Source organism: Styela clava, chromosome 15 (genome assembly GCF_964204865.1).
Source record: "Styela clava chromosome 15, kaStyClav1.hap1.2, whole genome shotgun sequence".
Taxonomy (NCBI): Eukaryota; Metazoa; Chordata; class Ascidiacea; order Stolidobranchia; family Styelidae; genus Styela; species Styela clava.
The window spans coordinates 5716715-5788803 of record NC_135264.1 but is presented as its reverse complement, the minus strand read 5'-3'; the positions used below and the strand labels follow the sequence as shown (position 1 = coordinate 5788803).

Here is a 72089-nt window from a genome sequence, read left to right as displayed (position 1 = left end):
GGAAATATACTTCAATTTCCAGATTATTAAAATTAAAAGTAACATGAGCTTATACGACATATACATCGCTCTTGTATTTTTATTGTACAGTCGGTCAGTCGTAGGTCAAGAAGACATCAGACTCTGTACAAAGATGTACGAATATTGCAAACTACAGCAAACGAGTGGTGGACAGAGTGAGCCATGTGCCGATCAGATCTCAGAACCGGGTCGTGTTGGAAAAACTGGTCCACGTGGTATGCCGGGACAAAAAGGAGAACCTGGTGTCGTTGATTACAATCGTGTCAATGCCAAAATATCAGAAGACATTTCAGGTACTATATATGTGTATTGTTAATTCCATACATTTGCCCTGGTCATTTTTATTTTCATGGATGCAGACGAGCAATTGGTGATAAGTAATACAGCATATCAAGTTTGACACACATTGTCTTGTATAAGTAAACACATCTTGCCTTATAAAATTGCTTTCAAGAACATGCATAAGCAATACAATATTTGATTCAACAATCTGACTACAAAAGTCGAGGGATGTGAGTGAACTTTTTTTTTTTTTTTAAAGTATAAAATTTATCACAATTAAAAACTGTAACCTAAAATAATCACAAATAATTCAATCAATCAAATCGTTTTTTATTAGCCATCCATGCAGGCAAACGGGCACAACAAAGTTAAAGAAAAATGAAAATATATATATATATACATATTCATGACTTTGCCCAGAATGGACAGGATAACCGCGAAATGACCATTCGGTATACCTGTCAGCGGCTACCTTGGTTAGGTAATTGTGCTTACGGTAATTCTGTATTCCCTACTATAACTTATTGTCTCCAAGACTGTGCCGATGATGCATCAGCAACTGTGTTGTCGGTTTATGTATTAGCAACGACCAGAAAGTAAATTTGAATATCAGCCTGTAACAATTTGATGACCACACAAAGGAACCCACGTCTTAATCAACTTCCATATAGGTTATATCTTTATACTATATACCAAGCGTGGAGTATACAAGTTTTGATGCATAAATAACGTAAACCATGCTAAATCTATTTTACCTCTGCTCGTGATCACCTTACCTTTCATGTCATAGACAAATTATTATGACTACCCAAATAAGAAACCTGCAATTGCTTGGAGTTTTGAAAAAAGGATTTTCATCGGCCTTACATATCAAAACACTGTCTATAGCAGTGGTTCTCAACCGGGGGCCGATGGCCCCCTAAGGGGGCCACAAAGCAGTTCAAGAGAGGGCCACGACACAAGACCAATAATTGATCATAAAGCAACTTAGTTTGCATACTTTTATTTTAAAACAAAATCTCCCGTTCAGGCGTTCACCGCAGTTTCATTACATGAACAGGTTATTTGCGATTTCAGGGTGAATTCACTTTCCCATACGTGAATTGTTTCATCATATTGCTCACAATACGAAAATGGAACAACAGTCGCATTGGCGTTGGCTTCACCAAAGTAAATCTGGTGCTCCCGAAGTATGCGAACCAAGATGGCGGACATCGGAACGTAACATGGGTAACAGGTTAGGGTTAGGCGATAATTTTTTTTTCCAATTTTCCTTATTTTAGTCCTATTATCAGTTCGAAGACTAGCCAAGAGCCTCCCGTAGTATTTATAGCTAAAACTATGGCTTAACCCTAACCTAGTACACATATTACATTCCGATGTCCGCCATCTTGGTTCGCATACTTCGGGAGCCCCGTAAATCTAGATGACAGAGTGAATGTAGCTATGAAGTGGCATTTCGTATTCTTAGCCACTACTTAGCATGAAAGCTTCTTCACTGATAGTAGGCCTATGACTTGCCACAGCCCATCTGGCTTTTCTGATCTTGTCACCATCAAAACAAAATCTAAAAACCGTTTTGATGTTGACAGTGGCATTCGTCTCTGGCTGTATCAAAGACTGTGCTCCATATAAGAAACCTTGCAAGGCAGTCCCAAGTGCAAGATTCCCATTGATTGTATACTAAACAGCTTGGACTTTTTTTGTCTCTATATAGTTTGAGTTTTTTTGGATGGTGAACACGGGGGCCACGAGTGCAATAAGGCGCCAGAAGGGGGCCACGAGCCATAAAAGATTGGGAACCACTGGTCTATAGGTTTGAGTTATAGAATGTAAAGCCATTTGGTTGCGAGGTCGAAACCATATAAAAAGGTAGAAACTGAGCGATTAAAAAATTGTTGCGAGTCTTAAGTAAATATAAAATAAGCCGTGCCGGAATGTCGAGATGAAACGTTTGTTGTTGCGGAAACTCAGTAAAATTATAAGATAATCCAAAGAAATTATTTTAAAGTGCATAAGGAAGTGAGAACAGATACGAAATTATAAGTCGCAAAAGACATTCCAGGTCAGTGCGTAGATTGAGGTTATCTTGAAAGAATATGATGAATAAACAAACAAACATATTGGTTTATAAATGATTTTAAGGTAAGCTTATTACGGATAGGTCTATATCAGGGTTGTCCAAAACGAATCGAATATTCGAATGTATTCGAATATCAAGGTATTCGAATACCTTTTCGGCTGATTTTCGAATAATTCCGAATAGTAGCCACTTTTCGCCGTAAACGTGGTGCTTCGTTTTACGGGAATCTTTAAACGACTTTTTAAATCGGCACTTTGATTGTTTATATTCTGTGCGACCGTACGTCGCATAGTGTTGCGACACATTAGCACGTTTGCGTGGGTGGACATTGCCGACATTCGTGTACGAGGCTTTTAATTTACAAATTCATTTCCATTACGTCGAAAAATTGAGAAAGTATGTTTCTTTTATTTCTATGTGACCTGCTTATTATTCGCATGAGTCTTCTCAAGCATGATTTGTGTAACCTTATATTTGGGTCTTAGGGTCTGCCAATCATGATATTTAATCGCAGGCTGGTTATCGTTACTTTGAAGAGAAACACGGCCACCAAGATAAGGTGATTTGTGACCCTTTCGTTTTGCCGATTCAGCAAAACACGACAGGGACAGGAAAACACAGCTGTGAAATAACCCGTGGACGTACAGTGTAGTACTTATCACATTCCAAAATTATTTCAACATTCGGGTTAATAGGTTGTCCAAAATGATTGCCGCTTTACAACTTAAATCCACCGCTCAATTGTTAAAAATAGTTAATTCTGTGAGTATGATTCTACCAAACTAACATGATCTGGTTCTAAACATATAAAATTATTAGCGAATTTTTCTACCCGTCTTATTGGAGGCCTATATGGAAAAACCCTTTTTTTGAGTGCTAAAAATAGACATCGTCCTATTTGCCATGTGGACTTATTAGCCGGGAAATACGGTAATTATAGCCGTAATTGTTACGATATCGAATAAATTGTCACAAGTTGGAAAAACAAGTCGATTTATTAGAAAATAATTTTAGACAAATAATTCTGATAACGATAGTTAAAAGTATTCATCCTTTCCAGGATGATTTTTTGTTGCGCAAAATAATCCAATCCATGACTGGTACCAGCATTTAAAATGTCATGCCGTATTAATTTAATTCTGTTCAACGTAACTCATGGTTGTATCGACTATCTGTGGACATAAAATGTGTAGTAAACTGACGGATATTATTAAATATTGATTCCTATTTTCATATTGATAAAATAATGAAAGTATTAATGCCAAATACAACTGGCATTTGTGGACATGAAATACGTGGTAAACTGCCCAATTGTAATTAATTTCGGATTCGTGTTTACAAAATAATAAAACTAATAATTCTAAAATGCAACGGCGATCTGTGGCCTTCAAATGTGTGGTAAACTGCCCGATTTACCAACATTTGAGTTATGATAATAGAATTAAATTAACACGGTAAGGCATTTTAAGTAGTGGTATCGGTCATGGATTCGAATATTTTGCGCAGCACAAAATCATCCTTGTAAAAAGTCCATACTTTTAAATACAAACCAATGGCAACCATTATACAAATTAGTTCCCAAGAGCGGGATAAAATATAAATTTTTTTTCCGACTTGTGACAATTTTTTCGTGAGTACGAAAATAAGAATCAAAACTAATTATATTCGGCACAATATCACGGCAATCTGTGGACATAAATTGTGTGGCAAACTCGCGATTAATATTAATTTTTGATTCCTATTTTCGTATTTACAAAATACAACGGCGATCTGTGGACTTACAATGTGTGGTAAACTACCCGATTATAAATAGTTTTTGATTCCTATTTTCATATTTATAAAATAATAAAAGTATTATTACTGAAACATACAACGGCGATCTGCGGACTTAAAATGTGTGGTAAAGTTCCCAAATATAATTAAGTTTTGATACATTTAGATAAGCTTCAATTAGTGGATTTTATTTTCGAAGTATTCAAAATTTCATATTCGAAAAAAATAATTTCGAATGTATTCGAAATAGTGAACTATTCGGTATTGACCAATTTGGAATCGGAGTTTAATTTTTAGTTTCAAACCATTTTCAAGTTACCCGAATTCAGATTTTTGAATATCAGTCTATTGAAAGTCCATACCAGTCCATACCTTTTCAAAGATTTGTGTCTTTATATGTTTTAATGGAAAATTAGGATTATGATATAGTGGTACACAGCAGGTGAAGTTTAAATATGTTTTGACATATACATATATACTAATTAACTTATGCAGAGTTTATATCTATAGAGTACTAACATATAAAAAATACCTAGTCGGTACCTTCAACACTTTACTACCGTTTACGTCTTCCGCATGTTGAATGTAGCTGAGTAGTGACTAATAATCATCTTATGTTATGTTATGACTACCTAACATATATAGAGTATAATAGCAAATACCTTTGAAAAGTTTGCGAATAAAAAAAAAGAATATTGTTTTATTGGATAAAATGTGTAGTAACTTTATATATTTTGCTTATCGAAATTCACCTATAATTTAAAAACTACGTAAATGCAAATTATAGGGAAATTCGTGGTTGTATAAAAAAGTGTGTCATCAGTGACCTCTTAGCTCATATTGTTTCAAAATATATCGGTCGAAAGTTAAATTTGGTCAAGCCTTCATCTGATGCATGCAGCATTGAGTGATGGAAGATGTTCATTTATATACCCGTTCTTAGTTGTACTTTAGGACACAGAGAGCAGTTTAGAATTAGGCTGTACATCAATACGTCTAATTACTATAATATGTTAAAATGGAATCTATAACATTCATACAACAACAAACCCGTGTGGTCTCCAATCGTGATGGTAGTATACATTCAAAAATCGGAAGCTTCAGAACAGTGTTTCCCAACCCGAGTCCGCGGTCCTAAAATGAGTCCGCGGAGCGTTCGAATGAGTCCGCAACAAGCCAGAAATTCACTGCGCGCCGCAAACGTTTTTGCGAAACCTAACTATCAGCCAAGTTACAAATTACGTTAGAATTTACATAAAACATAGCAACTTTATTCGGTTCCATTACATTTGAACCCACGTACATTTGAACCCATGACAATTGCACCTGTATGCTATTGCACCTATGGGATTTTTTTTTGTTTCACGGATAGTTAAACCCATACTAACCCTAACCCATGGGTTTTAGCACCCGCATATAGATTGAACCCGTGGATATACGCATGGGTTCAAATGTACATGGGTTCAAATGTACGGTCACCACTTTATTCACATAACAATAATCAAGTCAATAATAATTGGTTACTGAGTAGGACTGGGCATATATTCGAATATTCAACTATTAGAATAGCAATTTACTATTCAAAAATTTGATGTCAGGTGACGCAACAGGTCACTCGCGCGTCGCTTCATTGAACGATGAGATTTCACAACTCGCTTGCGGATTTCCGACGAAAACAAGAGTCTGCTGTGCACAAGCGTCGATAGATACCTAAGTGGTGTTTCTCGCGAGTTCGAACAACGAGGAATAAATAATTTTTTTTTTTGGTAGGTGGTAATGGTGGCGACCCAAATTTCCTAAATTGAAAAGCGGCAATACAAAATACTGAAAATGAAACGAAGAGCCCATAATTTTTTGTTTTATGGTGGTCCGCGACCAATTGAAAACGCTTTTTTAGGCAATTTTCCCTTTGTATTCTTCGCTTTACTGCCACCACATTGGTACGTGCAGTACTGCCGTAGGTGTTGTACGAACAGCTCAAATTTGTAGAATTCACAAAAATACGAATCAAAATATAATCGGGCACTTTACCACGCATTTTAGTGTCCACGGATTGTCATGATATTTTCTGAGTACTATTGCTTTTATTTCGTCAACACAAAGTTAAAATGACCACAATTAAATCAATAATAAAGCGAGTCGACGAATATGTATTTTTGATTTACAAATATACTTTGAATATATTTTTATTAAGTACTATAAAACAAGTTCTTTCTGGAAATTTATAGCAGATAGTAAGATTTTTCTAACAGCGATAACAAATTCGCAAGATCGCAAAAAATATGTATCAAAACTAAATATAATCGGGCAATATATGCTCACATTATTATGTTCGAAGATTGCCGTGGCATTTTAAAAAACTAATGCTTTCAACCGCAAGTTACAATGAACACAAATAAATTAAAATAGAAAGACATTTTAAATTCTCGTCGTTGTCATGGATTGAATGTTGTGCGACAGAAAAGGCCATTGTTAAAATTTGTGAAAATTATGTTGTGCTTGGTTTTATTGCCCCCTGCAATAAACGCACCTTGAGTCCGCAAAGGTTTTCGCCGGTGAACAAATAGTCCGTGACCAGAAAAGGTTGGGAAAAGCTGCTTTAGAAGACATGGATACCAAACGGAATTATATGACCATGGAAGGTTAGATGTTTCGCAAACAATTTTCTCTTATTTGATATATCTGGCCTTACTTTGTTTTAACGTCACATCTCAATATCTAAAAACGCCTAAAATTTCTCCTGGTTTAAAAGTCTAGTATAAATAAGTATGTGTGTTCAAAATTTGAAAGATTTTACAGATTATCATCCCTTAGTGTCGTCATCATCTACGTAACAATTGTTCATACACTGGTACAAATATCTAAAAAAAATATTGATGTTCTAAACCTCACCTATATATAAATGAATATGCAACGGGTAATAACGGATGGTTACCATAAAACGGATCCAAACTAGTAGGGGGAATCGATTAGGTAATAGATTAGATTTTAAAGCACAATACGTACAAGCGGGCAATGTGCTATTTTTGAAAATAAATAAAAGGCACTCTATAATCAGCCCATCGGTATTTGAGAAAAACCAAGATGGATAGATTTCAATCATCGAACAGTTATCATTTCTCTTCAAAAAACATGAATCATAGACAAAGCGCCCACTGATTTGGCGACTGTATACGAACTCGACTCGAATTTGCGAAATACAATGCAATACTAGTTGTCGAAAGGTTTGGATCGATAGATGCATTATCACTGAATAACGACAAGTTCAGGGGAAAGGCAATTTACTCTCCATTTCAGGCTCTTCTTGGTCTTGGTCCATTTTGAGTTTATTTTAACTCGATATTTTGTATTACAAATTAAGCAAGTGACTGACTGGAACTTGTTGATGAGAGACTTGATATTAAAGTTAATCATGAGCTACAACGTTTTGTTTGGGTACACCTGGTGATAAAAAGTTAAGTTGGCTGGACTAATGCATAGTGGGGTAAATGTAGTTTTTATTCAACGAATAGGAAATTTCCTCGCGACACACATCTTACTACCAAAATGCTTTGAAAAAGGTCTGTCAAGTGTCCCTCTGTACCCCACTTGTGGGGCACATCCGGACAGACCCTGGGGCACAATGGGTCAGTCTGTCAAAGTTCAACGAAGTATGCCCTAAAAAATAAGCAATTAATCAGCATAATCGTCTGAAGAACAGGGAGACTTCAAATTTGAAGATTTAATATTTTTAAAATCAATGTTCAACTGAAATAGTTCCAATATTTTAACAAAAAATTGCGCAAACAAATTTGATTATTTCCTAAAATCTAAATCTGGAAATATTATTGATTCTGGAATATATTCCATATTGGGCCATGGGTCGAAAGAAACCATAATCTTACACAAAATATACCGCATCTCTAGGTCTCTGAGCACTTTTTGTATCAAACACTCTCGAATTTTGCCCTGTAGGGCATGTCCCACTGAACCCCGGTCCATTGTTCCCCATAGGAAACAAATATTTTCAGACCATCCTACGGCGAAATTCGGGAGGCACATCCACTCGCCAACGTTATGAATATTTTACAGTGGACTAAAGCTGAAAAATATCAGACTGTGGTTTCTCATGTTGAAAAGGTTAAAAAAGAAGAAAGAAAAAACTGGAACCGTTGTCCGTTCGCGGGGACGCTGTAACTCACCGAAGGGCGGATTGAAACATCGAACCGCGGACAGGATTGCGGATATAGTATCAGTGCGAGATCTGATTTTCCACTGTGCCCCATGTCCCAACGTGCCCCATCTTCCCCTACAATATTGGTTATAACCACATTTATTTATTAGCACATTTGATCTGTTTCTGGCACTGAGCAAAAGCATGTTCCGGCCACGGAAATGGGATGATTAAATGTCCTTCAAACTAAACAATATTATTTTCACGATGACTAACCCCAAATAATAGTAATGTTTTCAAATGAAACTTCACAGCACCTATGGAATCGTTTGTAATATTTTTATTACTTGACAATTAACAACCTCCGAAAATATTTCATCTAAAGATTTAGTTGGAAAATACCACTGAGAAATAAATCCTTTAAAAGAAGTTGAAATATTATTAAATCTTAATCAGTGCTGGGTTCAAAAATTTAAAATTGGGTTTTCTCTCGTATCGCCCCACCAACAACAGGTTCTACGGAACGCCAAATATAATCGTAATCGTTAACTACGGTGTTGCATTTCTTTAACGTCTATAACAAGAACGCGTTCATTCCAATAACGAGTTCGCACGAACCCGCTGAATCGTACCACGAATCTTAATCGCAATTATATTTTCGGGTTTTTCCAAGATATATTGCTTCGAAGTCCTACTTTACAATACTAGGTTTCAAAATCACAACTGAAAGAACAATATTTTAGATATTTCAATATGCTTTGTATGAATGAAAAAAAAACGTAAGGCTCATAAAATCAAATAAAAACAACGATACCACAGCAAGCAAGTTTTTATTATTATGACGGTATACAATTAGCACGGATAGAATTTAAAGGAAAACTCAGTCACGAAGGGGAAAAATTTTGTTTTTTTTCCCGAAGCTAATTTTATTTTAACCATATTATATATATTTACTCATTTCTTCGGACTAAATCTCATAACGATCTCATGACTCATAACGATGTCAATAACGTTCGGGATAAAAGCTGTCAATGTTCATATATCTCAAGTTTAGTAACGTTTCATGTCAGACATCTTTGTATGTAAAATATATTGTTGACATATTATTAAAAGTTGTATATTTATATATGGGTCGTAAATACAATTCCTCGCATAATTTGATGAAAGATATTACAAGGTCTGATTCATATTATATTCAAAGAGGTGAAGAGCTCTTTTTAAGCCAAATATAACAATGATTGGAAAATAGAGCATTACTCGAACTATTCACTTGATTGCCGCTGTATGGAGTATCGTTACAACATTTGCGCTGGCGCTCCTAGTACTGTTATTAAGCTTCATGACCGATATCAAGAGTTGCAAATATGACCGGTCTCAAACTGTTTCGGGATGCGTCATTTTTCCCACCATTGAAGTAGCGAGGCACATTAGCTTAAAACTTCGATGGTTAACAGCAGCAGCAGTAAAGGCAACATTTTAAAATAAATCCATTTCTTCAATTTGTTTATGATTCTTACAGCAGGGGTTCGCAAACTTTTGATGTTACGGAGCCCTTGAAGAGGTTGGTTATTCTTCACGGATCCCCACAAATAAATTTGGAAAATAATGCAGACAAAAACCACATTGTTATTTACTGATTAATATTCCTGAGTAAGTTAAAATTACTTTGGGCTAATGACAATACATACTTCAAGTAATCTAAATGCTCAAACTTTTTTATCTAAATATCACAGATAAAGTATATATATTGGGGCTGTAAATTTGAAAACTTGACAAATACATTAATGAACTCGGGGTCGAACCCTCTCCCTTTTGATATTTTTGGAAGACTGAAGAAGTTGCTCATAACATGCGCGATTGCATTTTGTCAAAATCGTCAGCGTGGCGTATTTTTTAGACCGTAAACATCTTTATGTGGATGTTTATTCTCACTTAATCACAAATTTTTGTTGTATAAACTGCATTATGTTGACATGCAGCCTATTTCTAACAGCGTGCATTACTGTGGTTATAGATGTCCATAGCCATCCAACCTCGTTCATTTATGACAAATGTGGTTTGACACCAAGACACCAAAAGAGAATGTAGACTGGTCTCAGATACCTTCTTCAGTCTGGTATCTGTCATCTAAATCTCCAGATGGAATGTTTTCGAGAGTAGTCAATTGGCAAGCTATAAAAAATATCACAAATGACTTCCAAGTCATTTCGACCCGGCGTATTGGTATCTGAGATTGCACCACAATTTTCAGATTTGTTCAACGTTTCTTTACTACAAAAACTCTTTGCAATTCCGAGGATTTTTTTCGTTAAATATGTCATCCAAGAAAAGAACTTGGTCTGATGACTATTTGCAGTATGGCTTTACCTGCTCAACTGAACGTGACTCCAATGCGAGAATGGCGTGAGAATTGCCCCTTTTGAATTGAAGCCACGTATCTCTCAATTGGTTACCAAAAAACAGCAGCAGAAGTATCACTAATAAATCTAATGAATAATTGAAGTTTACTGTTTGTTGCAATTTATTCTGCTACAACCAATGGAGCAGCCAGTTTTTTTTTCGGTGGTTGATACTCTCTTGACAAAGCATTTCATTCAAATTTAACTCGTAAAAACAACCTATAAGGCAACGAATTCATTTTTTATCAATTGAAGACGGTCAAATTTCTATAAATTTGTACAAAATCGACTTACCCTCAATAAGTTCAGGTTGCGCTTTTATGTTCAAATATTTGGGGTTCGACAGAAGCTTGCAGAATAGCGTAGGGGTTCGGCAGGCTCACAAAGTTAAAGAACCACTGACTTAAGCGGTCCTCGAAAATTCCTTCATCGTGGAAACTTTGTGGAAACGTTAGGCACTACGTTCTAAACAAATATATAGAATCAATTTCCCCAAATACATTTTTCGTAATACCCCGCTATTGAAATAGAGTGAAAGAGAGATTGATAGAGAGATCCGATAGTAAATAAAGCAAGTATTCCAAACATTGTCTATCAAACAAACAGTGAAATAGGTGAATATTTTTTTGTTATGTGTCTGAATATTTATTTGCTATATCGTTCTATAATATGATGAGTGGATATAATATGAGTCAAACAATCCAATTCTCGGCCGTGGCATTGAGAAACATTTAGAGGCGATGTCACATTCCTGGCGCCAAGAAGATCTTCCGCTGTTGGATATGGTGTTGGTGTAAACACTCCGATTCATCGAATTCCTGAAAAATTTGAGACTATGTTGTAATTAAGGTTGTAATATGAAAATAATTACTATAGTGAATATTGGTAAGAACTGATCAAAACTAAGTACACCAAGGTATCCGTTTTGGTATCAAATTTTACACAATTTGGATTTTATTTCATTTTATTAGATTATGACATCTGTTATTTTGTGCGTGTCTGATTGCTCTGGAAACACAATGCTACTATGTTTTTTTTTTGTCTCATTTAACGCATTTGACGTTTCTCGAAACGGGAACTTGAAATATAAGATTTCTACTCAATTTTAATTAAACGCAAAGTAAAACTAATTTGTTCCCTGTAATTGTTACATTTCAAAAATTACCTTCAAATATTACAATCAACAGCAAGAATATATGTTAAATAATCTGATGCAAATAAGATCTTTGTGTTGCTATTCGCATGAGATTCAACTGTAAGAATAAACACATAAGGTATACAAATGTTTGTGTTACAAGTGGTCACAATAGAAAGTAATGTACAAGTATTGAATAAATCAGATCATAACATAGGATTTCCATTAGATTTCTCCCGTTTACTAATGGGTTACTTGGTATATTTTATACAACAGTATTGCATATCGCCTTTTTGTTATGGCGATAGTTTGCAACAGTGCTTAGTTTGTTTTATTAAAAAGGCATAAGTTTCGGCATTTTGTCAAATATATGACTTTCTATTTTTTAAAACTTTTCATTAAAGATGCTAAGCTGGGGTATATTAGCGTTTGATATATAGTGAGAAACGAATCAAGAACATGCGAATATGCAAAAAAATCGACGCAAATACTTAATTTCTGTAAAATCCCTTAAGAAATGCATTGCGCGCATCGGAAAATTTGGAAGCATATCGTCAAAACGAGAGAGACTTCAAACGATCCCGCGAAAACGAGAGAGAAGCACACTCTATATTTATATATCTCTGTGAAAAAAGCTCACAATGTACTAGAGGTTATCTTAATTCATTTGATTATGGATAGTTTGAAATAAGTTACGCCAGTTAATGTAATTAGTATCATGTATTTCCAACAATGCGAAAAATCATAGTGACGTCGTATGGTTTTCATAGTGAAATTAATTTTGGGGTCTTAACAAAGATGTTCATGTCATATGATGTCATAAATTAATATAAAAATTTCCGTTGTACGGAAGATCTGTATGTTAATCACGCAAGTATACTAAATAATAAGTTGCATATAGAAAACTAATAAAACGCATTACCTGTAAACTTGAAGTCAGAGTAGCTATTTCTATTTGTGCCAAGGGAGCAGGAACTTGACCCAAATTCTACCCTTTTTGTATTTTTTATGAAATCGCTCATCTGGGACTTCAAAGAGAGGGGTGTAGGAGTATTATTAAAACGTATCTGGGCGTTATTTAATATGTACAATAGAGATGATATGGCAATATTGTTATCAGCGCAATGCAGATCGTGGCTTTTTATGGAAGTATGTTTGAGCAGCATAAATCGCCCAGCTTTACAAAACTGCCAAAATTATCAAAACCAACTGGTAACGTGACAGTAATTACAAGTAGAAAAGCTCTTGTACAAGAAGACCAATCCATTTTTTCAACTGTTGGTACGTCGCCCATCAAGATCCGTCTGTCAAAATCGGTGACAGCAAAGTTACTTTCGCTGACCATGAAGTTTAGAGTGACTGTTCTGTACCATTGTCCGACAAACAATTCCATTGTGAGAAGATATTACAAGTCATCGTTGTATTAAAATCTCGATTTGGGCACAGATAGCAAACGTCAGCTTCAATAACAGATGCTTCGTATGCCATGAAAATTACAAGATTGCAAAAAAATCTTAGCCCGCTGCTTCAGGCAAATACTTGCTTCGCCTATGTTTGAATTTTGTGACAAAGGCCCATGTCTAGGCAAAAAACAAACATGGGTGGAAATATGTTAGAAGTCTTTCACGTTCATTATTATTCTGGTAATTGTAAATAAAACTGCAAGCTGGTTCCTATTCTGCCAATTGCCATAAGTTTATAGGATAAAGATTCCCGTAGTATGTGAACTGGGTTAGCGTTAATAAGCAATAACTTTATTAAGATTTTCCTTATTTTTGTTATATTTTGAAATCGAACTGCCTGTGTTGGCCAAGTAAATACACCCCTTACTGTAAGTTTCAGTCCTTGATGTAAAGTGGGCAACAAAATTAGTTACCTCCATATTTGTACACACACTTCTGGAGCGCCGTTTATGGGGCTCAGCTGGCATTTTAAAACCTTGTGCAAGCTTTGAATGACTGTCATCGGGTTAAATAACTATCTTAAGCAGAGACTTAAATTAATTAATTAACACATCGACGTAACATGTTACAGACAAAGTTTCTTTGTTTTATTTTGTACATATTTGACCGTGTTTATTTTAAGAGATATCGGTCATTGAGCTTTGTTTTATGGTCGACCGCTCATAAATTACTCCGTTTTTAGAACAATTTCACCATCTGTCCGTGGGCAGGAATAGGCATGTCGGCGAAAACAAAACCCTTTATCAATCTTTTCTTTTTCTCATATTCTTGTTTATTTATTATTTCGAATCATTGCCAGTCGGCCGTTTACTATTTACTTATTGTTAGGAGTTTGCCGTTGAGTAGTGCTAATTTACTTGCCGCAATTAACGGATATGTTTGCTTGATTTTAAGTTAAATGATGAGGTTTGATTTGTTTTGCATAATTTAATGTTGCTATTGTTTGCATATTTTAGAATGAAGTATTTTAATAACCTGCCTGTTGGGTTTGCCGTAACCTTTAGCAACCCTCAACATTACTACATTACAAGAATTATTTACAGGTCTATATCTACGATACTGGAATCATTTGTTTTTATCACCACACTATTTCGTCGTTTTAATTCATCACATTTACATATTCAAAGTGGTTAAGTTGTTAATTATCGTGAAACCTGGCAGGGATACATCACAGCAAGTTAATAGCCCGAAGTGTCACCGCCCAACACGTTATAGGCTTCTTGTGGAGCCTCATCATTAATACTAAGTCGCTTATATTCTACATAACATATTGACACTCTCTGTTGTATTAGCTTAACATATATGTACAAAACTGCGTGACGAAACTAAGGATTGGCTGGTATAAATTTTCACGTTTTTTTAAAAAAAAACAAGATCTTGGTCAAAGTGACCCTAGAAAGAAAATTCTCTATGCATGACGTTACAAAGTAAAACTGACTATGCTCACTCATGCATGAATGACATTCTAAAGTAAAATTAGCTACGCTCACTCATGCATGATGTTACAAAGTAAAACTGACTACGCTCACCCATGCATGACGTTACAACGTAAAACTAACTATGCTCACTCATGCATGAAGTTACAAAGTGAAACTGACTATGTGCTCACTCATGCATGAAGTTACAAAGTAAAACTGACTACGCTCACCCATGCATGACGTTACAAAGTAACACGGACTATGCTCACTCATGCATGAATGATGTTCCAAACTAAAACTGACTACGCTCACTCATGCATGACGTTACAAAGTAAAGCTGACTTCGCTCACCCACGCAAGAAGCTACACAGTAAAACCGACTACGCTCACCCATGCATAAAGTTACAAAGTACAACTGACTACGCTCACCCATGCATGATGTTACAAAGTAAAACTGACTATGCTCACTCTTGCATGAAGTTATAAAGTAAAACTGACTATGTGCTCACTCATGCATGAAGTTACAAAGTAAAACTGGCTACGCTTACTCATACATGGCGTTCGACTAGGCCCACTCATGCATGACGCATGAAGTTACAAAGTAAAACCGACTACGTAAAACTGACTACGCTTACTCATGCATGACGATACGAAATTAAAATGACTATGCTCACTCATGCATGAAGTTACAGTAAAACAAACTTAGCTCACCCATGCACGGCGTTACAAAGTACAACCCGATGAATAAACCCGACTACGCTCACTCATGCATGAAATTACAAATTAAAACCGACTATGCTCACCCATGCATGAAGTTGCAAAGTAAAACTGACTATGCGCACCCATTCATGAAGTTGCAAAACTGCCATTCGAAGTTGCAAAGTAAACTGATTATGCTCATCCATGCATGAAGTTGCAAAGTAAAACTGATCATGCTCACCACCCATGCATGAAGTTTCTTGGTGGCCTCTCACTGCATTACTTTTGGTGATTATCACTTATCACTTTAACTGTGGAACTGTGAACTAGCTCTGCCATTTCGAAACGGTATAGAACAAGACAATCAAAATTTATCAAAGTAAATAAATTTTATTATTATACAGATATATTTTCTTCATTTATTATATATATGCAAAATACAACTAAAACATATTGCAAAGTAAGTGGAGTAGTCACATATTTAATTAAAATCTAAATAGATTTGTCAGTAATATAAATTCAATTGCATATGGTAACATTGCATTTTTTAATAAATAAAATAAAAAAGGATTTTCTAAAATGTCAAAATATAATACCGAGCTTCCATGTGGACCCAAGGGGTGTCGGTTTTCCCACTCGTTAGGACTTGTTGATGGGGTCCTATCGCGCTCCAGAAAAATCTGAAACGCCCTATGCCCATATTTAAATGCCAAACGGATACATGACTATACCAATAAAACCACAGTGAACAATCAAAACGTTGACTCCCACAAATAGTGGCTTGTAAAAATCATAAAAACCCACCCAGTCATTAATGCATTATATAATACCTCATAGTGATTGTCTTCACAGATCTTGTTCGGCTTCTTCTATTTCTCGGTAAGTTCTTCTGAAAACAAAAACCATTTAATAAAAATATTCAATAGAATCGAAATTATTAATAAAATTCACTTAATTGAACTTCTCACCATTAAAAATATCTAAGCCTAATAAAATTCGTAAAAATATTTACATGTAATGTGTAGATTTTCCTTGTATCTGTCTTTTTTAATTTTTTCAGTGCCTTCAAAGTTCTGTGCCTGAGAAGCTAGAATAACATTAAAAAAATCTAAGCCTAATAAAAACCCTATCATTCCTAATGGCGGGAATGGGTCTAAATCTATCTATACCGAATAAAATATTAAAAACAAAGAAGCCATGGCAAGATCTGTCAATACTTTTCTTCTTTTGTCGGTGTCACGATATCCTGGTTCCTGTTGAAAATATCTTAAAAGTAGAAGAGAAATTAATGATTATGACAAACACAGATAGGAAAATATGGATACAGCATATTACGAAAAAAGCTTTATTAAATATTATTAAATATTCAATATCAGCAATAAACATAGTACTTCTTGCATCACTGTATCAGTATTAATATAATCAAAAAAGTATTATATCGAACTAAAATCAAAATGAAGATGTAGATAGAAGGAGTAAGCCTGACTAATGAAACACTTGCAACATACTTACCGGAATTTCAGATTTGTCTCTGATTCCGACTTTTTTCAATTTCTCCAGTGCCTTCAAAATTTTGAGCCTGAGAAGCTAAGATATTATTAACAAAATCTAAGCGTAATAAAATTTGTAAAAATATTTACATGTAATTTGTAGATTTTCCTTGCATCCGTCTTTTCCTAATTTTCCAAGTCCCTTCATAGTTCTGTGCCTGAGAAGCTAGAATAACATTAAAAGTATCTAAGCCTAATAAAAACCCTATTATTCCTAATGGCGGGAATAGGTCTAAATCTAACTATACCAAATAAAATGTTAAAAACAAAAAAGCCATGGTGACCCTGTTAATACTTTTCTTCTTTTGTCGGTGTCACGATATCCTGGTTCCTGTTGAAAATATCTTAAAAATAAAAGAGAAATTAATGATTATGACAAACAAAAATAGAAAAATATGGATACAGCATATTACTAAAAAAGTTTTATTAATAAATATTCAATATCAGCAATAAACATAATACTTTGTGCATTATTGTCTCAGTATTAATGAACAACAGATGGAAAGAGTAATCCTGCCTAATGAAACACATGCAACATACTGACCGGTATTTAAGATTTGTCTCTGATTTCGTCTTTTTTCAATTTCTTCAGTCTTCAAAACTTTGTGCCTGTGAAGCTGAGATAACATTAACAATATCTAAGCCTAATAAAATTTGTAAGAATATTTACATTGAATTTGTAGATTTTCCTTGTATCAGTCTTTTCCTATTTTCTTCATTGTTTTCTTGTATCAGTCTTTTCCTAATTTCCCTATTGCCTTCATAATTCTTTGCCTGAGAATCTAGAATACCATTAAAAATATCTAAACCTAATAAAACCGCTGTTAATCCTAATGGCGAGTATTTCTAACGATGGGAATGGGTCTAAATCTATCTCTAACAAAGAAAACATTAAAAACAAAAAAGCCATGGCAACCCTGTTAATACTTTTCTTCTTTTGTCGGTGTCAGAACATTCTGTTTCCCGTTGAAAATACCTCAAAAATAGAAGAGAAAATAATGATTAAGACAAATAAGATAGGCAAATATGGATGGAGCATATTACTAAAAAAGCTTTATTAATAAATATTCGATGTCAGCAATGAACATAGTACTTCGTGCAATACTGTATCAGTATTAATATAATCAAAAAAATATTATATCAAACTAAAATTGAAATGAACGAGTAAGCCTGACTAATGAAACACTTGTAATATACTTACTGGAATTTCAGATTTGTCTCTGATTTCGTCTTCTTTTAATTTCTTCAGTGTCTTCAAAATTTTGTGCCTGTGAAGCTTAGATAACATCAACAATATCTAAGCCTAATAAAATTTGTAAGAATATTTACATTCAATTTGTAGATTTTCCTTGTATCAGTCTTTTCCTATTTTCTTCGTTGTTTCCTTGTATCAGTCTTTTCCTAATTTCCCTATTGCCTTCATAATTCTTTGCCTGAGAATCTAGAATACCATTAAAAATATCTAAGCCTAATAAAAACCCTATTATTCCTAATGGCGGGAATGGGTCTAAATCTATCTATACCAAATAAAATATTAAAAACAAAAAGCCATGGTAACCCTGTAAATACTTTTCTTCTTTTGTCGGTGCGGCGATATCCTGGTTCCTGTTGAAAATATCTTAAAAATAGAAGAGAAATTAATGATTATGACAAACACAGATAGGAAAATATGGATACAGCATATTACGAAAAAAGCTTTATTAAATAATATTAAATATTCAATATCAGCATTGAACATAGTACTTCGTGCATTACTGTATCAGTATTAATATAATCAAAAAAGTATTATATCGAACTAAAATCAAAATGAACACTAGATAGAAGGAGTAAGCCTGACTAATGAGACACTTGCAACATACTTACCGGAATTTCAGATTTGTCTCTGATATCGTCTTCTTTTAATTTCTTCAGTGTCTTCAAAATTTTGTGCCTGTGAAGCTTAGATAACATTAACAATATCTAAGCCTAATAAAATTTGTAAGAATATTTACATTCAATTTGTAGATTTTTCTTGTATCAGTCTTTTCCTATTTTCTTCCTTGTTTCCTTGTATCAGTCTTTTCCTAGTTTCCCTATTGCCTTCATAATTCTTTGCCTGAGAATCTAGAATACCATTAAAAATATCCAAGCTCAATAAAAACCCTATTATTCCTAATGGCGGGAATGGGTCTAAATCTATCTATACCAAATAAAATATTAAAAACAAAAAAGCCATGGCAACCCTGTTAATACTTTTCTTCTTTTGTCGGTGTGACGATATCCTGGTTCCTGTTGAAAATATCTTAAAAATAGAAGAGAAATTATTGATTATGACAAACACAGATATGAAAATATGGATACAGCATATTACGAAAAAAGCTTTATTAAAGAATATCAAATATTCAATATCAGCAATGAACATAGTACTTCGTGCATTACTGTATCAGTATTAATATAATCAAAAAAGTATTATATCGAACTAAAATTAAAAGGAACACTAGATAGGAATAAGCCTGACTAATGAAACACTTGCAACATACTTACCGGAATTTCAGATTTGTCTCTGATTCCGTTTTTTTTTCAATTTCTCCAGTGCCTTCAAAATTTTGAGCCTGAGAAGCTAAGATATTAATAACAATATCTAAGCCTAATAAAATGTGTAAAAATATTTACATGTAATTTGTAGATTTTCCTTGCATCCGTCTTTTTTTAATTTTCTCAGTCTCTTCATAGTTCTGTGCCTGAGAAGCTGGAATAACATTAAAAGTATCTAAGCCTAATAAAAACCCTATTATTCCTAATGAGGGGAATGGGTCTAAATCTATCTATACCAAATAAAATATTAAAAACAAAAAAGTCATGGCAACCCTGTTAATACTTTTCTTCATTTGTCGGTGTCACGATATCCTGGTTCCTGTTGAAAATATCTTAAAAGTAGAAGAGAAATTAATGATTATGACAAAAACAGATAGGAAAATATGGATACAGCATATTACGAAAAAAGCTTTATTAAATAATATTAAATATTCAATATCAGCAATAAACATAGTGCTTCTTGCATTACTGTATCAGTATTAATATAATCAAAAAAATATTATATCAAACTAAAATTGAAATGAACGAGTAAGACTGACTAAATAAACACTTGTAATATACTTACTGGAATTTCAGATTTGTCTCTGATTTCGTCTTTTTTTAATTTCTTCAGTGTCTTCAAAATTTTGTGCCTGTGAAGCTTAGATAACATTAACAATATCTAAGCCTAATAAAATTTGTAAGAATATTTACATTCAATTTGTAAATTTTCCTTGTATCAGTCTTTTCCTATTTTCTTCGTTGTTTCCTTGTATCAGTCTTTTCCTAATTTCCCTATTGCCTTCATAATTCTTTGCCTGAGAATCTAGAATACCATTAAAAATATCTAAGCCTAATAAAAACCCTATTATTCCTAATGGCGGGAATGGGTCTAAATCTATCTATACCAAATAAAATATTAAAAACAAAAAAGTCATGGCAACCCTGTTAATACTTTTCTTCTTTTGACGATGCGGCGATATCCTGGTTCCTGTTGAAAATATCTTAAAAATAGAAGAGAAATTAATGATTATGACAAACACAGATAGGAAAATATGGATACAGCATATTACGAAAAAAGCTTTATTAAATAATATTAAATATTCAATATCAGCATTGAACATAGTACTTCGTGCATTACTGTATCAGTATTAATATAATCAAAAAAGTATTATATCGAACTAAAATCAAAATGAACACTAGATAGGAGTAAGCCTGACTAATGAAACACTTGCAACATACTTACCGGAATTTCAGATTTGTCTCTGATTTCGTCTTCTTTTAATTTCTTCAATGTCTTCAAAATTTTGTGCCTGTGAAGCTTAGATAACATTAACAATATCTAAGCCTAATAAAATTTGTAAGAATATTTACATTCAATTTGTAGATTTTCCTTGTATCAGTCTTTTCCTATTTTCTTCATTGTTTCCTTGTATCAGTCTTTTCCTAGTTTCCCTATTGCCTTCATAATTCTTTGCCTGAGAATCTAGAATACCATTAAAAATATCTAAGCCTAATAAAAACCCTATTATTCCTAATGGCGGGAATGGGTCTAAATCTATCTATACCAAATAAAATATTAAAAACAAAAAAGCCATGGCAATCCTGTTAATACTTTTCTTCTTTTGTCGGTGTAACGATATCCTGGTTCCTGTTGAAAATATCTTAAAAATAGAAGAGAAATTATTGATTATGACAAACACAGATATGAAAATATGGATACAGCATATTACGAAAAAAGCTTTATTAAATAATATCAAATATTAAATATCAGCAATGAACATATTACTTCGTGCATTACTGTATCAGTATTAATATAATCAAAAAAGTATTATATCGAACTAAAATCAAAATGAACACTAGATAGAAGGAGTAAGCCTGACTAATGAAACACTTGCAACATACTTACCGGAATTTCAGATTTGTCTCTGATTTCGTCTTCTTTTAATTTCTTCAGTGTCTTCAAAATTTTGTGCCTGTGAAGCTTAGATAACATTAACATTATCTAAGCCTAATAAAATTTGTAAGAATATTTACATTCAATTTGTAGATTTTCCTTGTATCAGTCTTTTCCCACTTTCTTCATTGTTTCCTTGTATCAGTCTTTTCCTAGTTTCCCTATTGCCTTCATAATTCTTTGCCTGAGAATCTAGAATACCATTAAAAATATCTGAGCCTAATAAAAACCCTATTATTCCTAATGGCGGGAATGGGTCTAAATCTATCTATACCAAATAAAATATTAAAAACAAAAAAGCCAGGCAACCCTGTTAATACTTTTCTTCTTTTGTCGGTGTGACGATATCCTGGTTCCTGTTGAAAATATCTTAAAAATAGAAGAGAAATTATTGATTATGACAAACACAGATAGGAAAATATGGATACAGCATATTACGAAAAAAGCTTTATTAAATAATATTAAATATTCAATATCAGCATTGAACATAGTACTTCGTGCATTACTGTATCAGTATTAATATAATCAAAAAAGTATTATATCGAACTAAAATCAAAATGAACACTAGATAGAAGGAGTAAGCCTGACTAATGAGACACTTGCAACATACTTACCGGAATTTCAGATTTGTCTCTGATATCGTCTTCTTTTAATTTCTTCAGTGTCTTCAAAATTTTGTGCCTGTGAAGCTTAGATAACATTAACAATATCTAAGCCTAATAAAATTTGTAAGAATATTTACATTCAATTTGTAGATTTTTCTTGTATCAGTCTTTTCCTATTTTCTTCCTTGTTTCCTTGTATCAGTCTTTTCCTAGTTTCCCTATTGCCTTCATAATTCTTTGCCTGAGAATCTAGAATACCATTAAAAATATCCAAGCTCAATAAAAACCCTATTATTCCTAATGGCGGGAATGGGTCTAAATCTATCTATACCAAATAAAATATTAAAAACAAAAAAGCCATGGCAACCCTGTTAATACTTTTCTTCTTTTGTCGGTGTGACGATATCCTGGTTCCTGTTGAAAATATCTTAAAAATAGAAGAGAAATTATTGATTATGACAAACACAGATATGAAAATATGGATACAGCATATTACGAAAAAAGCTTTATTAAAGAATATCAAATATTCAATATCAGCAATGAACATAGTACTTCGTGCATTACTGTATCAGTATTAATATAATCAAAAAAGTATTATATCGAACTAAAATTAAAAGGAACACTAGATAGGAATAAGCCTGACTAATGAAACACTTGCAACATACTTACCGGAATTTCAGATTTGTCTCTGATTCCGTTTTTTTTTCAATTTCTCCAGTGCCTTCAAAATTTTGAGCCTGAGAAGCTAAGATATTAATAACAATATCTAAGCCTAATAAAATGTGTAAAAATATTTACATGTAATTTGTAGATTTTCCTTGCATCCGTCTTTTTTTAATTTTCTCAGTCTCTTCATAGTTCTGTGCCTGAGAAGCTGGAATAACATTAAAAGTATCTAAGCCTAATAAAAACCCTATTATTCCTAATGAGGGGAATGGGTCTAAATCTATCTATACCAAATAAAATATTAAAAACAAAAAAGTCATGGCAACCCTGTTAATACTTTTCTTCATTTGTCGGTGTCACGATATCCTGGTTCCTGTTGAAAATATCTTAAAAGTAGAAGAGAAATTAATGATTATGACAAAAACAGATAGGAAAATATGGATACAGCATATTACGAAAAAAGCTTTATTAAATAATATTAAATATTCAATATCAGCAATAAACATAGTGCTTCTTGCATTACTGTATCAGTATTAATATAATCAAAAAAATATTATATCAAACTAAAATTGAAATGAACGAGTAAGACTGACTAAATAAACACTTGTAATATACTTACTGGAATTTCAGATTTGTCTCTGATTTCGTCTTTTTTTAATTTCTTCAGTGTCTTCAAAATTTTGTGCCTGTGAAGCTTAGATAACATTAACAATATCTAAGCCTAATAAAATTTGTAAGAATATTTACATTCAATTTGTAAATTTTCCTTGTATCAGTCTTTTCCTATTTTCTTCGTTGTTTCCTTGTATCAGTCTTTTCCTAATTTCCCTATTGCCTTCATAATTCTTTGCCTGAGAATCTAGAATACCATTAAAAATATCTAAGCCTAATAAAAACCCTATTATTCCTAATGGCGGGAATGGGTCTAAATCTATCTATACCAAATAAAATATTAAAAACAAAAAAGTCATGGCAACCCTGTTAATACTTTTCTTCTTTTGACGATGCGGCGATATCCTGGTTCCTGTTGAAAATATCTTAAAAATAGAAGAGAAATTAATGATTATGACAAACACAGATAGGAAAATATGGATACAGCATATTACGAAAAAAGCTTTATTAAATAATATTAAATATTCAATATCAGCATTGAACATAGTACTTCGTGCATTACTGTATCAGTATTAATATAATCAAAAAAGTATTATATCGAACTAAAATCAAAATGAACACTAGATAGGAGTAAGCCTGACTAATGAAACACTTGCAACATACTTACCGGAATTTCAGATTTGTCTCTGATTTCGTCTTCTTTTAATTTCTTCAATGTCTTCAAAATTTTGTGCCTGTGAAGCTTAGATAACATTAACAATATCTAAGCCTAATAAAATTTGTAAGAATATTTACATTCAATTTGTAGATTTTCCTTGTATCAGTCTTTTCCTATTTTCTTCATTGTTTCCTTGTATCAGTCTTTTCCTAGTTTCCCTATTGCCTTCATAATTCTTTGCCTGAGAATCTAGAATACCATTAAAAATATCTAAGCCTAATAAAAACCCTATTATTCCTAATGGCGGGAATGGGTCTAAATCTATCTATACCAAATAAAATATTAAAAACAAAAAAGCCATGGCAATCCTGTTAATACTTTTCTTCTTTTGTCGGTGTAACGATATCCTGGTTCCTGTTGAAAATATCTTAAAAATAGAAGAGAAATTATTGATTATGACAAACACAGATATGAAAATATGGATACAGCATATTACGAAAAAAGCTTTATTAAATAATATCAAATATTAAATATCAGCAATGAACATATTACTTCGTGCATTACTGTATCAGTATTAATATAATCAAAAAAGTATTATATCGAACTAAAATCAAAATGAACACTAGATAGAAGGAGTAAGCCTGACTAATGAAACACTTGCAACATACTTACCGGAATTTCAGATTTGTCTCTGATTTCGTCTTCTTTTAATTTCTTCAGTGTCTTCAAAATTTTGTGCCTGTGAAGCTTAGATAACATTAACATTATCTAAGCCTAATAAAATTTGTAAGAATATTTACATTCAATTTGTAGATTTTCCTTGTATCAGTCTTTTCCCACTTTCTTCATTGTTTCCTTGTATCAGTCTTTTCCTAGTTTCCCTATTGCCTTCATAATTCTTTGCCTGAGAATCTAGAATACCATTAAAAATATCTGAGCCTAATAAAAACCCTATTATTCCTAATGGCGGGAATGGGTCTAAATCTATCTATACCAAATAAAATATTAAAAACAAAAAAGCCAGGCAACCCTGTTAATACTTTTCTTCTTTTGTCGGTGTGACGATATCCTGGTTCCTGTTGAAAATATCTTAAAAATAGAAGAGAAATTATTGATTATGACAAACACAGATGTGAAAATATGGATACAGCATATTACGAAAAAAACTTTATTAAATAATATCAAATATTAAATATCAGCAATGAACATAGTACTTCGTGCATTACTGTATCAGTATTAATATAATCAAAAAAGTATTATATCGAACTAAAATTAAAAGGAACACTAGATAGTAGTAAGCCTGACTAATGAAACACTTGCAACATACTTACCGGAATTGCAGATTTGTCTCTGATTCCGTTTTTTTTCAATTTCTCCAGTGCCTTCAAAATTTTGAGCCTGAGAAGCTAAGATATTAATAACAATATCTAAGCCTAATAAAATGTGTAAAAATATTTACATGTAATTTGTAGATTTTCCTTGCATCCGTCTTTTTCTAATTTTCTCAGTCTCTTCATAGTTCTGTGTCTGAGAAGCTGGAATAACATTAAAAGTATCTAAGCCTAATAAAAACCCTATTATTCCTAATGAAGGGAATGGGTCTAAATCTATCTATACCAAATAAAATATTAAAAACAAAAAAGCCATGGCAACCCTGTTAATACTTTTCTTCATTTGTCGGTGTCACGATATCCTGATTCCTGTTGAAAATATCTTAAAAGTAGAAAAGAAAATAATGATTATGACAAAAACAGATAGGAAAATATGGATACAGCATATTACGAAAAAAGCTTTATTAAATAATATTAAATATTCAATATCAGCAATAAACATAGTGCTTCTTGCATTACTGTATCAGTATTAATATAATCAAAAAAATATTATATCAAACTAAAATTGAAATGAACGAGTAAGACTGACTAAATAAACACTTGTAATATACTTACTGGAATTTCAGATTTGTCTCTGATTTCGTCTTCTTTTAATTTCTTCAGTGTCTTCAAAATTTTGTGCCTGTGAAGCTTAGATAACATTAACAATATCTAAGCCTAATAAAATTTGTAAGAATATTTACATTCAATTTGTAAATTTTCCTTGTATCAGTCTTTTCCTATTTTCTTCGTTGTTTCCTTGTATCAGTATTTTCCTAATTTCCCTATTGCCTTCATAATTCTTTGCCTGAGAATCTAGAATACCATTAAAAATATCTAAGCCTAATAAAAACCCTATTATTCCTAATGGCGGGAATGGGTCTAAATCTATCTATACCAAATAAAATATTAAAAACAAAAAAGTCATGGCAACCCTGTTAATACTTTTCTTCTTTTGACGATGCGGCGATATCCTGGTTCCTGTTGAAAATATCTTAAAAATAGAAGAGAAATTAATGATTATGACAAACACAGATAGGAAAATATGGATACAGCATATTACGAAAAAAGCTTTATTAAATAATATTAAATATTCAATATCAGCATTGAACATAGTACTTCGTGCATTACTGTATCAGTATTAATATAATCAAAAAAGTATTATATCGAACTAAAATCAAAATGAACACTAGATAGAAGGAGTAAGCCTGACTAATGAAACACTTGCAACATACTTACCGGAATTTCAGATTTGTCTCTGATTTCGTCTTCTTTTAATTTCTTCAATGTCTTCAAAATTTTGTGCCTGTGAAGCTTAGATAACATTAACAATATCTAAGCCTAATAAAATTTGTAAGAATATTTACATTCAATTTGTAGATTTTCCTTGTATCAGTCTTTTCCTATTTTCTTCATTGTTTCCTTGTATCAGTCTTTTCCTAGTTTCCCTATTGCCTTCATAATTCTTTGCCTGAGAATCTAGAATACCATTAAAAATATCTAAGCCTAATAAAAACCCTATTATTCCTAATGGCGGGAATGGGTCTAAATCTATCTATACCAAATAAAATATTAAAAACAAAAAAGCCATGGCAACCCTGTTAATACTTTTCTTCTTTTGTCGGTGTAACGATATCCTGGTTCCTGTTGAAAATATCTTAAAAATAGAAGAGAAATTATTGATTATGACAAACACAGATATGAAAATATGGATACAGCATATTACGAAAAAAGCTTTATTAAATAATATCAAATATTAAATATCAGCAATGAACATATTACTTCGTGCATTACTGTATCAGTATTAATATAATCAAAAAAGTATTATATCGAACTAAAATCAAAATGAACACTAGATAGAAGGAGTAAGCCTGACTAATGAAACACTTGCAACATACTTACCGGAATTTCAGATTTGTCTCTGATTTCGTCTTCTTTTAATTTCTTCAGTGTCTTCAAAATTTTGTGCCTGTGAAGCTTAGATAACATTAACATTATCTAAGCCTAATAAAATTTGTAAGAATATTTACATTCAATTTGTAGATTTTCCTTGTATCAGTCTTTTCCTATTTTCTTCATTGTTTCCTTGTATCAGTCTTTTCCTAGTTTCCCTATTGCTTTCATAATTCTTTGCCTGAGAATCTAGAATACCATTAAAAATATCTAAGCCTAATAAAAACCCTATTATTTCTAATGGCGGGAATGGGTCTAAATCTATCTATACCAAATAAAATATTAAAAACAAACAGCCATGGCAACCCTGTTAATACTTTTCTTCTTTTGTCGGTATGACGAAATCCTGGTTCCTGTTGAAAATATCTTAAAAATAGAAGAGAAATTATTGATTATGACAAACACAGATATGAAAATATGGATACAGCATATTACGAAAAAAACTTTATTAAATAATATTAAATATTCAATATCAGCAATGAACATAGTACTTCGTGCATTACTGTATCAGTATTAATATAATCAAAAAAGTATTATATCGAACTAAAATTAAAAGGAACACTAGATAGGAGTAAGCCTGACTAATGAAACACTTGCAACATACTTACCGGAGTTTCAGATTTGTCTCTGATTCCGTTTTTTTTCAATTTCTCCAGTGCCTTCAAAATTTTGAGCCTGAGAAGCTAAGATATTAATAACAATATCTAAGCCTAATAAAATGTGTAAAAATATTTACATGTAATTTGTAGATTTTCCTTGCATCCGTCTTTTTCTAATTTTCTCAGTCTCTTCATAGTTCTGTGCCTGAGAAGCTGGAATAACATTAAAAGTATCTAAGCCTAATAAAAACCCTATTATTCCTAATGAGGGGAATGGGTCTAAATCTATCTATACCAAATAAAATATTAAAAACAAAAAAGCCATGGCAACCCTGATAATACTTTTCTTCATTTGTCGGTGTCACGATATCCTGGTTCCTGTTGAAAATATCTTAAAAGTAGAAGAGAAATTAATGATTATGACAAAAACAGATAGGAAAATATGGATACAGCATATTACGAAAAAAGCTTTATTAAATAATATTAAATATTCAATATCAGCAATAAACATAGTGCTTCTTGCATTACTGTATCAGTATTAATATAATCAAAAAAATATTATATCAAACTAAAATTGAAATGAACGAGTAAGACTGACTAAATAAACACTTGTAATATACTTACTGGAATTTCAGATTTGTCTCTGATTTCGTCTTCTTTTAATTTCTTCAGTGTCTTCAAAATTTTGTGCCTGTGAAGCTTAGATAACATTAACAATATCTAAGCCTAATAAAATTTGTAAGAATATTTACATTCAATTTGTAAATTTTCCTTGTATCAGTCTTTTCCTATTTTCTTCGTTGTTTCCTTGTATCAGTCTTTTCCTAATTTCCCTATTGCCTTCATAATTCTTTGCCTGAGAATCTAGAATACCATTAAAAATATCTAAGCCTAATAAAAACCCTATTATTCCTAATGGCGGGAATGGGTCTAAATCTATCTATACCAAATAAAATATTAAAAACAAAAAAGTCATGGCAACCCTGTTAATACTTTTCTTCTTTTGACGATGCGGCGATATCCTGGTTCCTGTTGAAAATATCTTAAAAATAGAAGAGAAATTAATGATTATGACAAACACAGATAGGAAAATATGGACACAGCATATTACGAAAAAAGCTTTATTAAATAATATTAAATATTCAATATCAGCATTGAACATAGTACTTCGTGCATTACTGTATCAGTATTAATATAATCAAAAAAGTATTATATCGAACTAAAATCAAAATGAACACTAGATAGAAGGAGTAAGCCTGACTAATAAAACACTTGCAACATACTTACCGGAATTTCAGATTTGTCTCTGATTTCGTCTTCTTTTAATTTCTTCAATGTCTTCAAAATTTTGTGCCTGTGAAGCTTAGATAACATTAACAATATCTAAGCCTAATAAAATTTGTAAGAATATTTACATTCAATTTGTAGATTTTCCTTGTATCAGTCTTTTCCTATTTTCTTCATTGTTTCCTTGTATCAGTCTTTTCCTAGTTTCCCTATTGCCTTCATAATTCTTTGCCTGAGAATCTAGAATACCATTAAAAATATCTAAGCCTAATAAAAACCCTATTATTCCTAATGGCGGGAATGGGTCTAAATCTATCTATACCAAATAAAATATTAAAAACAAAAAAGCCATGGCAACCCTGTTAATACTTTTCTTCTTTTGTCGGTGTGACGATATCCTGGTTCCTGTTGAAAATATCTTAAAAATAGAAGAGAAATTATTGATTATGACAAACACAGATATGAAAATATGGATACAGCATATTACAAAAAAAGCTTTATTAAATAATATCAAATATTAAATATCAGCAATGAACATATTACTTCGTGCATTACTGTATCAGTATTAATATAATCAAAAAGTATTATATCGAACTAAAATCAAAATGAACACTAGATAGAAGGAGTAAGCCTGACTAATGAAACACTTGCAACATACTTACCGGAATTTCAGATTTGTCTCTGATTTCGTCTTCTTTTAATTTCTTCAGTGTCTTCAAAATTTTGTGCCTGTGAAGCGTAGATAACATTAACATTATCTAAGCCTAATAAAATTTGTAAGAATATTTACATTCAATTTGTAGATTTTCCTTGTATCAGTCTTTTCCTATTTTCTTCATTGTTTCCTTGTATCAGTCTTTTCCTAGTTTCCCTATTGCCTTCATAATTCTTTGCCTGAGAATCTAGAATACCATTAAAAATATCTAAGCCTAATAAAAACCCTATTATTTCTAATGGCGGGAATGGGTCTAAATCTATCTATACCAAATAAAATATTAAAAACAAAAAAGCCATGGCAACCCTGTTAATACTTTCTTCTTTTGTCGGTGTGACGATATCCTGGTTCCTGTTGAAAATATCTTAAAAATAGAAGAGAAATTATTGATTATGACAAACACAGATATGAAAATATGGATACAGCATATTACGAAAAAAACTTTATTAAATAATATTAAATATTCAATATCAGCAATGAACATAGTACTTCGTGCATTACTGTATCAGTATTAATATAATCAAAAAAGTATTATATCGAACTAAAATTAAAAGGAACACTAGATAGGAGTAAGCCTGACTAATGAAACACTTGCAACATACTTACCGGAATTTCAGATTTGTCTCTGATTCCGTTTTTTTTCAATTTCTCCAGTGCCTTCAAAATTTTGAGCCTGAGAAGCTAAGATATTAATAACAATATCTAAGCCTAATAAAATGTGTAAAAATATTTACATGTAATTTGTAGATTTTCCTTGCATCCGTCTTTTTCTAATTTTCTCAGTCTCTTCATAGTTCTGTGCCTGAGAAGCTGGAATAACATTAAAAGTATCTAAGCCTAATAAAAACCCTATTATTCCTAATGAAGGGAATGGGTCTAAATCTATCTATACCAAATAAAATATTAAAAACAAAAAAGCCATGGCAACCCTGTTAATACTTTTCTTCATTTGTCGGTGTCACGATATCCTGGTTCCTGTTGAAAATATCTTAAAAGTAGAAGAGAAATTAATGATTATGACAAAAACAGATAAGAAAATATGGATACAGCATATTACGAAAAAAGCTTTATTAAATAATATTAAATATTCAATATCAGCAATAAACATAGTGCTTCTTGCATTACTGTATCAGTATTAATATAATCAAAAAAATATTATATCAAACTGAAATTGAAATGAACGAGTAAGTCTGACTAAATAAACACTTGTAATATACTTACTGGAATTTCAGATTTGTCTCTGATTTCGTCTTCTTTTAATTTCTTCAGTGTCTTCAAAATTTTGTGCCTGTGAAGCTTAGATAACATTAACAATATCTAAGCCTAATAAAATTTGTAAGAATATTTACATTCAATTTGTAAATTTTCCTTGTATCAGTCTTTTCCTATTTTCTTCGTTGTTTCCTTGTATCAGTCTTTTCCTAATTTCCCTATTGCCTTCATAATTCTTTGCCTGAGAATCTAGAATACCATTAAAAATATCTAAGCCTAATAAAAACCCTATTATTTCTAATGGCGGGAATGGGTCTAAATCTATCTATACCAAATAAAATATTAAAAACAAAAAAGTCATGGCAACCCTGTTAATACTTTTCTTCTTTTGACGATGCGGCGATATCCTGGTTCCTGTTGAAAATATCTTAAAAATAGAAGAGAAATTAATGATTATGACAAACACAGATAGGAAAATATGGATACAGCATATTACGAAAAAAGCTTTATTAAATAATATTAAATATTCAATATCAGCATTGAACATAGTACTTCGTGCATTACTGTATCAGTATTAATATAATCAAAAAAGTATTATATCGAACTAAAATCAAAATGAACACTAGATAGAAGGAGTAAGCCTGACTAATGAAACACTTGCAACATACTTACCGGAATTTCAGATTTGTCTCTGATTTAGTCTTCTTTTAATTTCTTCAATGTCTTCAAAATTTTGTGCCTGTGAAGCTTAGATAACATTAACAATATCTAAGCCTAATAAAATTTGTAAGAATATTTACATTCAATTTGTAGATTTTCCTTGTATCAGTCTTTTCCTATTTTCTTCATTGTTTCCTTGTTTCAGTCTTTTCCTAGTTTCCCTATTGCCTTCATAATTCTTTGCCTGATAATCTAGAATACCATTAAAAATATCTAAGCCTAATAAAAACCCTATTATTCCTAATGGCGGGAATGGGTCTAAATCTATCTATACCAAATAAAATATTAAAAACAAAAAAGCCATGGCAACCCTGTTAATACTTTTCTTCTTTTGTCGGTGTGACGATATCCTGGTTCCTGTTGAAAATATCTTAAAAATAGAAGAGAAATTATTGATTATGACAAACACAGATATGAAAATATGGATACAGCATATTACGAAAAAAGCTTTATTAAATAATATCAAATATTCAATATCAGCAATGAACATATTACTTCGTGCATTACTGTATCAGTATTAATATAATCAAAAAAGTAATATATCGAACTAAAATCAAAATGAACACTAGATAGGAGTAAGCCTGACTAATGAAACACTTGCAACATACTTACCGGAATTTCAGATTTGTCTCCGATTCCGTCTTTTTTCAATTTCTCCAGTGCCTTCAAAATTTTGAGCCTGAGAAGCTAAGATATTAATAACAATATCTAAGCCTAATAAAATTTGTAAAAATATTTACATGTAATTTGTAGATTTTCCTTGCATCCATCTTTGTCTAATTTTCTCAGTCCCTTCATAGTTCTGTGCCTGAGAAGCTAGAATAAGTATCTAAGCCTAATAAAAACCCTATTATTCCTAATGACGGGAATGGGTCTAAATCTATCTATACCAAATAAAATATTAAAAACAAAAAAGCCATGGCAACCCTGTTAATACTTTTCTTCATTTGTCGGTGTCACGATATCCTGGTTCCTGTTGAAAATATCTTAAAAGTAGAAGAGAAAGAAATGATTATGACAAACACAGATAGGAAAATATGGATACAGCATATTACTAAAAAAGCTTTATTAATAAATATTCAATATCAGCAATAAACATCATACTTCGTGCAATATTGTATCAGTATTATTATCTTCAAAAAAATATTATACCGACAAAAATCAAAATTAACACTATAGATGGCAAGCCCTGTTAATACTTTTCTTCCTTTGTCGTTGTCACGATATCTTGTTTACCTGTTGAAAATATCTCCAAAAATACAATATAAAATAATGAATATGACAAATAAGATAGATAGCTAAATATAGAAACAGCATATTACAAAAAAAACTTATTAAAAAATATACAATATCAGTAATAAACGACAATATAAATAATAAATCAGTAATATACAATAACAGTAATAAAAATATAAAAATAACGTACAATGAAAGAATCATTTCAAACTTATCATAACAGGACATCAAACACAGGATTGCATTGCAGGGTGTTAGAATACAAATAACAATTGTATTTATTTTTCTGAGCTATGATTTAATTCATTAATAAATATACAATCAAAAATCCGTTTGCAAATATTCAGATTACATAAATATTTAGTTCCTCACGGGTCGACCCATGTCAAACTTCCGCATATAATTCTTTTACAGTGTGTATGACATTTTGGTATAGTTTTAAACAACAGTCTTATTTGATATAAAAGACATGTGTATCTGCTGCCCAATGCATTTGTTTGCGATCTAATATTAGTAATCAGTGCACATACATACGAGCTTAAAGTACGTATTGCAATGAAATACAGTCTCAAACATCAGTCTATTTTTCTATATCAAAGTCTTGTGTGTGGACTCGATGCATTTGTTGGCTAGCACATCTCAGTTATGTTTAATAAAACTCTTCTTCTTATTCAAATAATTGAGTTGTATTTTCTTTTGAAAAACAGAAAGATTCGTCAAGTTCCATAATTGAAGAATCCTGTAAAAATATATATACATTTATTTCTTATGCACTTTTATAGTAGAGGAAGTAAACTATGAGCAACTTATTACGTATGATGAGGCTCTACAAGACGCCTATAACGTGTTGGGCGGTGACGCTGCGCGACATCAACTCCCTTAAGACTTATAACCTGCCAGTTTTCTCGATATTAACTACTACACATCTTTGAATATGATTGAAGTCTGTTACTGGCAATGAAATATCCAGTCTACATGAACCAAAGTACGAGAAACGAATAATATGTGATAAAAAACGTGAAATAGTGTGCTGATAAAAATGATTATTGTAGAGGTCGAAACGCATAATGTAGAAGCCAAAACAATTAACCCTACTTTTCACATAAGCCAATATATTGCGACATCTGTCATACTCGGTCATAATGTATTGGGTTGCTAAAGTTTACGACCAACCCAAGTATGTCTACAACATACATAATTCCAAAAGATGCAAACAATAGCAACATTAATTTATGCAATTTGAATAAACCCTATCATTTAATTTCAAATATAAAACAAGCAAACAATCCGATTATTACAGCAATTAAATTGACACTACTTGAACGACAAACTTCCAATGCGAATTAACTTTTAAATAGCCGACCTGCAATGATCCGAAATAACTATAAACAAACAAGAATATGAGGAGACAAAATCGATACAAGATTTTGTTGAAGTCAACATGCCTCTTTTCTCCCCACGAACAGAAGATGAATTGCCTTAAAGAGAGAAGTCTATGAGCGGTCATCCACCGAAAGTACAACGCCCGATAACTTTTGAAATAACCCCGGGTCAAATATATATACGGAAGAAAACAATTAAACTTTGTCTGTTGCTGAGTAAATAAATCTTAGTAGTGGTATGTGTAACATACTATTACATGCTTGAGATGGCTTAAAAGATGGTATTTGATATCATACGAGGTTTGCAGTAAAAGAGTACATTGTTTTACAACATATTATTTGATACAATAACGCATGAAGTGTATATCTATTTTAAACAATACATTAACGTCCATTACATTATACTAGAGATTCCAACTAAGAGATGTACCGATACCTTTTGTCGCCGATACCAATCCGACAACAACGATAAAACGACGATATTAATATTTTAAAGCAGAAATTGCCGACATTTACATGCTATGTAATTATTATCTCAGGTGTTCAGTCCAAACAAGTTAAAGTAACAGTTTGCAAGCATTATTCATGCCACACAATTTTTCAAATTTGAAAAAGCCATATTTCAGATAAAAAGAAATTAATGTTTTGGATCCTGCTACGTTTTTTAATTTAAATACATTGTACACTGATGTTAATTATATCGGTGTTCGGTGAGAAAACTCACCAGGTTTGGCTACTGTAGGTGGTAAAAAAAATAAATGTTCACTCAATCTATCCAACTGATAAATCGAGTTGTGTGCGCAGAATTTTATGCCATGCCAACATTGTATTTTGTACTTTTGTAATGTTAAAATTGTCAATATAAAAAATAGGTTGCAAAGATAGTCAAATAAGTTGAGCTAGTTGGGCTGATAAATGGCTAAAATCAGTTCATAATCATATTCCCGTTTCTACTCGCGCGGTTGGGAAAAAGCATTGCTCCTATCTAACGAGGCTAATACCGCGAACACGATCACTCCAAGCAAAAAATAATTTTTATATCAGTATTTCAACCTACTTTTTAATTTCACACTATAATATTATGTTCTTTTTTAAACCAAGAGCAAAAAACTGTAAAATCAAAAACTATCATAAAGTCTTGACAACAAGAAAAATGAAAAAGTATGAAACGCAAAGAACTACAGAAACAAATGTTCGTAGAAGTATGTAATGGACAGACATTTTTCTTCTTTACAGGTATCCCATATTTTCCTCTTTATATTGTTAACGGCGTTTTATATTTTGTACTAAACTAAAAGAGGGTTTATTTGATTTGGGAGATTTGTTTTCTTTAATATTTATAGTCACGTTAACATATTTTAGAATTTGATTTTAAAACAATCGCACTACAAATAGGAGTTTCAGGATGTACCTACATGAAAGCCAGTAGAATCCGCATTTTTTTTTTAAAAGCTCAAACTTGTATAATTTTGTCACAATTACATCCAACAAGCGCCTTCAGTTAACAGTTGATTGGACGTGTTTTATCCTAAAATATTCTAACACTCTCCATCTTCAAAATTAGAAGCAAGTTGAGAGGGAAAAACGAGTTTATAAATGTCTTAAAATAGAAGAACAAACGATTAAGCAAAAGCTTAAATAATATGACTCGGCATGTGTGCAATGTAAATTGGATATTTTCTGCCTTGCCAGCCTGTTTGGGACTGTTTTCTATGCGCTGGAAAATATGAATATCCAGTGTAAGCGTAAAATATACAACAGTGCAGCCTAGAACAGATTTAGCAACCAATCACAGGAAATCTTTTTTTTTAATACATTGAATACCCGGCAACCAGACTGCACCTTCTGAAAAGGAGTCAGAACAACAACCGTTGGAATATCGAGAGCACAAACCGAGGATAAACAGATAGAGCAATAATCAAACACAGCAATTTGATAACAATTATAAACTATATGAATTATTTTGTACAGAGACAAAACAAAATGTGAAATAAAAAGCTAGCCTTGACAAAATGAAAAATTTGAAATGTTAGAAACTCTGGAATAACGGCTCAAGAATGAACCTGAACGACTTTCGCGATCATTGCTGCATTGTATTGTATTAGCACTTATTAGCAGAGGATCAGCTAAAAAAGAAAAACATACGATTGAGCGAGGAATTAATAAATATGACCTGGCATGCGTGCAGTGTAACTAAGATTTTTCTAGCTTGTCAGCTTGCTTAAAACATTTTAATTTTTCGTTCAAAAATAAACCATTTCAACACACATATTAGAAACTATTAATATTCAGTGTCAGCGTCGGATAAATAACAATTCAGCTAATAAAACAGAACTATTGTAAAGTATTCGCAATCCCTAATGAAGAACAAACTGATCAGTGTCGTTGCGACGAAATCAGAAAATTCTGAAGATTTGATAAAAAGTCCTCATGTTGCGTGTTTTCGAATCTACCAATTTATTACGCTTCATCGGAGAATTAGAAGTGACCATTTCATTTATTACCTAAATTCGTGGAAACATCCAGCGCTTTTTTGTTAATACATTTTTTTTCATTACCCCACTATTTAGCTTAACATTCTTACTTTGCATCTTTACTGTTTAACTCGAAGTAAAATACAATTCACATCATTTAGCATTCACAAATTATTATTTATCAGAATTTTTTGTATTTAAATAAAAATTTACCAAATACAAATCTGGGTTGGGCATTTTAGTTAACAACAGATTTAAATTCAATTCAACGAAAGCATTTATTTCAAAAAACACCCCTGAATGCAGATTTCAAATTTTTCAATTTCTCCTAACCCGAAACCTAACCCAAGCCGGACAACCACTAATTTGTTAACGACGGATTTAAATTCAATTCAATGAAAGCATTAATTTCAAATCAAATCTCTCATTTTTCAAAGAAACTTTCCCGATCTAACGGGGAAATATTTGAATATTCCATTAAATCGAGGACTAATATAAACAAGAGAGCTGTGCTCAAATATTTGGACACGTCACAAAGTGTCGCAATTTTTTATTCCGACACATAAAAAACGCGAATCTTTGAGGTCAACAGAAAATATTGAAGTAAAAGTAATAGCCTTCTGGCAAAAAAATCAATCTTCAACCACTGAAAATTTCAAAGCAATTGTTCAGTATTCGTAAAGAAAAGCGATTTCATCATGACGAAAGAGAAGAATACTAACAAGAACAACAACATAATATTGAAATGATCGTTATGTACACTGACGTGTCCAAAAACTTAATTCAACAAAAACTTGCGGTGGCACAATGTGGTATTCGAAGATGGTAAATTTTACAAAAATTGATTGATTTCAGAAAAATATTTAATTATTTCGATCTAATTTCGGCTTGGGGGTTGAAATTTGAGGTCGGGGTCGAACCCCCCCCCCCCCTTGGAATTTTTTTGAAAACAGAAAAATCGCCGATAACACGTGCAATTGCTTTCTGCTAAAATCGCCGTATGTTTTCATCGAGGCGGCGTGTTATTTAGGCCGTAAACGCCTTCTCGTTGGTATTTATTCTCTCTAAATCACAAATTTGTGCCAGGGGAACAATTATAATTATTTTATTTTTGTACTTGCACGGAATTGTGAAAACTGAAAAAGCGTGCAATTGCCTTCTGCTAAAATCGCCGATTGTTTTCATCAGTGTGCTATTTAGGCGGTAAACGCCTTTACGTCGGTATTTATTCTCTCTAAATCACAAATTTGTGCCACGATAAACATGATGATTATTTTATTTTTGTACTTTGCAAGGAATTGTGAATTCGGTGAGAGTTATAATACGTTCATCGGCGGCGAGGTTCTAAAGACAAATGAAGGAGTAAACCCGCGATCTAAATTTGACTGAAAATCGACAATATAAAATACAGAAAACAAAACCGTAAACAATAGGCTATAAGATTTGTTGAGTCCCGCGACAGTCTAAAAACGCTTTTCTAGTCTAAAAACGCTTTTGAAAATCGCAAAATTTTGTGTGCCCACGGCACACATTATGTTTCCTCGCTGTTTAGGAACATACTGTCATTAAAATCGAAACACGGTTAATTGTGGGTGGGATCCATTACTTTAAAATTGTCATCGAAAATTCTAGTGTTATCATTAAACAAGGTTGAAAACGCGTTTTTTCCCCTGCTAGTGATGATATATAAAATAATTAATCTGAAGTATATCCATCAATTTTTATTCTACTGAAATAAATTTTACTACATGAGAATTTACAGCAGATTTACGGATTTTTCGAAAGCTTTTATCTTTAAAAATAATCGGAGTGGCAGCATTGCGATTGAACGGAGTCAATGTTACAAGCACATCTCAAATTTGTCGAATTCGCAAAATAGAAAAAATACGGATCAAAACAATATATAATAGGGCAGTTTACCACACAATTTTATGCGGAATTCCGTGATGTTTTAGAGTGGCTCTTGTTTTGTCGGCGCAACCGCAGGTTAAATTGAAGACAATTAAATTAATAAAGCAGGGCATTTTAAATATGCCCTTATCGGTCATGGATTGGTTACCTTGCGCAAGAGAAAAATCATTTTTCGTTAGAAAAGGCGGCTCTTTTAACAAGTGACGCAATCGCGGCGACTGTTCGGCTTGGATTTCGAGGCGGTGAATTAGTATTTTTGATTTACTGGTATACTTTATATCTATTTTCATTGTATGAAGTAAAATTGTACTACACGTGATTTTATATCAGATATCGAGATTTTACTAACGGCGATAACGAGGTCACAAGATTGCAAAAATACGTATCAAAATTAAATATGTCAGGCAGCTTATCTCATTGTTTTATGTCCACGGCAGTAATGTTTTTATTTTGACGTAGAAAGTCGAGACCGCGAGTTGCGTTGGGGACAATAAAATTAATATATACGTAAGGACATTTTAGAATCTCGTAGTTGTCATGAATTAATATTTTACGCGACAGAAGCTGAAAAGGCGGCTCTATTATCGAGCGCGTGATCGCGGTGACTGCTACAGACGGCATCAATCAATCAATCATCAATCATCATTTATTCGTCAACACAATTTAAACATGGTATGATATATAAAAAAAATAATTACAAATACAAGTGGAAACTAACTTAAATTGTGTGACAGGAGTCGCGAGGGACCTCAAGAGGTCTTCAGGCAGCGACACCTAAAACGCTTGTTGATTCAGGTTAATAGCTTAAAAAGTTAATGAAACACCAAAACATTTCAAAATAAATATTTTGAAGAAAAAAAGAACATTTACAAAAAACAAAAAATACCAAATATCCATCATAAGTATTTAAAATAAAAAAAACATAACATCCTGGTTACGAGCATGTTTTTTTATTATTTAAATCAGTGACCAAATTCATAAAAGATGAAATGCACCGTAGAATTAAACGGTTGCACGAAAAGACATAAAATATGTTATATATCGATGTGGGGTAAAAAATATAAATAAAAAATATAACGATTAACTATAATTCCCTTTAGACTGAATCTTTCAGTATCCCCTGACATGATGTACGCAAGGTCTTTAACCAAAATTTGGTTTTCAAAAATTACGACTCCACGCACATCTGATTCGTTCGCAGAGCTGCGCTTTGTTTGGCAGAGTAGAATAACGGTACGTTATTGATACGTTGCGACCAAAGTGACTATAACACTTTATAGTCAATTTGGCTGCGACAGAGTAAAGGGACAGGATTCGAATATTTAACCCAGCGGACAGGTAAGCCGATGACATGGCTTAATAATATAGACTTAATCAAGTACTCGGGTCAGTTGCAAAGAAGCGCAGTACCGTATCGTATAGGTACCGGTAGGTGATTTTTTGGTGATCAATTCAAAGAAAGGTAGTCATCAATGTATTTCTTTTTTAGTTCCCTTTTAAAACCATGATAGGATAGTGATCTCATTTCACCTGATATATTATTCCATAACTTTACACCCACGTATTTGATGGAATTCTGCGTTCTACATGACGTGTATCTCGGTACATGAAAGGAAGCTTGTGAAGCAGATCTTGTGTAATACGAATGAACATTAGTCTGCTTGGTGAAATATCCTGCGAATGCGGTTGGAAGTTTGCCGTCAAAGTACTGGTGCATAAGTTTCAATATCTCAAATTTATGGACATGGCAAAGTTTCATTATTTTTAACCTGTGATACAATGGGTCAAGTCTGGATCGTAAAGGTGCATTGCCTATTGCTCGGATTGATTTATTTTGCAGTAATTTCCGTCAATATTGATGGTATTGTTCGCCTAAAATTGGGACCGTAATTTACCAACTGTGATAGAAATCCTACACAGAAGATAGAAATCATAATAAAATTAATTTGTGTTGTGAATGCACTTGATTGTGAGGTGATTGTGAACTCACAATCATGTCCGAAATATAAAAACTACGATATCCGCCGTGATAATTAATATTTACTATTGGATATTTACCAAATACAAATCTGGGTTGGGCATTTTAGTTAACAACAGATTTAAATTCAATTCAACGAAAGCATTTATTTCAAAAAACACCCCTGAATGCAGATTTCAAATTTTTCAATTTCTCCTAACCCGAAACCTAACCCAAGCCGGACAACCACTAATTTGTTAACGACGGATTTAAATTCAATTCAATGAAAGCATTAATTTCAAATCAAATCTCTCATTTTTCAAAGAAACTTTTCCGATCTAACGGGGAAATATTTGAATATTCCATTAAATCGAGGACTAATATAAACAAGAGAGCTGTGCTCAAATATTTGGACACGTCACAAAGTGTCGCAATTTTTTATTCCGACACATAAAAAACGCGAATCTTTGAGGTCCACAGAAAATATTGAAGTAAAAGTAATAGCCTTCTGGCAAAAAAATCAATCTTCAACCACTGAAAATTTCAAAGCAATTGTTCAGTATTCGTGAAGAAAAGCGATTTCATCATGACGAAAGAGAAGAATACTAACAAGAACAACAACATAATATTGAAATGATCGTTATGTACACTGACGTGTCCAAAAACTTAATTCAACAAAAACTTGCGGTGGCACAATGTGGTATTCGAAGATGGTAAATTTTACAAAAATTGATTGATTTCAGAAAAATATTTAATTATTTCGATCTAATTTCGGCTTGGGGGTTGAAATTTGAGGTCGGGGTCGAACCCCCCCCCCCTTGGAATTTTTTTGAAAACAGAAAAATCGCCGATAACACGTGCAATTGCTTTCTGCTAAAATCGCCGTATGTTTTCATCGAGGCGGCGTGTTATTTAGGCCGTAAACGCCTTCTCGTTGGTATTTATTCTCTCTAAATCACAAATTTGTGCCAGGGGAACAATTATAATTATTTTATTTTTGTACTTGCACGGAATTGTGAAAACTGAAAAAGCGTGCAATTGCCTTCTGCTAAAATCGCCGATTGTTTTCATCAGTGTGCTATTTAGGCGGTAAACGCCTTTACGTCGGTATTTATTCTCTCTAAATCACAAATTTGTGCCACGATAAACATGATGATTATTTTATTTTTGTACTTTGCAAGGAATTGTGAATTCGGTGAGAGTTATAATACGTTCATCGGCGGCGAGGTTCTAAAGACAAATGAAGGAGTAAACCCGCGATCTAAATTTGACTGAAAATCGACAATATAAAATACAGAAAACAAAACCGTAAACAATAGGCTATAAGATTTGTTGAGTCCCGCGACAGTCTAAAAACGCTTTTCTAGTCTAAAAACGCTTTTGAAAATCGCAAAATTTTGTGTGCCCACGGCACACATTATGTTTCCTCGCTGTTTAGGAACATACCGTCATTAAAATCGAAACACGGTTAATTGTGGGTGGGATCCATTACTTTAAAATTGTCATCGAAAATTTTAGTGTTATCATTAAACAAGGTTGAAAACGCGTTTTTTCCCCTGCTAGTGATGATATATAAAATAATTAATCTGAAGTATATCCATCAATTTTTATTCTACTGAAATAAATTTTACTACATGAGAATTTACAGCAGATTTACGGATTTTTCGAAAGCTTTTATCTTTAAAAATAATCGGAGTGGCAGCATTGCGATTGAACGGAGTCAATGTTACAAGCACATCTCAAATTTGTCGAATTCGCAAAATAGAAAAAATACGGATCAAAACAATATATAATAGGGCAGTTTACCACACAATTTTATGCGGAATTCCGTGATGTTTTAGAGTGGCTCTTTGTTTTGTCGGCGCAACCGCAGGTTAAATTGAAGACAATTAAATTAATAAAGCAGGGCATTTTAAATATGTCCTTATCGGTCATGGATTGGTTAATTAATATATACGTAAGGACATTTTAGAATCTCGTAGTTGTCATGAATTAATATTTTACGCGACAGAAGCTGAAAAGGCGGCTCTATTATCGAGCGCGTGATCGCGGTGACTGCTACAGACGGCATCAATCAATCAATCATCAATCATCATTTATTCGTCAACACAATTTAAACATGGTATGATATATAAAAAAAATAATTACAAATACAAGTGGAAACTAACTTAAATTGTGTGACAGGAGTCGCGAGGGACCTCAAGAGGTCTTCAGGCAGCGACACCTAAAACGCTTGTTGATTCAGGTTAACTCTTTGAACTCTGAATCCCCAGAACGACGATACTCTCTCACCCTGACCTCCCACGGCGTCGCATCGATTCGACGCGTTAAAAAATTGTAATATTCCTAATTTTAAATCAAAATAACTTCTAAACCATTAGATATCAGATGGTCTGTAATATATCATATAAAAGCTTATCTAGTCTTTTATTTTTAACTGGCATTATTTTTCACGAGATGTTTTGATGAGATGTGTAAGCCTATTTGTAGCCCCATCTACTATTTTTTTGTATTTTGGTAATATTTAATACATTTCTTAGAAATGTATCATCAATATAAGTACAATTTTGAAAAGTATACAAAATTACCTTTCGGAGAATATACGTATGACTCTCTTAACATACGCATAACTCATTTTATTGCAGAATTTGTACTATCGATTCAAATGGTTTGCGAACAAAATTTATCAACTATTTGACGCCAAGTTTGCGTAAGGACGCAAAGGGCGACGACGACATTGTCGTGATAACGTTCATGCGACGTATCGTGCGTAACTCTTTGCGTGAGGTATATTGCGCAATTGCACATCTGGTCGTTCACAGCTTGAGTGCAGATTGTGGCTTCATTGCATTAGTATCATATCCTCGGCCGCAGATAAAACCCTTTCAGACGAATTTTGATCGAACATAGTAAAATTGCTAGAATATAAAGGCCATTTTATATACGTTTACTATTTGGATATGGGACGAAAATGAATGGCCAAAACGAAATATTTGATCCTCATGAATTTATGAGGTTCCGCCGGAAACATCAAGGCTAATTATTCACCGTTGGATATCATGAAGATTGAATAAAAAAAAAACTGATAACGGGTACACGGAAGACATGGTGGCACCAGTAGCTCACCTGGTCAGTGTTTTACATTTTGCAGCCTCATTAGATTTTCGAAATTACTGCATATACGCTACATTCCTGATATCGCTATATTTACAATGGATTTTAAACGAAAGCTTTGTCCAGATGAAATATTGGATAGTATTCATCTATCGGAAGAAGAAAATATGGCACAATAAAACTCAGCAATGGCGCTAAACAATGCATCCATCGATATGTTCCATCATTCTGTTTTTAAAAATTCTTATTTTGGCTATTCGTATTTTTCATATCTTTATGCAATTAAAACGGCAATAACACTGCGTATTGTAAGTTTTAGTCGAACCGATGTAATGCGTAAATTTCCCCGTGTATCGTTTACAAGTCGTAAGTCGCTTCACGAGTACGAACTTAAGTAAATGACGTTACGAGCATGCGAGGAAAAGTGTTTCTCGTATGAAACGTAAACGTGCTACGTGCCAACGTAATTGCTTAACGTCGCTGCGTAACGGCGTAAATGTGTTAGGTCGTTATTTACGTCACCTTGACGTCTCTCGATCTTGTGACAAACAAAATCACGAATAAAAATGCTTCTAAAATTTGAATGGTGCAACATAAGTTCAATCTAATGGTATCCCTGGAAAGCTATCCTCAAATTCTACAAATTTTGTCGATAATGTACTAGGTTTAATCGAAAACAAATTTAAGTTTTGTCAATTAGATTTGAGCAATTTTCAGAAGTTTTTTATGCTTTTTAATTTTGCCAATTTTTATAAGATGATCACCATATTTTATCTCAATTTTAAAATTATACTTAGTCCTGTAGATTATCTTTCACACGATGTAAAACTTGTCTAAATATAATAAATGGTTCGCGAGATATGAGGTTTCAAAGTTGCATACCTCTTACGGGATGCGAAAGCCGCTAAACCGGCTTTCAGCGTCAGAAGACTTTCTCGGGAAAGCCGGTTTAGCGGCTTTCAGGGTTCAAAGAGTTAATAGCTTAAAAAGTTAATGAAACACCAAAACATTTCAAAATAAATATTTTGAAGAAAAAAAGAACATTTACAAAAAACAAAAAATACCAAATATCCATCATAAGTATTTAAAATAAAAAAAACATAACATCCTGGTTACGAGCATGTTTTTTTTATTATTTAAATCAGTGACCAAATTCATAAAAGATGAAATGCACCGTAGAATTAAACGGTTGCACGAAAAGACATAAAATATGTTATATATCGATGTGGGGTAAAAAATATAAATAAAAAATATAACGATTAACTATAATTCCCTTTAGACTGAATCTTTCAGTATCCCCTGACATGATGTACGCAAGGTCTTTAACCAAAATTTGGTTTTCAAAAATTACGACTCCACGCACATCTGATTCGTTCGCAGAGCTGCGCTTGTTTGGCAGAGTAGAATAACGGTACGTTATTGATACGTTGCGACCAAAGTGACTATAACACTTTATAGTCAATTTGGCTGCGACAGAGTAAAGGGACAGGATTCGAATATTTAACCCAGCGGACAGGTAAGCCGATGACATGGCTTAATAATATAGACTTAATCAAGTACTCGGGTCAGTTGCAAAGAAGCGCAGTACCGTATCGTATAGGTACCGGTAGGTGATTTTTTGGTGATCAATTCAAAGAAAGGTAGTCATCAATGTATTTCTTTTTTAGTTCCCTTTTAAAACCATGATAGGTTAGTGATCTCATTTCACCTGATATATTATTCCATAACTTTACACCCACGTATTTGATGGAATTCTGCGTTCTACATGACGTGTATCTCGGTACATGAAAGGAAGCTTGTGAAGCAGATCTTGTGTAATACGAATGAACATTAGTCTGCTTGGTGAAATATCCTGCGAATGCGGTTGGAAGTTTGCCGTCAAAGTACTGGTGCATAAGTTTCAATATCTCAAATTTATGGACATGGCAAAGTTTCATTATTTTTAACCTGTGATACAATGGGTCAAGTCTGGATCGTAAAGGTGCATTGCCTATTGCTCGGATTGATTTATTTTGCAGTAATTTCCGTCAATATTGATGGTATTGTTCGCCTAAAATTGGGACCGTAATTTACCAACTGTGATAGAAATCCTACACAGAAGATAGAAATCATAATAAAATTAATTTGTGTTGTGAATGCACTTGTTGTACGTGATTGTGAACTCACAATCATGTCCGAAATATAAAAACTACGATATCCGCCGTGATAATTAATATTTACTATTGGATAAAAAAGTGCTTTAAATATAGTCTAACAATATTAATTGGATTGTCGGCCGCCAAAACGATCGCGGTGACAAATAATTCACTGAGGCCTTCGATTACGACAAAATTATGAAATAAAAAAGCCACACTGTTCAAGTAAAATCCGAAAAAAAAAGTATTGTCACGGCGATGGTTTCGGCGGTCGACATGCCAATTGATGTCGTTCAAAATGACAATACTGATTATTCGGTGTCCGTTAAAAATATTCGATTAACTCGATTAAAAAATATGATTTTGCCCGCCAGTGATCACGGCGCAAGTAAATAATCATTGAATGGAAATAAAACTTCAACTTCATAACAATAAATTATAAGTAATAGTTTCATATTTCGTGCATTTGATCGGCGCTACATGCGAGCGTATTTTTGTACACATAAACCATTATGACACTACTGACATCTGCGAGTTTTAGTTCTCTCCGAAATTAATTTTCCCGAATTTTTGATGTTTTATTTTCAAATGCGGGTACCCGCAGACTACGGATTAATAGTCGACGTTTAAAATACGACTTGTAAAATATTCACCAACACCATCAGGCAAAGAGAGACGGGCTACCACGTAACCTCCATTGGAAAATCCTGGCTGCACCCCTTGATGCGGCAATATTTAAAATGCGGTATTTATTGGCTTAATTGTGTTCAATGAAACCTGCAGTTGCGACGACTTACGTCTTACGACAATATAAAATCATTACAACTCAAAATTACCGCGTCAATCAGCGGACTTGGAATGAAGAACAATGAAACCAAGTGTAACAACACTGAATCCGCCCCGCCGCAGGCCTGTCACTCTGATTCTTTTTAAGGTTTCACCGTTTGAAATATCCCAAGATATAGACAAAATACGAACGATTGTAATTTAAATTATTGCGAAAAAAAATCAATCGATATATTTTGCATTAATTATTTTATATATCGTCACATACCGAGAAAACGTCGTATGCGGCTCCATAGGTAGTTAGTTTCAAAATAGACAAAAGGTACATCGCGTGAATAATTTACTGTGTTTCGATTTCAGTTACTATTATGGCATATATTTTAAAGAAATCCTAACATAACACCAAATTTTGTGATTTACAATGCCTGAAAAGCGTTTTCAATCTGCTGCGAGACTGCTAAAACAAAACTTATGGTGATATCTTCCGTTTTATATTTTAATTTTAATATTTTATAATGCTGCAATCAAGAAATTGGGTTGCGGATTCACCTCTTTATCATTTATTTTTTCACCGAATTTTATAATATAGTATTCTAACTTGTTTGTGATTAATGTAAATTAGAAAGATTCAGAAGATTTAAAAAACATACCTGTTCTTTAGACTCGATGCATCCACCTCTCTCAGTGATGCATAATCGGACAAATAACTCCGCATGTCTTTTAATGTATAATGATAAACTATCTTTTCCGCTTTCAAGTTTCAGAAAGCTGAACTTTATGCGAGATAATGAACTGCAAGTAAATTTTGTATAATATTGATTTGAATAAATATAGTTGTTCGAACTAAGTCATTATTAATTTTTAGATTTATAAGTTACGGAAAATGTAATTTGACAGGAGCACAGAGAAGCTATGCTTATACTTTGGATACATAAAATAAAAATATTAATTTTCAGTTCATTGACAAATTATTCAGATTTCCCCCTTATTTACTAACATTACTTTGGAATGATCTGTCAGTTTATAATATTGCAAAACATAATATAAATTATATTTATATTCATTCAAAAGCACGTTGAAAATACGGCTATTAAGAAATGTAAATATCAAAAATAAGGCGGAAAAGATAAAATTTAACAAATATTTCTGTTTCTAATTACCTTTACGCCCCTCAAACAAATTGTCCGCGCTCTTGTGATAAGCTATGCTTATCCTAAAGATACAAGGACGACAGCTTGTACTGATATTCATTTACGTTCATTCTATATTATTTGCAGATTTTCAATATTATAAATATTACTTATTCGGAATGATCTGTCAGTGTGCTATGTTGTATCTCATTATCTGAATCTTAACTAGTAAATTATTTATTAGTGTGTTATATTTTACCTTCAAGTTCTCTATAGTCTCTCCTTCCCATCCCAGAGACCTGAAAATATACATCTATAAATAAATTGATGCCATCTATAAATGCCAAAGACATTTTAGACATTATTATATAAATATAAGAACATGACAGATCATAACTAGGGAATAAACGATAGCAAAATAAGGAATATATTCCCAGATTCAAACGCTTATGAACATAAGGCTACTAGCAATAGGGATATAGGCTGACTATAGTAGATTTACAATTGGTGGGATCTCATGTATATAGTAACCTTCGAAATTTTAGTTTTCGACACAAATCCCATTGTTAACCAGTACTAAAGGGTGTACGATTCCCGGTTATATTGATGCATATTGGTGCACTTGATTCTACTCACTCATATAATATCGGTATTGGAAACTTAATGCGATTTTAGTTCGAAACACATGTGAACACGAATGTCATGGTTAACTAGTACCAAAGGGGGTAAGATACACAATTAATCAAGTCAAGACAAGTTTTTTTTTTCCAACCAGTAATAAGTATCACAACCATAAAATAAGACACAGAGAAAATTTACACCGTTTTTCTTGGGGAAGGGACGTAGCGGGGAACCAAAATGGTTATCGAGCAGCGAGACCAAAGTTCCTAATATCTAATTAAAAAGGTAAGAATTCTAGAGTTTTGAAACTACTATATCTTATATTGACGGGGAGTGACGTATATAAAAGAGACCATTCAGTAGAAATTATATAGGAGAGTTTGGTGACCCGCACTAACAATGGGGAAAATAGGACACACATTTCTAATTCTCTATTTTTAAATAGACATGAACATGGATGGTATGATAACATAGGACTTTTACCAAGGGGATAAGAACCAAAAAGGAGTTTACACTTGGTTGAATATAATTTATACGGTATCGTTTTTGGAAAATTTAGTTGAAACACGAGTTCTTTAAGGTGTAAGATTAACGGCTATCTTAATTCACATAGTATGACTCACTCTGATATTATCATTATTGGAAATTTGGGACGATTCCAGTTTGAACTAGTTGGGAACATCATTGGCATGAATATCAACTGTGAACTACCCGAGCGTACAGGTCACAATGAACCACAGTTACATCTAAAAAATTAGCCTGATTACTTTATAAAGTATGTTAGTTAGTGTCAACTACCATTTGTATTCATCAGATTAATGAAAAAGATCAGGACTACGATTTCAAAAATGTCAGACATATTAGTATATATAGGCATCCTATGATAAACAACAAGTTAAACAATAAGTTTTAATATTCGCATGGTTATTAAGTTGGGGTTGTGTTTTAACCGAATTGCACTTAACGAGGCATAGTTCAAACTCTTCCAGTATCTCTGCAGATATACACTGCTGAACTAAAAGTATCACTATGAAAAAAATTCACTGTTTGTCGTAATCACAACGTGACACCCTATTGCGGTGAAACGCCTATTATTTATGCTGGCCTAATAACCTTTAAATAGACTGACATTTCAAGATAGTAATTGGCCTTTTGGTTTGGACGATTAAACGAAACGACAGCAGATGGGACAACACAGCAGTTAGCCCCTGCGCTGTATTGACTATGTTATTATTCACCGGATATTGCTACAGTTGATTATTAGGACAGAATATTTAATTCCGCGATTCTACGTAATGAGCATGGTTTGGTTTAACAGATTTTGCCATAAACAATTATGAGCGCGCATTGGTGGCCAAACTGACAAAAACAAGACCAATTTAATGCATTCCTGTATCTCGAATATTGGGCGGGAACAAAAAAAAGCCTAATTTTTATTTCTAAAACATGGCCCTAGCCTTATTCACTGGACCGACTCAACAGCCAGAATAAAACGGAAGTTGTGCGAATCATGTTATTATGAATTTTTGAGATTGTAATTTTTAGAAAATTTCATTTGACACACAAACCAAAACTGAGCTCATACTCAATATATTGAAGATAATATTTGTCTGTAGATTTCCCGAAAAAAATACAATATATCATTCATTTATACTATAGACATTTAAAATGAAAAGATTTCAAATGATTTGGTTACATACTTGCTTTTCAGACTTGATAGGCCTCCATCTCACTCAGTGATGAAAAGCTGGCACTTGATGAATTTCTTTTGGTACAATGATAAATTGTCCTGTCAACTTTCAAGCAGTGTTTTAAGCTGAAAATCAATACATATGTCATGATTTTGTGCAAGCCAATTCTAAATTTGATTCAAACTAAATTTCGTTGAGCAAACTATGTCATTAGGTAGTTAATTCACACAAATGCTATTTGACAGAGACACTGCAAAGCAAAAAATATACGTAACGGGTAAATTTAGACGAATAAAATTTATTCAGGATTGCCATTAAATTTCAAATATTATAGATTACCATAGAAATTGCTTTTCATCGACTCTACAGTTACAGGTATTTGTAATCATTCAATTTCATAAATTCAGCTTAATATTTTATAACATATCTAGTGTAGTTTTCAAACTGCACGAGTTGCAAATATTACAATAACAGTAAAATACCCAATGAACTTTTATAACTGTTTCATGGAGTATATGACTAATTACCTCTGATCAGTAGCTTGTAGAATTATCACATTGTTCACGGTGGGGATCGCAAACTGGAGATCGCTATCCAGCAGAGAAGCGAGCAACGAATTTTAGGGGTCGCAAAGAGTACACCAATTTGATACAAGGTACTATATTTATAGTACTATTTCGGACTTCTGCTTCAAAACACAATTATTAAAACTTGTGCAAAATCTAAATCTTAAATTTCGATAGAATGCACAGGATAAAATAAGCGGCTTAACAATGTTGGCTCGCATCGAACTATTTATCATTTTAAACGTGAACGTGGGTCTTACTTTTTTGGAATTTTGATTCGGAAGACAATTATTTAAATTTGTGAAAATATAAAACACACGATCAAATATGTGGCATAACGATGCCGACTTTGATCGCAAGACCCGAGACGCGGTGCGCTCGCATCTATTAGCATTCTAAACGAAAACAGTGGTGTACAGGAATAAAATAGGCGGAAAAGTCAAATAAAATGTTTAAATGATATTTACTTGTATTATTCCTCGTTCGTTACTTTGTGTCTTTGAATCTTCAACCTTTAATAGTTTTGCATCTGAAAAAAGTTAAAATATTGATAAATAAACTGTCGCAGAACTGTAGCTAGCATATTCAATGAACAGCGGGGCTGAATCTATCGGATTTTCTGCACAAAGCTCCCGCCACGTTTTAAAATGACATATTAGTAATTATCAATTTGGGGGTAGAAACGATTTATAAATTTGAATTTACAGCACAATCTGCATTCCTAACTTAAACTACCAAGATGGCGCACAACCTGAACCCTAAACAGGTACACATACTGTGTTCAGGTTGTGCGCCATCTCGGTAGTTTAAGTTAGGAATGCAGATCGTGCTGGAAATTCAAGATGACGCACAACTTGAACCCTAACCAGGTACACATACTGTGTTCAGGTTGTGCGCCATCTTGGTACGAATACTATGGGAGCACCCTATACACAATAAAATATGAAAGTGGAAAGGCTACGCGAATCTCTAATAAACCATTGATTTTGCGCTACATTTGCGAAAGTTTTAAAAGTTATGCAATACATTCATGTAAATCTTGTCCTGTTGAATGCAGCTTACGTAGTGACGTAGATTAGTCTATTACGTTTAGGTTTCTTAATATGATAAGTCTATGTATTGCCATATAGCTTTAAAGTTCGACCAGTTGTGAGGAAACGATGGAACCCGATGTTAGTGAGTTCGATGCAAAAGAGAATCACCCACCAATCAAGACTTCTGTATTAGGTTAATAATTCCAATTCGTGTAGGCCCGAAAACCTCTAATTTACCACTTATACAATAGAAAAATGGAAGCAATAGAATAGCAATGAAAACAATAGGTATAAAGAACATTTAGCTCACCTGAATATTGTTTCGAACTCGCTGTCATAACCCAACAGTCAGCTTATCCATACATCCTGCCAGAATCAAACCTTATCCTACGACGAACATTTGTGACTGCGATGTCGCTTGTGGCTTCCCGCGCACAAATATTTGACGAAAAAAGCTAACTGATTGTTGTAATCAAATAATTTTAACTGATTACTTTGATTACTCCAGATTGCCGTTACGAGGCGATCACGTTTCTAACGCGTGATCTCAAAGTTGCAGAATGAAGATGACGGTTGGGATTTGCTTCATACATTTTCTGATCGCACAATACCTAGTTCATAGTATTTTCGGGGGTGTTTATCTCGGTGACCGTACATTTCAACCCACGTACATTTGAACCATGTACATTTGAACCCATGTGTATATCCGCGGGTTCAATCTATATGCGGGTGCTAAAACCCATGGGTTAGGGTTAGTATGGGTTCAGACGACCGTAAAACAAAAAAATCCATAAGTGCAATAGTCCGCAGGTGCAATTGTCGTGGGTTCAAATGTAATGGAACCGTTCATCTCAGATCTCACATTTTTACATCAGTGACGGGAGCTTAGTACAAAGAATCCAGCATTTCCATTATATTTGTCTTTTCATATTTGTCGAGTAAACGCGCACGTGGATGTCATCAAAAATGTAACCTTCCCTCCACTCAATGTAAGATTAACGGCGTGTTTAGCGTTATATCAATGCATTCTCTAAATTGACGTACAAATCTTAGCTCATTGACTTTCGCAGCCAGGAATGTTTTCATCCAATAACGTGCCGGCGATGTCGTTAAAGGTGGAGTCACAATGTCACGTTGTTTCGATGCCTACCCCTACAGTAAAGGTAATTTCTCCGCTCAAACCAAACGGCAGAGACATAACATCAGCAACAGCATTAATCACGGTTCTATGTGAAGTAAATACGGTAATTGACTGCTCAATACAAGTGCATACCGACGACAACGACTGATTCACATATTTGGTGTTATGGTGCTCGTGAAGAGATAGACTGTTATTTACGGAGCCCCACAATAAGAACGTAACAAAAACAATGTGTTACTTACCGATTAATATTAATGAGTGATTTGAAATTACTCTATTTAATAACTCGGATGTATTTGATGCTTCTTAAATTTTATTAATGTCATTTTGAGTAAACGAATAGTTAATGGAGACTCTAGTTCTGTATGAAGCACTTTGAGTCTGTCTCTACAGTAGACTTCTTGGTAAAAAGCGATCATGATACAGGTATGAACGGCCATAAAGAACAAACCTGAGATTTTGTCATCTAGCGTAAGGGTATAGACGTATATTAATGTGTTTAGTATCTATGTCAGTGCACTGCAGTTGACTACGTTCGTGTTGAGTGGCGCATCGTGCTGAGCCTTAGGACTACGCTTGATTTCTAACCTAAGATTACCCCGCTTGGATTCGCAGGTTCAAATCTAGTAGGGGATAATTTAGTACCAGATGATTGCTGGCGGCTTCCTCCCACTATCCCTACCCTAAGCTAGCGCTTCCCAAACTTTTTTTGCCACGGAATATTAATACTTTTTATGATGTAATTTCAGTTTTTTCTCTATTTTCGCTTGAGGCACATAATATGCAGCACCTACGCCAAATGGATTTTTCGAACCGTCAGTAAATACTTGTACATAGTCTCGATATCTTTCGTGTGTATGGTCAAGAAATGACGTTTGAAGTATTGTTGGTGAACATGTTGTACCATAAATCGTTAACGCTGTATCAATTTGCGGTGGCTTCATTATCCAGGGAGGAATCTTGAAATTACCATCTTTTGCAACAGAGAAGTCGGTAAAAAAGCTGTTGGTTGTTTTCATATTAAACGTTGCAAATGACCAGGAAAATATTCTTCCTACGACTGTTTGAATAATTGTGCTGTAATTTCGCTGTCATGAGGAATCATTCTGCATTTGTAATGTAGACATTTTCTATAATGTATAATGTGTAAAGCCATTTCGTTACACTGGGATTGTAACGCTATAATAGGAGTACTTTTTAATGCAACCAAACATTGTGATTGGATGTATAATATGTAAAGGCATTTCGTTACACTGGGATTGTAACGCTATAATAGGAGTACTTTTTAATGCAACCAAACACTGTGATTGGATTACAGCCAGTTTCCGCAATATAGTCGTTGTTCTTATTGTTCCTGTTCTTGTTCTTTGACACGTTTTTAAAAAGTCGCTTTTCTCTTTGATTACTGGACCAATTGCTTTGAAATTTTCAGTAGTTAAAGATGGAATTTTTTTCTAGAAGGCTATTACTTTTATTAATTCCAAATATTCCTGTGAGCTTTATGAGATTCGTTTTTATTTTGAGCTATGACGTCATCAGAATTTGCCAGCATGTGGCGATTCCGCAAACATATATCGATCACTTGATCAACGAACAGGTTCCGTGGTCAAGCCTGCTGGTAAGTTACCGTACCGTACCACAGTGAATTTCAGCGTAACGTGTCTATATATTTGAGCATAGCTCTCTTGTTTATTTATCCTGACTGTTGATTGTAATAAATTTGAAGGTAATTTTTGAAGTGTAACAAGTGCAGAAAACAAATTAACTTTTACTTTGCATACAACCGCAAGTTTAGAGCGGAAACATCAAACGCATTAAATGAAATAAACCTATAGTACTTTTTCAGCACAAAATAAATGATGCCCTAATCATATAAAATGAAATAATTCCAAAGTGTGTAAAACAAGGTCTCAAAACTGAAACCGTGGCGCCGTGATTAGTTCATACCAATATTCACTATAATAATTATTTTCGAAATACAAAGCTATTTATAACATAGTCTCAAATTTTTCAGGTATTCGATGAATCGGAGTGTATACACCAACATCATATATCCAACAGCGGAAGATCTTCTTGGCGCCAGGAATACTTTAATTGATTTGAATGTGACATCACCTCTAAGCAGCGTCGGATTAACCATTAAACAATATAAGCACGTGCTGGGACCAAGCAAAGAGGGACACCACAGAAATTTTAGAGAAGAATTTTATATAGTTTATCGGTGTTTATTAAAATATTACGAGTTCACCAGGCGACTCAAACTTCGAAATATTCGCTTATTTTTTGTCTTCTAGTATCATATTACCCTTCTTTACTAAAAATAAACATACTGAAACCTATTTATTGGACACGAAATGGGCCTATGAGTCGTTTTCTTAAATTGTTGTTGTTTTTTCTTTTTAGTATTCACCTTGTTGTTACACTTTTATTTTGAAAAAATTTCTATTCTCTTCAACAATTGGACCAATGAACTATTTACCCTATGTGGCGGTTCCACGATCGCATTTCAACGATATATTGGTCAGCAAAGTCGGGAATTTCTTGATAAGGTAGACCAGGGTGGTCCAAACTCTGTGATGCTGATACATTCCGTGCGGCTCACAGAATAATTTTAGCGTATATTTGTATCTAATGGAGTAACATTTTTGAGTTTTTTTTTTTAGATATTCCAACTGGGGTTGGGATCCCGAAATTCAAACCCTTTTTCTAACGCTTTGTGCCTTTATTTTAGTAAAAACACTCCTCTGTTTACAAGCGTCAGCCATGTGACAGTAGTGACGAAACGCAGAGCCGACATAACGCTGCGTAATCCAGTTTTTTTTAGCTAGGTCCCGAAAACCAACTTAGACTGACTTGGTTGGTATTTGACGATGTCACTAAGCTTGCTCACGCTGTTTTTAAATTACTCAATATAACAATTCGTAATAAAATGAGTGTCGCAAGAAAGGTGACATAAGAGAACACGGCGGAAATGTATTTCCTCGCCCATCACATAGTGTGAGTAATATCTGTCACGAAAGAATATAATTTGAAGCGACATTAAACGCGAGATGCGCAAAATACAACGGTAATTCTCGGGAATTAAATTTAAAATAACTGAAGGCTTTATATATCTTCTTTAAACGGACGCCAACCATGCAACATAATAATAGTCTGATTAGAACGGTAAACTTTCGTTGTTTATTAAATTTAAAGTAAGTAAATTCGCGGTATTTTGATCACTTTTGGGTTTTCTCCGACTTGCGGCCCGCGAGACCTCCTCAAAAGTTTTTGCGGTCCTTCAACCTAGCAACCTTGAACCACTCTGAGGTAGACTACTAGGTACCGGTAAAATTTTAAACTACAGTTGTGACTTGTATCCTATGGCATTTCGATTCACGTTGAGACTGGAGGCATGAATCTTTATTGTCACACTTCCTCAGAATTAGAGCTCAACCAATATATCGGCCCGATATTGCGTGTTTGCATATATATATTATCGGCAGTAAACGGCCGATATATAGATCGGCTATATATAAGAGTTAAAAAACCTAAAAATGTTCGTAAAAGTTGTTTATTTACTGTTGGTTGTGATTATTTTTAATGGATAATACACTTATGTGGTTTATTGTTTTTATAATTAAATTACACATGAGGGGGCACTAAAGTTTTCAGTGCTTAGGGCACCAAAGGGGCTTAATCCGCCCCTGCCCTTTTGCATACTTGAGACCGGAATTCGCGTTCCACAGAGATTAGGAAGAGAACAAATGTTTCGGATGCTGATATGAGACCGCCTCTATTGCGCTCTTCAAAGCAATTGGGAAGATCACGCCTCGAAGCTTGGTTTTGGCACTAGAAAGTACCTTCTCCACGTAGACGCTTTATTCCTCATCTTAGCAATCCCCCAGCTAGGTCATCAATCATCATTTTGTCGCCTTTGGTTATTGACGTTTGCATGAATGGTTCAGTTACTTCAAACGCTTCTTTTATAATTTTTGGTGCTGCAGTTTTGATTATGCGTTTCAGGTCCAAATGAGAGATTTCAGAATTGTTCGAATATGGCTTTTGTGCCGCTATAACATCTGCCCATAGTGTTGATTCCTGATTTAATGTGATGTTCAAATCATTCAATGCAGTCTGCAGTGTCTTCTTGCAATCAACATTTCCGTAGTCGATTTCTACTACAGATATGCCCCATTTTTCTTCTATCTCGTCATCAAGCTGTGAAATATATAAAATCGGGTCTAAAACAGTGCCCAAGTGCTTGAATAAAGCAAAACAAATGTGATGTAAAAATACTGACCAAATTTTTAGCAAAACAAAAACGGTCTCTACTTTCATATATTAAACTACGGTACTATAAACTCTTACTATTCATTCTTTCAGGATCAAAACCTATTTTGATAAGCAATCAGTACTATGTAACTCACGTCATCAAAAAATTCAAGCATTTCTTCCTCAGATAAATCCATTTTAATTCGAACTTTGAATACCGTTAATTCAAGAGTTAACAGCGAGCAGCCTAAAATATACTGCAGACGACGCTGTGGTTATGAATTATCCACGCCAACAATAGATGACGCTGTGAACAACAGATCAGTATACGGCCTTCCAGACTAGTTATATAATGGCTCTGATATAACCAACAATTTTTGATATGTTAAAAAAGTAAATAGAGACTTGTAATCATCATAAGCCGAAGCTACAATGGCGTTTCTCTGTGTGAAACATCACCAGAGTTACAGATCTAACGATTGTACGTCAAATCTAATAAAGAAGATTTTTCCAGATTCAAATATTTCAAAAAAAATATTCTTGTGCTCGGACGGAAGTTGAAACTATTGTGCATAATATTCTAGCTTCGATGACTGTTCAACATGCCTTAAATAATATTCAACAACTTGATATTTTTTATCTCGGAATAGCGACAGACGGCAGTAATCATAACGCTACAAAACTTTTCACGATAGTTGTACAATATTATGACTAGAAAAATGGTGGGTTGCAGTCTAAGTTGCTTGAAGTTAAAAGTACCACGAATGAGAAATCTTCAACAATTGCGAATGAAATTAAAGAAACTTCGACCAAAATGAACCTGTTTGAGGAATGTGTTTCATTTACTGCCGATTACTGTAATACTAACTTTGGCGGATTGGCTTTTAGAAAGGGCAATAACGTATTTTTTATTTTTTCAATTGCAAATCGACCTGCCAAATTTGATTGGGGTAGGATGCCCTGCACATGTTTTGAAAAACTGTCCACACCATGGCACCAATCAGAAGAGCATTGATGTGGAAAATATTATTTACAAAACGTACCAATATTTCAGCATATACACTGTACGCACAGAAGAACTGAAGGATTGTAAATTTGTGGATACACAGTATAAAAAAACTGCTTTCCCACTGCGTGACCATATGGCTATCACTTTATCCAAGTTTATCTTGAATGATTCAGTTGTACCCTGCCTTGCAATCATATTTCCGGTCTATTGAAAAAGCCACCTGTTGCTCTAAAAAGATTTCATGAAAATCCTGTGAGTGAGTTGTATTTAAAACATTTGCAATCGTTTGTCGCTGTGTTTTATGGCCAAATTAGGCATATTGAACACTCAGAGGCCTCAATTATTAAAATCAAAGCTTGTCTTAACACTGTTAAATCTACGATTGAAGAAAAAAAAACACATGTTCATACAAATCCAAATTAAATCTGAATTGCGTAGACTCAGAGACGAATGAAACGGCCGCGAATGTGATGTATTTCTCTCAGATGTGGCTTTGTTGTACGAGTCATGCGTACAATACCTCGAAAAATGGACAGCTTCGTTTAAGGAATTCAAATGCGTTGACTGGATGCTTCTGATCCAAAACACCGAGTGGAGAATTGTTGAACCGTGCGTTGAGTATCTGCTTGCGAAACATGTTTCGATTGATGAAGCCAAGTAATTCGGCCAATTCCAAAACTTATGCAAGTTCGTAGAAAAGCAACTTCAATCCAATTCAGTTTCCTACTGTAAGCTCATGGCACATGAAAGATGGACAGAATATTTCAAATCCTGCAGCACCAGCGATTTTAACAGCGAACTGATAAAGATCGCACAATATTACTTCAGCATTATTGCGCATAACGCCAACGTTGAGCACATTTTCTCTTTAATGCAACCACAATGGTCGAAAGAACGCGAAAACTTCCTATTTGAGTCTGTTGCTAGCATAATAACTTTAGTTTACAATTTTAACGACAGTTCTTGCAGCCAGTTTTACGATATTGCAAAAAATAACCCAGCAATGTTGTTTAGGATTAGAGGAACTTCCAAATAATCGTGGTCTAAGGACAAAATCGATTATTCCGCAGATGTTTTTTTTAATAAAGACAAAAATGCATTAAGTCGTCTATTGTCACTTCTATTTTTAATCCTAGAAAATTTAATGGATATATAACAGGTGAGATGTGGTTCTACCGAACAATATGTCCTCCTTCCAGGGATTGGAAATATGATCACCCTACTAATAGGTGACGATTAGAGTTGCCAAAACTTACTCAAATGACACTCAGCGTGGGTTTTCAGAATCAATCAATCAATTTACTTCTGGTAAAATAAAACAACATAATATAATTTCAATTTCAACCTACACCAGTGTTAGGTACTTTCAATTCTTCCGTTTTTTTTTTTTGTGAATCCTTTTCTTGCATTGAAAATAAAGGGAGTAGTTAGTGAAATATATACGAGTTATAATAAAGGACACAAGAATAAATAGTTAAGCTTCGCGAAGCGGCAAGAGTAACGTCACGTACAAACGTCAGTATTCAACACGCAAGACAGGTCGTGGCGGCGTAAGGTCTATTCAGCGACGTTGTCACGCGTCATTGCTTACGCAGACATTTCTCTCTCACGACGAGTTGACGCAAAGAGAAAAGTGATAATTTTAGAATAGACGAATAAAGACAATAATTTCAATGAAAAAAGGCTTTGATGGATATGGAACCGACTTTATCAAGACGAGAATAGCCACAATGTATTATATTCCAAATTTGGCTTCAGTTGAACAACATGCGGCGGAGATATTGTTCAAAATATAGTGAAATCATCCGAAGTTAGCCGGTTTTACGGTACCGGTAACTAATAAAATTTTGGTGATGTACGGTACCGGTACCTAACAGATAGTCTTAACTGATTCAGTGATTGCCGGTACATAAGTTCAGTAGTTATTGAAGTATTTTTTAAACTTAAGAATAACTACCGGTACAATGACTTCTGGACTTTATCAGACTGTATTGGTATAAGGCTGCAAGTCACATTAAGTGTACCGGTACATCCCTTTTAAAGTTTGATTTGTTCCAGAGTTCATATAATCTGCAGCGAATGCCGATAATGTAGTAATAGAATATCGTATCCTGATAGACTACAGTTGTACAGTCGTAGCGGTATGTTCTGGTACATTCAGCATTTAAATGTTTGTGTATATTGTCTACTCTCTGACACTTTCTATAAATCGAAGGGCAAAAATAGCTAACAGTATGGTACCGGTATGTAAGCTGCTGTTTCTGTTTAAAATCTAGTGACAAAAACAGCCGATTGTTATTTTCCAGTGATATCTGGATATTGAGACCGCTGCTCTATTGATTGATTGATTATTGTCTATGGTATTACAATATTGTAGTAGACTAAATATAAAATCACAATTTTATTTTTGTTAACACAGTAACATCACATGAAAAGTATTTAAATTTTGATAATCCATGGAAGTTAATAAAATTGCTGCATTGCTTCCTGTAGTTTCAAAGGAGATAATTTGAAAGAAATTTTGAAGCATTTGAAGACTCATACTAAATTTGGATCAGTGATTATTTGCCCTTATATAAACTGCTTGAAAGATTACAGCAATTATAGATCACTCTGTAGTCATATTTATCGTTGTCATAAATCCATACATTATCCAATATGTGGAGCAACATCTTCATCCATAGATACTGAAGCTGAAACAAACTTTTCCGACGTGGAACCAGTGGCAATATCAGAAAATCCTTCAGAAATATTTTATAAACAAAGTGCGCTTTTTTATGCATCTCTACAATATAGACATTTGGTTCCCGGTATCACAATTGACAAAATAATACACCAAAAATCATTGCTCATAATCAAACAAAGTGAAATTGTGTTGGATGTCATCAAAAATATCTCAACCAGTGGGGGTGTTCCTGAATCCGTAATTGAGGAGCTGCAGAGTTCTGTTTCTAATGCACTAATGTCAAATCCAATCAGTGATGGCACTCTCCGAACGAAATATTCTCCTGAACAATTTTACAAACGACAATTTCCATTTGTTGAACCAATATCTTTCAATATAGGGCGTTCTACTAACCGTGAATATTTGGAGCCGGCAACCTATGAATATGTCCCAATTTTACAGTCTATAAGAGCTTTGTTCAAATTTTCTTCTATCAGACAACAGTTTTTGAATCCCCCTTGCAATGATGGACATCAAGTAGATGTAAAGGATGGAGAAACTATTATGAATAATACATTTTTTCAATGTAATAACTCGTTACCTCGACTTCAAATAATCCTATATCAAGATGCTTTCGAAATTGTTAATCCCTTAGGATCTGCCAAAAGAAAGCATAAAATTCTGGCTTGTTATTTGTCTCTGGGAAACATCTATCCATATTGTCGATCCAAAATAAACTCTATTCAGCTGGTATTGCTGGTGAAAGAAAAATATCTTGAATCTTCGAGCGTTGAAGATATTTTCAAGCCTTTGCTGAATGATTTGAAAATTCTCGAAACTGATGGTGTTGATCTTGGCTTCATCCATAAAGGTCGAGTGTGAGAAGCATCAGTCTAAAGCTCCAAAAACTTTGAGATTTCTGGATCTCTTGGCATGTTATTTCAAAGAGGAATTATCATCCATTTACCAGATATTTGATGTGGGTACAATTTTGGAATTGTGTAAAAAAACTACTTATTCTTCCTAGTGAGGTTTATTTTAAATTTGTAAGTTAAATATTTGGTCAGGTCCATCTGGCAGTTAACGATATGGGGTGTGATATTTGGGAATTTTAATGATATATTTTATCATATACATTACTCAATCCTTTATTTTATCCATCTATAGGAAGATGTAACAGACGAGAGAATATGTGAGGTTGTGCAGCCAACACCAACAGTTATCATTCGTGGTAAGAATGTTTTTTTTGTTTAATTTTATCAGAAAAACGTTATAACCTATACACTTCATGATATTGTTCTGTATCTACACAGACATCCCATGCTTTTTGACATAATGTGAATGATCACGGCTAATATCCAGAACGCCATTTGTGCCCACAATGTGGAAAAAGACAATTTCTTTATATCCGGTCTTTACGCATATATGTTGATAAAAATTGTAATAGAATATAATTTGAATATATTTTCAGGCACCTCTCTTATCAATGCTAGAAAGCTACATGTAATATTGGAAAAGTCTTTATATATTGAATGTGCAGATTTCTTCGATGCAGTGACATGCGCCTTTGGATCTTATTACGTTTTCAATATGCAAAACCCGAAGGAGGCAAAGAAAACGTACGAGTTTGTACAACGGTGAGCTATTCTGAATGCTAGTTTAACAATCATATTATCACTTAATTAGATATACTCTGCGAGCATTCAGGCTTGCAAGGGCATTAGATTGGTTGGCGGCAAGTATTTAATGCTAAAAATATTAGAACTTAGTCAAAAGTTATTTTTATTTTTGTATATTTGTCGTTGAACCTGTTTACACATTCCATTTCAGATACTTCGCAGGAATTGGTGACAATGCCCCCCCGCTCAAAAAAGAAGACTGATGAAAATAGACTACACCCAAAAGTTCAGGCCCTACTGGAAAAATTCCAATAATTCAATATACCATCAACAATGAAAACTTCCACAAACTTTATACAAAGAAACTTGCACTGCTTTGGACAGATTACACTTTTTCACTGTTTAAATTATATTTCAGATGATAATGTGACTTATCCATTTGACATATAAAAATTTGGAATTTTCTCATTTTCAGGTTTTAGCTGTTTTTATGAAATTTAGGTTTTTTTTCACTCATTCTATTCCTCAGTGTTTCTATTTTATGGTTTATCACTGTTTTTTTTATACAATTTTTTTCTTCAGGGTTTATTACTGTTTTCACCATTTCTTTCTTCATGGTTTATCACTGTTGTACAATTTCTTTCCGTTTCATTCGCATAGTTTCCAATTTCATTTTATTTGTAAATAAATTCGGTTTCTTATAATAGCCTGTAATATTTACTGATTATGTCCGGTAAAATGTAATGCCAGGAGGATAACGGTGATTTTTACCGGGTTTTTGAATGTAAGTTCACCGGATTTTAAACGTAAATTTACAGGATAGCGTCGGTAAATATTACTACGGATTGCCGGTAATAATTACCGGAAAAAACTTGTAAGGATTACTAGTAACATCCTGCGAAATTCACGGGTGATTAACGGCGATTTTACCGGAAATTCCTGTAATTTTTACGCTAAAATTGCATTAAAGTTTCGCAGCTGCATCCCTGTCATATGTAATGCCAGGCGATTACCGGTAAAAATTTCTTAGAGTGATAGTAACTAGTGGTTTATATTTAACTGGAATTTTGTCGTTCAATTACGCCTGTGTACCTTCTGCTACACCTAATGCTATTTAAGATATTATTATGAATATGAACTTAATACAGAAGTCTGATCTTAATTTTCTACACACTCTCAGCTATTTACGAGAGTTGGTAACTTAATTTTCGAATGCATTTAGCTCGCTCCAGTCTGTCCCTGGGGCGGTTAAATACACCATGACGTTATTCTAATCGTTGTTTTCCGGTCATTGAACTGCTTCAAGATATGCCTAATTTTGTTTGAAAAAACATCCTACTGAATAGAACGTAATGCTAGATTCAATGAATATAATGGTCTTCTGAAAAGTACGTCGAAGGCAGTTAATATCTCATAGCGGATACCACATCGGGGCCAATGTGTTGAGTTGACGCGTTTCCATAATACAGCTTTCTCGTTCATACTGTTACAGACAATTTGAATGTTCTTGAGATAGGAAGTGGCAGAGACCTGTGATCTACAAACCGAACGTTTTAATTTCTTACAATAAAAATTCTATTCAGTTATGGAAATCATCTCAATTCAAATCCATAAGCAAGTTTAGCTTTTCTACATAACTGGAAATTTAATAAAAAAACTTAAAATTTGACAGTTAACTGGACTAAATGAGTCAGTTAACAACGGCTGGTGTTAAAAGCACATGAGAAAACAGCATTGCCTCAATTCACGGGTGATAATATGAAAATTGGGTTTGTTAAGTTATTTTTTACAGAATTTTCATGTAAATTTGGCGTAGTAATTACTCGTAACTGTCCTGATGGATTAGTCTAGTAACTAGCAAGAATAAAACTACTTTATTATAATGAGAAGTATTATATTCTTATTGATACTGAAATCAGACATAATTTGAATGATAAATTTAAGTCTAAATTTTGTATTCAGTGAAGCGTCGGCAGCACTTTTCGTAAATATTAATTTTCGTTTGCAGAATCGGCATTTGTAAACTTGCATTCAATAGCCATTGTTAAAATTATTGTAATTCGAATATGGTTGATTTATGAACAATATATTTTGATTGGGAACTATTTATTCACTGTCATCATCAGTCATAATTTCCGAAATATGTATTCGTTATAATTTATTGGCAGCACCCATTAGTTTTATTACAAGGAAAAATATGTGCAAATTAATTATCATTAAATGAGTGTACATTTGAAAAGGGAATGATACCTGGAATAGCGGTTAACCGTCAAAATTATTTGTAACCCGAGACCAAGAACGATTTACTGATTACCCATTCATTCCCTGTCCTAGTCTCATCTAATCAAATTATATCTATGTTTGAAAACTATGGTGTTTCTTCTTCTCCATCCTCCTTCATCTGTCCCTAATGTAACACAAGGAAATAGAAAGGAGCAAAATACAGTTTCGTCACAATTGTTTGCACTGGTTTCACAAATTATACGAATCAAAAGTATACAAAACTCAAATGGAACATTTCGGATAAATACTCAAGACCGTATACTATGAATGAATTAGTAATCAGGCTTGAAACCTGGGTAGAGTAATATCAAGAAAAGAATTAGGCGCATTGTATGCTATCATATTTTCTAAAAATAAAGACTCGTATGTAAAAAGGAATAGTAAGTCATTTTCTTAATCGAGTTGATATTCGTGATATCTGAATTATAAACAGCAATAGGTGCAGCAAAAAGTAAACATGCAAAATTTTACAATAATTTTTCACCCAAATGTGGAGCGTTTATTTCCTGTGTATATTTATCCTAATTATTTTGCAAAATATATAATTCTATTGAATTAACATAAACTTCTGCCAGCATATAATTTAGTAGAAACCCGAGCTCGTACGACACAAACATAAACCTATGTGTTAATCAGATAAGGGAATCGTAAGGTTCACTTACGTGTCATCACATATCTAATACATTATGTCCATTTCTTGATACTGTTAAATGCTCTGTAACAAATTAACCGATAATTTTGAATAAATTGACATCAACACTAAAAATAGTTTTCAACGTCATAATATTGGAAAATTCGATAACATTCTATTATTGACTTCCGAAATTAAATGTAGCCAAAATGAATATTTCGCATTTGATTATTAGCAATATGCATAATTCATCTTCTTGTATATGGATTTCCATCATGTGGATTGTTTTGCAACAATTGAGCCGGAGCAAGATCCTGCCCCGTGAAAACGGATGGTTTTAAGAGAAAAAAGAGAAAGACGATTTTAACGAGTAATATGAAATATATGTGATCCTTTTTAAAAAGCGATTCTCGAAAACAATTGTTTAACTAATTTCATCTGTCAATAATAATAATTTAGAAGTATGAGTTGTCTATGTGTCATAAGTTTATTGTCATATAATATCGATGGAAATAAAATCTTATAGAGACATTCGCTTGATCCTTACTGTTATATCAAATTAACAGCTATTTCAGTTACACGCTAACCCATATTCTTTGATATTCTGGAGTCAGATTGGAATCTAGTTTAATTAGTAGTTAAAATTTGAGGCGTTTCAGCTCTTAAATTTTAATACCTAAATGGCTAGCGTTAGCAAGGTTTTTTGCGTTAGCTTGCAAAACCTTGTGTATAATTTGTGAAATCTGTGCAAGAAATTGTCGCGGGACTGTATTTAGCTTTTTGTTATTCACTTATATTACATTAGGGACGTGTACAGTAGTGTGTCGAGTCAGAGTCATAATATAAGCTGATAATTTTTCCACCAAAGTAGACATCCGGTTATTCATGTTTGACTCCGAACACCCCTATCAATGTAACCCAATACAGGCTCCTTTTGTATCACTGATATTAAGGTTGGTCGTGTTTTTGTTGCCCTGTATTTTATCTAATCAATACATTTCTGCTGGATATTAAAGTTTACCTATGAGAGCAAACCATCGAACTAATTATGTGGCTTTATAGCAAACCAATTCCTCGGAGGGTTTTACTTGCTTGGCAAGATTGCGTGTTCGTGAAACTGCACGGCTGCACAATCGTTGGTTCCACCATGGTTGCAATATTCAGGGTTATTGCACATAAATTTGAAAGATTTGGTTGCCTATGTTTCTAACGTCTACTCACTTTAATTATTTTTACCTTAGCCTATTAATCGAACGGATGTTGTCCATTGTCTCTTCATACAGGCGATGTTCTTACGCTACATCTTTTTCGACCTATTTTCTTTACTTTTATCTCATATTTGTTTGTATTAGCATATCTCATATTTTCAAGATTATCATCACGCTCAAATAAATTGTTTTCAGAATTGTAAGAACAAGCATTATACAGGTCTATACACATTTATTACCATTTTTAATTTGGACAAGTTTTTACATAAAGCACTGCACTCCATTGGCAGTATATATCTTGTTCAGTTGCCATAAAGTCCAATCTCGCTGTCTATATGACAGCGATAAAGTATATACAACACTCCTTGGGTGGCTAGACCCTTTGTAAACAGACTATCGGATTTCCAAAAGAGCATTGTCACTTCCTAAAATCATATATATGGCCATTGTGACCATTAAAACTACTTGAATCGCGGAGATAAAACGTTTGTATTTTACAAATGCTGAATAATGAAATATTGTATGTAAACTCATCGCATAATTTGGCTACTGCTTTTGCCTCATTTTCATTTCAACAAATTTCAGAGAATAATAATAGCCTTTCCAAGCTTTCCAGGTAACAGATATTCCATATTTCACATTTCCTCCATTGATATACAGCCCATTCAAATTTGCTGCATGACAATTTCCGTACCAGAACGCTCCCTTGTAAGTGTCGGCACAGTTGTAAGATACTATGTCATGATCTGCGTCTTTCGTTGTGAAGGGTCGTCCTTGATGTATAGGGGTTGTCCTTGATAGGAGTCTTCTAAAGAATTTCCAGCATTTCCACTGTATTGACCCACCGTTAAGCGATAATTTGTTGAAGAATCACCGATCGAGAATGCTCTAGAAAAATAGGATATATAAAAACATACATTTATAAACTTGATTATAAAGTTTACATTAAATTGAAGGTTCGAAATCATACCCATATTTTGCATAGGCTTTGTTTCCTTCCCAGTCTTCCATGTCTACTCTGAGTTCATATGTCTTATCTTTCGACATCTGATAGATATTTTCTAAACCTAAAAATTTAATGTACTGGCTTCATAATGTATATCAGTAACACAAATACGGGCTTTTAAAATTGTTGTCCACATAGCTATATATGGTGCTCTTCACGTAATCGACTGATGTCATTACGTCTAACAGTTGCCGCGAGTTAATTTTCATTTTTTACCAGATTGTATAGATTCTATAGAATATCGTCATCCAGTTTCTGGTTTGCATAAGTTTCATGTTTCATACTATGATCAGGAGTTTTTCGTCAACCATTGAAGGTTGCATGGTAGGAATCAATATATATATATATTTAAAATGGACGCGATGAAGTATATCTCGAGCATTTTTCAATTGTCAACATTTTTAGGAACTTGTTGCAGCAAAATAAGGTTGATGTCATTCAAGTGAATAAAAAACTCACCAAACCAAAATTCTCCAATCGTATTTCCAAACCCCTTTACATAATCATCCCATCCACGATAAAAGTCTTCAGAGCCATCCATTCGACGTTGAAATACCTTTGTAAAACATTCTATTTTTAATTATATACCTTATCGATTTAGTTTTAATTGTACGAAGATTTGGGATAGTTTTAATCTGACACCTTTGTCTGGATGAGTGTGCTTGCATGAGTTTTCATGGAAAAGATTGATCAGATAGATTTCCGATCACTGATGCGCTCGGAGATTTATATTAAAATATACGGTATATACTTGCGATAGCGATCAATTTTTCAAAAGAGTTCCACAGTAATTTTCGAAATAACTAAAAATAGTAGTTTAAGAAAAATGCAACTAGAAGAAACTACAAAAAAGAATACAACAACAATAACAAATAATAATATCAAAACTATCCATACGTCCATTTCGTGTTCAATATTAGAAAAGTACGCGACAAAATTGTTAAATTATAAATAACAATGAATCGATTTAACTCACAATCCATCCTCCTCCATCTGTCATGAGATCACAGTAAACTTCAATCTTATCAGAAACAGGGGTAGGATAGATTTCAAAAACTCCTCCGGTTTTATTCCAAGAAAGAGAATTGAGTTTGTGTAATCCTCGACAGCTATCAGGATAATAACGCTCTGAATTTTAAATTTACAATTATACCGATTTATTGACGAAACATATATTTTTTGTAGTATTAACTTTGAGCAATGACTATGAAGGATACAGGAAATGTGAAATGAATGCACGTTTAATCACTGTATATATATTTAATTTTATTTTTAATACAAGCTAGTTCATGTAAAACTATTAAGCCCTTAAGAATTTTATAGAAAGGCATCCGTAGTAAAATCTATAATGTAATACAAGCAATGCAATATATCGTTATTAAAAGCGACGTGATAAACATAATTACGATGCTGGCTTTAAAATATCACTCAGAGTAATAAGAGTAATAATTTAATATTCCAGATGCATAGGAATAAGTATTGAAGGTATTATTGAAGGTATTGAAAGTATTATCTGATTGGTACATCATTCTCCTCGTTCAACGTTTTCTTGATGTAGTTTGCAGGATTCGTACTTCGCTGTACAGTGTCCAGTATCTTCTTGACTATAATGGCTAACGACTGACCAACTGCATAATAAAAGTACAAAAACGATGGATATGTATGACTTCATCTTACTTCTAATTTATCTGTAAACAAAAAAGTATATGATAACTAATTCGAAGCATATTTTTATCAAAGACATATAATAATAATTAATACTTTAATGAATAGATACTTTGCAAATTTGCTATTCATATTCACTTGGAATATTACGGTTAATTTTTTGCTTGTATATTCGCTATACCTATACAACTGATTAATTAGTACTCTTAGCGTAGTTTTTTTTTCATTACTGTTTCAATTGCATGTCTTTCGATCTTTTTTGTGAATGCCACCTATACTGGTAACAATAAATCTTGATCCATCAAAAAATTTCAACGTTGTCCAAATTTCTACATATTTTGACCACGTTGAAATAAATTAATAAAAATGTTACCAAACGTAAATTACGCGTTTTTTGCGTTATCTTCTAAATTAGTTTTATACTCTCTGATTCAAATCCTTTATAATCTGTTAACTATTTCAAATAAAACTACAAAAAATAATTATACAAAAAGAAATCGGAAGGTTAGGAAAAATGCTTAACCTCGCCTGTTTTTTTTTTTTTATCAGAATCAAATTGCGTACACACGCGTCTTTCTCGTCTATTTACTTGTTCTAAGAAGGCAAGCTAAAGTCTTTACATTCTGAATCTAAGGCATTGGGGAGTACGACTTGGTACTATCTCAAAAACAACCGATGCCTAACATAGTGTTACTGGTCATGTGAAACAGACAGCCTCTGCGATATATTTATATTTGTTCACTTACCGGAATTGAGCTCAAAGATTGCATGAGTAAAAAAAATAAATTGAAAAAAAATCTTAACTATAATATATATATAAAAACGGATCTCTAGTTTCAATAATTTAACAGGAGGCTCCACATTTCGCATGAAATTCCTATCATATGAAGGGGGATGGCGCCCGTGAATGTGCAATACAATACAAATGCAGACAAAATTCTATGGGAGAAACATAGTAGAAATTGTTCAAGGAGTTTAATTTTGTCCGATATGTCTGTTTAATGTATAACAACTTCCCTGATACGATATAAAATTAAATTGAAACTAATTTTATTTTTCATTATGTCAAATATCGGAAATTGTTTATTTTCTAAAGTATACAATTCATTCACCACACCTGCATAATTGTCATGAACTCAAGGGTTCCTCATTGTTTTCGCGATTTGTGAAAAACAGAAGACGAAAGGTTAATTTTAAATATGAACTGTAAAATTGCACAATTTACAACGGTAATATAATAAAGCTTTAAATCTAGGTAAAGCATATTGCCCAAGTTTGATGAGAATTAAATAGCTAAAAAATTCACGTGGTGGCGCGTTTAGAAAACCAGCAAAATTGGTCCACGAATGGCCGAATAGAAAATAGAAAAAACCAATAGCATTTTGGTGACGTTTGCACTTCCATTGCTAACTGACTCCGTAATATGTTTTTGTGGGCGATCACAAATAATTTGTAAATATAGTTGGATGTCGTGTATTCATTTCACTTCACTGAAAGAATTGGTTTTTAGTCGACTTTATTTCGTGGGGTAAAGCACATATCTTCCCATCCTATTATATATCAAATGAAATCAGCTTGCGCCATTAATCGTTAATCAGGAAACATTAGTCAATTTTTTTGAAAGCGTAGGCTGTTTACAAGAAGAAAATAAACGCAAGATTTCATATTTTGAAAAAAAAAATGTATTATTTGAAGGTTTTTGTAAAGATGTTGTCGAATCAAATTTTAACCATGAGGATTACCCGTATCATCTTGTTAATATTGTTATGGCTATGATTATAGTTCTACTCTCTTTTTTGTTCGAAGGAGACTGATATGGGACTGATTATTCCAACCATTCTTGTACAAATATGTTGCAGGTATACTGTTCTCAAATGCGCCCATGAAAACTTGGTATTACTTAAATATTTTTTCCGAAATGAATGCCGATATATTTAGATTAAAAAATGCTTTTCAAAGTCAACCGTCTAAGCAAGGGCTATTACTATATGACCCTATTTCCACAAGTGAGCAATTTGTTATACATGAACAATGCCTCAAATCTAATGTGGCCGTTGTTGTTTTTATGTGCAAAGGAAGGCTAATAGAAGTAAAATTTTCGATATTTGAGTATATTTGGTATAACACGAAATGCTAAAGTTGTTAAAGCAGTAAGGGTTGGACAATTACCAACGGTTTATAATATTTGACTATTCAAAATATGAAAATATGAAAAAATATTGAAATCATCAAAACAATACGTTTTGAATAATTTTCAACTGTTTATGGTAATTGACTTTCGATATGTTATCTATTTTTGACTGTCGCATAAATTTGCAAATATTATTACTGTGACACCATTAAATGTGAACGTCCGGCGACATATTTCTTGACTATTTGCCAAGAACGTCATAACTAGTCGTTTACATTTATTTGCTACGACGACTATACTGCTTTTCACCAACGTAAATGATCTCTAGTGAGAATGTTATTTCTAGCAATTTAATAGTTAGCAAAGAAATGTTTTTGAATATTCCGAGAAATGAGTGATTTTATATTCGGGCGGGTCATGAACGTGCGGTCCCACTACTCGCAAACTCAAATCGAACATCGAAGTAACCCCGCGACGGTGAGTAATTCTACCGCACATTGTCACACTTTTCATGAGATTCGAACTTAGGTAGCAAGCTGCGTTGCTTGCCACCTATC

The 72089-nt window shown here is 33.2% G+C and overlaps 1 protein-coding gene, 2 long non-coding RNA genes and 1 pseudogene across 5 annotated transcripts; 1 reads left to right on the top strand and 3 right to left on the bottom strand.

Annotated features, from left to right (window-relative positions):
* Positions 1-32822: 32822 nt before the first annotated feature.
* On the bottom strand, positions 32823-52356 carry LOC120344061 (uncharacterized). 3 transcript variants are annotated; one of them, XR_013469004.1, is made up of 6 exons: positions 52231-52356; positions 51354-51415; positions 50330-50445; positions 48268-48307; positions 47529-47670; positions 32823-33858 (listed from the first exon to the last, which is right to left on the bottom strand). It is a non-coding gene; the product is annotated as an uncharacterized LOC120344061 (long non-coding RNA). The 3 variants fall into 3 exon arrangements; XR_013469005.1 differs by lacking the exon at positions 32823-33858 and adding an exon at positions 44941-46007; XR_013469003.1 differs by lacking the exon at positions 32823-33858 and having other exon boundaries at positions 44941-47670.
* A 7172-nt stretch (positions 52357-59528) lies between these two features.
* Positions 59529-63314, top strand: LOC144411884 (uncharacterized). Its single transcript, XM_078109552.1, has 4 exons — positions 59529-61968; positions 62157-62220; positions 62461-62626; positions 62820-63314. The coding sequence occupies exons 1-4, from the start codon at positions 61831-61833 to the stop codon at positions 62869-62871; spliced, it is 420 nt and encodes a 139-aa protein (XP_077965678.1). The 5' UTR covers positions 59529-61830; the 3' UTR covers positions 62872-63314.
* A 3803-nt stretch (positions 63315-67117) lies between these two features.
* LOC144411814 (ryncolin-1-like) lies at positions 67118-68736 on the bottom strand (annotated as a pseudogene).
* Positions 68737-68756: 20 nt separating this feature from the next.
* LOC144411861 (uncharacterized) lies at positions 68757-69816 on the bottom strand. Its single transcript, XR_013468923.1, has 2 exons — positions 69261-69816; positions 68757-68864 (listed from the first exon to the last, which is right to left on the bottom strand). It is a non-coding gene; the product is annotated as an uncharacterized LOC144411861 (long non-coding RNA).
* Between the last annotated feature and the right edge of the window lie 2273 nt (positions 69817-72089).

Coding starts and splice junctions, on each gene's coding strand:
- LOC144411884 (XM_078109552.1), top strand. CDS start 61,831: ATGGTGTTGATCTTGGCTTCATCCATAAAGGTCGAGTGTGAGAAGCAT. Junction 61,969..62,156: donor CCATTTACCAGATATTTGAT/GTGGGTACAATT, acceptor ATCCATCTATAG/GAAGATGTAACAGACGAGAG. Junction 62,221..62,460: donor ACCAACAGTTATCATTCGTG/GTAAGAATGTTT, acceptor ATATATTTTCAG/GCACCTCTCTTATCAATGCT.